This window comes from Triticum dicoccoides, chromosome 5B (assembly GCF_002162155.2).
Source record: "Triticum dicoccoides isolate Atlit2015 ecotype Zavitan chromosome 5B, WEW_v2.0, whole genome shotgun sequence".
Classification (NCBI taxonomy): domain Eukaryota; kingdom Viridiplantae; phylum Streptophyta; class Magnoliopsida; order Poales; family Poaceae; genus Triticum; species Triticum dicoccoides.
In genome coordinates this window covers 178164227-178229241 of record NC_041389.1, presented here as the reverse complement: position 1 = coordinate 178229241, position 65015 = coordinate 178164227, and the positions used below count along the sequence as shown (strand labels likewise).

Here is a 65015-nt window from a genome sequence, read left to right as displayed (position 1 = left end):
ATATCCAATTGGATGTAAGTTAGCATGAACTATTATTGTTGACATCACCCAAAGGTGAATACGTTGGGACGCAACACTATAAACCCCTATCTTTCTCAGTGTCCGATTAAAACTCCATAACCATTAGTATTGTGTGAGTGTTAGCAATTGTGGAAGACTATATGATAGTTGAGTATGTGAAGTTTGATAAATCAAAGCTCTGACATAGACCCTTCCTGAAAATAAGATGAGTTGCAATTGTTTGATGACTGAGAACATAGTTTGCTAGTTTTCAAGAAAGTTTATGGTCTATGCTTTAACATGTGAATTGCTTGTTACTTGTTCGTGAGAAGTTTTATGAGATGAACTGCTGTTATGACATATAATCATGCTAGAAAAGGTGATTGAAATTATCATTGATCAAACTTGTGCACCTGCTAGCATTCACACTTCATAAATTCTTTCTTTTATCATGAGCGGGAATTAAGCTTGGGGATGCTGATACGTCTTTAATGTATCTATAATTTATGAAGCATTCATGCTATTTTATTATCTGTTTTGAATGATTACGGGATTTATTATACACTTTTATATTACTTTTGGGACTAACCTATTAACCAGAGGCCCAACCCATATTGTTGTTTTATTGCCTGTTTCAGTATTTCGAAGAAAAGGAATATCAAACGGAGTCCAAACAGAATGAAACCTTCAGGAGTGTAATTTTTGGAACGAACATGATCCGGTAGACTTGGAGTACAAGCCAGGGAAGCTTCGAGGAGGCCAGGAGATAGGAGGGCGCGCCCACCCCCCTGGGCATGCCCCCTGTCTCGTGGGCCCCTCGAGGCTCCCCCGACCGACTTTCTTTCGCCTATATATTCCCATATACCCTAAAAAAATCGAAGACGAAGATAGATCGGCAGTTCCGCCGCCGCAAGCTTCTGTAGCCACCAAAAACCTCTCGGGAGCCCGTTCCGGCACCCTGCCGGAGGGGGGATCCCTCACTAGTGGCCATCTTCATCATCCCGGCGGTATCCATGACGACGAGCGATTAGTTCACCCTCGGGGCTGAGGGTATGTACCAGTAGCTATGTGTTTGATCTCTCTCTCTCTCTCTCATGTTCTCTCTATGGCACGATCTTGATCTATCGCGAGCTTCGCTATTATAGTTGGATCTTATGATGTTTCTCCCCCTCTACTCTCTTGTGATGAATTGAGTTTTCCCTTTGAATTTATCTTGTCGGATTGAGTCTTCAAGGATTTGAGAACACTTGATGTATGTCTTGCCGTGTTTATCTGTGGTGACAATGGGATATCACGTGATCCACTTGATGTATGTTTTGGTGATCAACTTGCGGGTTCCGCCCATGAACCTATGCATAAGGGTTGGCACACGTTTTCTTCTTGACTCTCCGGTAGAAACTTTGGGGCACTCTTTGAAGTACTTTGAGTTAGTTGAATAGATGAAACTAAGATTGTGTGATGCATATCGTATAATCATGCCCACGGATACTTGAGGTGACAATGGAGTATCTAGGTGACATTAGGGTTTTGGTTGATTTGTGTCTTAAGGTGTTATTCTAGTACGGACTCTTGAATAGATCGATCCGAAAGAATAACTTTGAGGTGGTTTTGTACCCTACCATAATCTCTTCGTTTGTTCTCCACTATTAGTCGCTTTGGAGTGACTCTTTGTTGCATGTTGAGGGATAGTTGTATGATCCAATTATGTCATTATTGTTGAGAGAACTTGCACTAGTGAAAGTATGAACCCTATGCCTTGTTTCCTACCATTGCTATACCGTTTGTGCTCACTTTTATCAATTGTTACCTTGCTGTTTTTATATTTTCAGATTACAAAAACCTATATCTACCATCCATATTGCACTTGTATCACCATCTCTTCGCTGAACTAGTGCACCTATACAATTTACCATTGTATTGGGTGTGTTGGGGACACAAGAGACTCTTTGTTATTTGGCTGCTTGGTTGCTTGAGAGAGACCATCTTCATCCTATGCCTCCCACGGATTGATAAACCTTAGGTCATCCACTTGAGGGAAATTTGCTACTGTCCTACAAACATGTGCACTTGCAGGCCCAACAACGTCTACAAGAAGAAGGTTGTGTAGTAGACATCACATACCTACCTATTATGGCTTTTCCATGGCCGTTCCAAGATATATTACCATGCAACTTCCACCGCTTCCGTTTGATGACTTGAGCGTTCATTGTCATATTGCTTTGCATGATCATATAGTTGACATAGTAGTTGTGGCTCAGCCACCGTTCATCATTTTTCATACATGTTACACTAGATCATTGCACATCCTGGTACATTGCCAGAGGCATCCGTATAGAGTCATATTCTTTTATAGGTATCGAGTTGTAATTTTTATTCCTTTTCAATTTAAGTAAATAGATGTGTGATGATCATCATTTTTAGAGCAGTGCCCCAGTGAGGAAAGGATGATGGAGACTATGATTCCCCCACAAGTCGGGATGAGACTCCGGACAATGAGAGAAAAAAATAAAAAGAAAAACAAGGAAAAGAAAAGGAAAGGAGAAAAAGAAAAAAAGAAAGAAAAAAGAAGAAAGAAAAAAATTAAAAAGGAAAAAATTAAAAAACAGAGAAGGGGCATTGTTAGTATCCTTTACCGTACTTGTGCTTCAAAGTAGCACCATGTATTTCATATGGAGAGTCTTCTATACTAGTGGAAATATTTCATTATAGGATTAGATGCATACCCACTTAGTTTTCATATGGAGCTTTCATACACTTATAGCTCTTAGTGCATTCGTTGCATGGCAATCCCTACTCCTCGCATTGATATTAATTGATGGGCATCTCCATAGCCCGTTGGTTAGCCCCGTTGATGTGAGACTTTCTTGCTTTTTTGTCTTATTTATATTTACCCATATCATCATACTCTATTCCACCCATAGTGCTATATCCATGGCTTGCGCTCATGTATTGCGTGAGCGTTGAAAAAGCTGAAGCGTGTTATAAAGTATGAACCAGTTGCTCGGGTTGTCATTGGGGTTGTGCATGATTTATACTTTGTGTTAAGAAGGGAGAGCATGACAAGACTATATGATTTTGTAGGGATAGCTTTCTTTAGTGTTGATATTCTGAAAGACATGATTGTTTATTGGGATGCCCGAGTATTGTTGTATTTATGTCAAATTATAGATTATTGCTTTGAATCACTTATGTCTGAATATTCATGCCATGATTAGACATATGATCAAGGTTAAGTTAGGTAGCATTCCACATCAAAAATTATCTTTTTTATCATTTACCTACTCGAGGACGAGCAGGAATTAAGCTTGGGGATGCTGATACGTCTCCGTCGTATCTATAAATTTTTATTGTTTCATGCCAATATTATTCAACTTTCACATACTTTTCGCAACTTTTTATATGATTTATTTGGACTAACTTACTTATCTAGTCCCAGTGCCGGTTCCTGTCTGTTGCATGTTTTTGTATCGCAGAAAATCCAAATCAAACGAAGTCCAAACATGACAAAACTCTACGGAGAATTATTTTGGAATATTTGTGTATTTTAGGAGTTGGAATCACCGCAAACAGAGGCCCACACAGACCACGATACACTAGGGCGCGCCCCAGGACCCTGGCGCGTGGTGGTGGGTTGTGCTCACCTCGTACGTCGGTTGGAGCTCTACTTCGGGCGCAAGGAAGCTTATATCAGGAAAAAAATCGTGTAAAAAGATCAGCACAATCAGAGTTACAGATCTCCAGGAATAAAAGAAATGGTTTTCAACCAGATCTGGGAGCGCGAAACAGAAGAGAACATAGAGGGAGATCCAATCTCGGAGGGGCTCCTGCCCCTCCGCCACCATGGAGACCATGGACCAGAGGGGGAACCCTCCTCCCATCTAGGGGGGAGGCCAAGAAAGAAGAAGAAGGAGGGTTCTCTCTCTCCCCCTCTCTCCCGGTGGCGCGGGAGTGCCGCCGGGGCTAGAATCGTGACGGTGGTCCACATCAACAATCTTACTACTTTCAACACCAACTCTCTCCCCCTCTATGCAGCGGTGTAACACCCCTTCTCCCCGCTGTAATCTCTACTTAAACATGGTGCTCAACTCCATATATTATTTCCCAATGATTTATGGTTATCCTATGATGTTTGAGTAGATTCGTTTTGTCCTATGGGTTAATCATGATCTTGCTTGGTATGATTGTATATTTTATTTTTGGTGCTGTCCTACGGTGCCCTCCGTCTCATGCAAATGCGAGGGGCCTCCGCTGTAGGGTGTTGCAATACGTTCATGATTCTCTTATGGTGGGTTGCGAGAGTGACAGAAGCTTAAACCCGAGTAGGTGGGTTGTTGTGTATGGGATAAAGAGGACTTCATACTTAATGCTATGGTTGGGTTTCATGACCTTAATGATCTTTAGTAGTTGCGGATGCTTGCTAGAGTTCCAATCATAAGTGCATATGATCGAAGTAGAGGAACTTTGTTAGCTCATGCCTCTCCCTCATATAAAATTACAAGAATGATTACCGGTACTTGTTATAGATTGTATAGGGACAAATGGCTTTCTCGTTGACAAAAGCTATCCACTTTTATTACCTTGCAGTTTATTCTGTAGTTTTATTCTCGCAAATTACTCGTAGTTTTATTCTCGCAAAATAGTTGCATACTTGTTTTAGGTAAAGTGAACGCCAAGTGTGCGTAGAGTTGTATCGGTGGTCGATAGGACTTGAGGGAATATTTTTTCTGCCTTTAGCTCCTCGTTGGGTTCGACACTCTTATTTATCAAAGAAGGCTATAAATGATCCCCTATACTTGTGGGTTATCATATGCGCATGAGCTACTTGAGCATGTCGGCATGCTCAACTATCTCCTGTCGCCACTCCTGTTGACAAGAAGGCTAAGGTTTCTGCTCTTGAGGGCTCGCCCGCCTCGGATGCTCCATTCTACCGGTCCATCGTTGGTGCTCTCCAGTATCTGACGCTCACCCGACTAGATCTGCAGTATGCTATTCAACAGGTGTGTCTCCATATGCACGCCCCTCGCGACTCCCGTCGGACATTCGTGAAACGGATTCTCCGATACATCCATGCCATGATGTCTCTTGGACTCACTCTCGTGCCGTCCACCTCTCTGGATATGATGGCCTATCCCGATGCTGATTGGGCTGGCTGCCCTGACACGAGTCGCTCCACTTTTGGCTACTTCATCTACCTTGGTCCTCCCTCGTCTTGTGGTCATCCAAGCAACAACCCATAGTTTCACGCTCTAGTGCGGAGGCCGAGTACTGAGCAGTGGCTAACGCAATTGCCGAGTACACCTGTCTACGGCAGCTACTACAGGAGTTGTATCACGATGTCTTCCCAGGCCACGGTTATCTACTATGACAATGTCTCTGTGGTGTATCTTTCCGCCAATCCCATTCATTATCATCGGACCAAGCACATCGAGTTGGACATTCACTTTGTGCGTGAACAGGTAGCCCTTGGACGCTTCTGGGTTCTCCATGTTCCGATCGCACAATAGTTCGCTGATGTGATGACTATGGGACTGCCTACTTGCATCTTCGAAGATTTTTGTTCCAGTCTCTGTGTCTCTGGCGACGCTTCGACTGTCGGGGAGGGGGGTGTTGAATATATTCTGCATGTATATTGTGTCTAGGGCCCACCTACTAGTTTTCTTGTATAGTTGAGGTTGTGGCCCCCATCCTGCACATCATATATACGTGCCCAGTGCACCGATCAAAGCAATTGTGTTGCGTGACCTTATCCTAGTCTTCCATAGTGACGTGTGATACAAAGAGTTTTAGTCTTACAGACATGCCGCCTGGAACGACACAGCTCCACACTCCAGCGACCTCGCATGGCCATGCTCCTCCATCCTCCAGTTCTCCACCGTGTGCTCCATCGACATCGCTCACCCTAGATATACCGCATCCGGGAGGTCAACCGTTGATCGAGCAGATCAGAACTGGTTTTGTTTGTGTGTCTTATGCATGTCCAGCATGTCGGTGTGCAATTGTTCATCCCCTTGATGCATGTATCTTGCTTCAATCGTGTATTTCTATGCTTGCTTCAGAACTTGACGCGTCATGACCTTCGGTATTGTGGGTAGCAATTTACATGTTGTATTTTCTCCTCTATTTTTATATTTCTAAATAAATTCATGTTACGTGGATTAATAGAACTTCTATTGGTTTGTATGATAGATGATAACAAGTGCAACTCGTGTGTGTATTGTGTAGTTCTTGTGCTTCTGTCTTTGTGAATTTCTATGTTAATTGATGAACACACACTCTATTTTCATGTATGTATTTCTGGCTACCTCTACACTTTTGTCTTTCGTCAGACACCAGCATGTATATATTTTGTCAATTATCATCTCAAATTTCTAAATATTATAAGAAGATTTGCACAACCTTACTTTTGGAGTTGCACATTGTACGACAGCTACTTGGCCTTGATACCTGTAAGGGTTACACATCCTACTAAAAAGGGTAGTTGGGGTGGAGTTGTCCACAGCCACGCCCACAACAGTGCTCGGGGTCTGTCTGACAAGTACAATGTGGCTGGGGTTAGTGAGTCATCCTACTAGGAAGGGTAGATGAGGGTGGGGGCGTCCACAACTGTACCCAAAATAGTGCTCGAGGTGTGACCGGCAAATCTTTTATGGTTGGGGTAAGCAAGTCATCGGGGAGAGCTCGGTCTGTGGAGCCGGAGCAATAACGTTATGGCCTCATCATGTCCCTTTTTGTCTTGGTGATGGAGGTGAAGCGATGTCGTCCTTGGGAAGCCGTGCAAAGTTGCACAACCATGCTTTTTAAGTTGCACATCGACCATTAGGGAGTTGGCTGGGGCAGATATCAAAGTTGCACATTGATACGTCCATTTTGCATCATGCTTTTATATTGATATTTATTGCATTATGGGCTGTTATTACACATTATGGTACAATACTTATGCCTTTTTTCTCTAGAGGGTACAATATGGTACAATATTTATTGCATTATGGAATATATAAAAAATATTGGACGAAGAAAAATACTAGAGGGTACCCACCAGGTGACCACAAGGGTGGGGGCACACCCTACCCCCTAGGCGCGCCTCCCTGGCTTGTGGGTCACCTGTCAGGCCCCCAGTGCCCATCTTCTACTATATGATGTCTTTTGACCTGGACAAAATCAGAAGGAAGCAGACTAAGGCATAGCCTAGTGGTGGGGAGGGGTTGATGCCTTCCCACCCACCCAGGTTCAAGGCATGGTACTTGCAAATTGTGTTTGTTGCACCAATTATACTATAGGGGGTTCCCTTACAGTCTTTCTATCAAAAAAATCAGAAGGAAGCTTTCGGGATGAAGCGCCGCCGTCTCGAGGCGGAACCTAGGCAGAACCAATCTAGGGCTCCGGCGGAGCTGTTCTGCTGGGAAAACTTCTCTCCCGGAGGGGGAAATCGAAGACATCGTCATCACCAACGATCCTCTCATCAAGAGGGGGTCAATCTCCATCAACATCTTCACCAACACCATCTCCTCTCCAAATCCTAGTTCATCTCTTGTATCCGATCTTTGTCTCAAAATTCAGATTGGTACATGTGGGTTGCTAGTAGTGTTGATTACTCCTTGTAGTTGATGCTAGTTGGTTTATTTGGTGGAAGTTCATATGGTCATATCCTTAATGATAATTAATACTCCTCTGATTATGAACATGAATATGATTTATGAGTAGTTACGTTCGTTCCTAGGGACATGGAAGAAGTCTTGTTATAATTAACCATGTGAATTTGATATTCATTCAATATTTTGATGAGATGTATGTTGTCTTTCCTCTAGTGGTTTTATGTGAACGTTGACTACATGATACTTCACCATTATTTGGGCCTAGGGGAAGGCATTGGGAAGTAATAAGTAGATGATGGGTTGCTAGAGTGACAGAAGCTCCTAGTTTATGCGTTGCTTCATAAGGGGCTGATTTGGATCAAAATGTTTCATGCTATGGTTAGATTTATCATAATTCTTCTTTCGTAGTTGTGGATGCTTGAGAGAGAGGTTAATCATAAGTTGGAGTCTTGTCCAAGTAAGGACAGCACCCAAGCACCGGTCCACCCACATGTCAAATTATCAAAGTAATGAATGTGAATCATATGAGCATGATGAAAACTAGCTTGACAATAATTCCCATGTGTCCTAGGGAGCACTTTGCTTTTTATAAGAGTTTGTCCAGGCTTGTCCTTTGCTACAAAAAGGATTGGGCCACCTTGCCACACATTAGTTACACTTGTTACTTGTTACCTGTTACAAATTATCTTATCACAAAGCTATCTGTTACTGATAATTTTAGTGCTTGCAGAGAATACCTTCTGAAAACCGCTTGTCATTTCGTTATGCTCCTTGTTGGGTTCGACAATCTTATTGAAAGGACTACAGTAGATCCCCTATACTTGTGGGTCATCAAGACTCATTTCTGGCGCCGTTGCCAGGGAGTAAAGCGCCTTTTGTAAGTGGCATTTGGTAAGGAAACATTTATATAGTGTGCTGAAATTTACTGTCACTTGTTACTTTGGAAAATAATCCTTTGAGGGGCTTGTTCGGGGTATCTTCACCCCGTCTGGAAGAACAAAGAGTTCCTCCTCAACCTACTGAACCTACTAAAACTATTTATTATGAAATTCCTTTGGGTATGATAGAGAAACTACTAGCTAATCCTTATGCAGGAGATGGAACACTACATCCTGATTTGCATCTAATCTATGTGGATGAAGTTTGTGGATTATTTAATCTTGCAGGTTTGCCCGAGGATGAGGCCAAGAAGAAGGTCTTCCCTTTATCTTTCAAGGAGAAGGCATTGACATGGTATAGGCTATGTGATGATATTGGATCATGGAACTACAACCGATTGAAATTGGAATTCCATCAGAAGTTTTATCCTATGCATCTGGTTCATTGTGATCGGAATTATATTTATAACTTTTGGCCTCGTGAAGGAGAAAGTATCGCTCAAGCTTGGGGGAGGCTTAAGTCAAAGTTATATTCATGACCCAATCATGAGCTCTGAAGAGAAATTATTATTCTGAATTTTTATGCTCGGCTTTCTCGTCATGATCAATCCAAGCTCGATACTTCTTGTGTATCATTTATGAAGAATACTATTGAATTCAACTGGGATTTATTGGAAATAATTAAACACAACTCAGAAGATTGGGAACTCGACGAAGGTAAGGAGTCATTTATAAACCTTAATTTTGATTGTGTTAAATCTTTTATGGATACCGATGCTTTTTGTGAATTTAGCACTAAATATGGAGTTGACTCTGAGATTGTTGCTTCTTTCTGTGAATCATTTGCTACTCATGTTGATCTCCCTAAGGAGAAGTGGTTTAAATAGCATCCTCCCGTTGAAGTGGAAGTAGTAGAAGCTATTAAACTTGAAGAATAAACTTTTACTTATAATGTTGATCATGTTATTACTACTGCTTATATTGAGAAATCACATTTCCCTGTTAGCATAAAGGAACATGCTAAAGCTTCACATGTGGTTCATAAGAGTTATACTAGAACACCTACACCCCCTGAACAAAATCAAGTTGAACCTTGTATTTCTATTGTTAAAGATCTCTTGGTTGATAATATTGATGGGCATGTTATTTATTTCTGTGATGAAGCTACTAGAATTGCTAGACCCGATAATAAAGACAAACATAGACCTATAGTTGGCATGCTTGTTGTTTCTGTTAAAATAGGAGATCATTGTTATCATGGCTTATGTGTTTTGGGTGCTAGTGTGAGTGCAAATCCCTTTACCTTATATCAAGAAATCATGAATGATATTGCACCTGCTGAGATAGATGAAATTGATGTTACTATTAAGCTTGCTAATAGAGATACTATATCACCAATTGGGATTGTAAGAGATGTCGAAGTTTTGTGTGGGAAAATAAATACCCTATTGATTTTCTTGTTCTTAGTTCCCTACAAGATGATTTTTTTCCCATTATATTTGGTAGACCTTTCTTAAACACTATCAATGCTAAGATAGATTACGAGAAAGAAACAGTTAGTGTAAGTTTTGAGGATGTGTCCCATGAGTTTAATTTCTCCAAATTTCATAGACACCCCCATGAAAACTAATTACCTAGTAAAGATGAAATTATTGGTCTTGCTTCTATTGTTGTGCCTCCTACTGATCCTTTAGAGCAATATTTACTAGACCATGAAAACGATATGTCTATGAACGAAAGAAGAGAAATAGATGAAATATTCTTTAAACAGACGCCTATTTTGAAGCACAATTTGCCTGTTGAGATTCTTGGGGATCCTCCTCCATCCAAGGGTGATCCTGTGTTCGGTCTTAAACAATTGCCTGATACTTTGTAATATGACTATCTTGATGAAAAGAAGATATATCATGTTATTATTAGTGCTAACCTTTCTGGGCATGAAGAAAAGAAATTATTGAAAACTCTGAAGAAGGATCATGCCGCTATTGGATATACTCTTGATGATCTTAAGGTCATTAGTCCTACTCTATGTCAGCATAAAATTCATATGGAGCCTGATGCTAAACCAGTTGTTGATCATCAGCAACGGTTTAATTCTAAGATGAAAGAAGTGGTAAGAAATGAAATATTTAAAGCTTCTGGAAGCAGGTATAATTTATCCTATTGCTGATAGCAGATGGGTAAGTCCTATTCATTGTGTCCCTAAGAAGGGAGGTATTACCGTTGTTCCTAATGATAAAAATGAATTGATCCCGCAAATAATTGTGACAACTTATAGAATGGTAATTGATTTTAGAAAATTAAACAAAGCTACTAGGAAATACCATTACCCTCTACCTTTTATTGATCAAATGCTAGAAAGACTATCCAAACATACACACTTTTGCTTTCTAGATGGTTATTCTGTTTTTTCTCAAATACATGTGTCACAAGAGGATCAAGAAATGACTACTTTTACATGCCCTTTTGGTACCTTTTCTTATAGACGTATGCCTTTTTGTTTATGCAATGCACCTGCTACCGTTCAAAGATCTATGACTGCTATATTCTCTGACTTTTGTGAAAAGATTTTTGAGGTTTTCATGGATGATTTCTCCGTTTATGGAACTTCTTTTGATGATTGCTTGAGCAACCTTGATCGAGTATTGCATAGATGCAAAGAAACTAATCTTGTCTTCAATTCAGAAAAGTGCCACTTTATGGTTAATGAAGGTATTGTCTTGGAGCATAAAATCTCCGAAAGAAGTATTGAAGTTGATAAAGCTAAAGTTGATGCTATTAAAAAAAGCCGTGCCCTAGGGATGTCAAAGGTATAAGAAGTTTTCTTGGTCATGTTGGTTTCTTTAGGAGATTTATTGAAGACTTCTCTAAAATTTCTAGGCCTCTCACTAATCTCTTACAAAAAGATGTGCCATTTGTTTTTGATGATGATTGTGTAGAAGCATTTGAAATTCTTAAGAAAGCCTTGATTTCTACACCTATTGTTCAACCACCTGTTTGGAACCTACCCTTTGAAATTATCTCTGATGCTAGTGATTATGTTGTTGGGTGCTATTCTAGGACAAAGAGTTGATAAGAAATTAAACATTATCCATTATGCTAGTAAAACTATAGATAGTGCTCAAAGAAACTATGCTACCACTAAAAAAGAATTTTTAGCAGTTGTGTTTGCTCGTGATTAGTTTAGATCTTATATTGTTTATTCCAAAGTAACTGTTCACACTGATCATGCTGCTATTAAATATCTTATGGAAAAGAAAGACGATAAACCTAGACTTATTAGATGGGTTCTTTTGCTACAAGAATTTGATTTGCATATTAATGATAGAAAGGGTGTTGAAAACCCCGTAGCAGATAACTTGTCTAGGTTAGAGAATGTTCTTGATGACCCACTACCTATTGATGATAGCTTTCCTGATGAACAATTAGCTGTCATAAATGCTTCTCGTAGTACTCCATAGTATGCTGATTATGTTAAATTTATACAATCTAGCTTCACATACCAACAAAAGAAAAAGATTTTCTATGATTTAAGACATTATTTTTGGGATGATCCACATCTTTATAAAGTAGGAGTAGATGGTGTTATTAGACGTTGTGTACCTGAGCATGAACAGGAACAAATCCTACGCAAGTGGCACTCCGAGGCCTACGGAGGACACCATGCCGGAGATAGAACTGCACACAAGGTATTAGAAGCTGGTTTTTATTGGCCTACTCTCTTCATGGATGCTCGTAAGTTTGTCTTGTCTTGTGATGAATGCCAAAGAATTGGTAATATTAGTAGACGTCAGGAAATGCCTATGAATTATTCACTTGTTTTTGAACCATTTGATGTTTTGGGTTTTGATTATATGGGACCTTTTCCTTCCTCTAATGGGTATACACATATTTTAGTTGTTGTTCATTATGTTACTAAGTGGGTAGAAACTATTCCAACTAGTAGTTCTGATCATAACACCTCTATTAAAATGCTTAAAGAAGTAATTTCCCCTAGGTTTGGAGTCCCTCGATATTTAAGACTGATGGTGGTTCACACTTTATTCATGGTGCTTTTCGTAAATTGCTTGCTGAGTATGATGTCAACCATAGAATTGCATCTCCGTATCATCCTCGGTCTAGTGGTCAAGTAGAATTGAGCAATAGAGAAATTAAATTGATCTTGCAAAAGACTGTTAATAGATATAGAAAGTATTGGTCTAAGAAACTTGATGACGCATTATGGGCTTACAGAACTGCTTAAAAAAACCTATGGGTATGTCTTCGTATAAAATGGTTTATGGAAAAGCATGTCACTTACCTATAGAACTAAAACATAAAGCTTATTGGGCAATTAAAGAGCTCAACTATGATTTCAAACTTGCTGGTGAGAAGAGGTTATTTGACATTAGCTCACTTGATGAATGGAGAACCCAGGCCTATGAGAATGCCAAGTTGATTAAAGAAAAAGTTAAAAGATGGCATGATAAAAGAATACAAAAGCGTGAATTCACTATAGGTGACCATGTCTTGCTATACAATTCTCGTTGAAGATTTTTTGCAGGAAAACATCTCTCTAAATGGGAAGGGCCTTACCATGTCGAGGAAGTATGTCGTTCTAATGCCATCAAGATCAGAAACACTTAAGGCAATAACCCGAAGGTGGTAACAGGCAAAGAATCAAGCATTACATCTCAGGTACTCCCATAAATGTTGAAACCAATTTGTTAATACCATAATCCCGGGGGAGTACATAAGGGAGACCTACGGTACATTTCATACTCCAAAAAGGAATAGGTATGTTGTACGGTAATTAAACCGACTCCAAAATTGTTCCAATAGCAATTTTACTCCATTCTAGAACATTTAAAAAATTAGGAAAATTAAAAGTAGTCCGAAAAGTGCACGAGGAGGCGGCAAGGCAAGGGGGCGTGCCATACCCCCTGGGTGCACCTCCCTGCCTTGTGTCCACCTCATGTGCTCTCCGGACTCTGTTTTCTTGTGGAATACTCCTTTTGGTCTATAAAAATTCATTATATAATCTCCCGAAGGTTTTGACCTTCGTATCACGACAATATCCCTATTTTTTGTTTTGAGTTGTTTCTGGAGCAGATTTAGAGCAAGATGTCTTCGCAAGAGTCGATCGGGGAGAATCATGTCTCTCACCGACACCGGGCCCAAGAGCATACAGCGAAGCTGACCACTTCGGGCAGTCAACGAAGGAAGAGATGGAGGCCGACTTGAAAAGGGTGGATGCTATGCAGGACGACCAAGAAGCTACCTCTCGCCTTCAACCTGGAGCCATGCTGGAGGAACTTCAGAGCTCAGCAATACCTGATTTGGTTATCCCTCCCAAATGCTAGATTTCTCTCTTATGAAAACATGAAAAAGAGTGTTCTTTTTTCCCCCGCAGCTAGGAAACATCTATGGGTGATTGGAGCGCTAGCCATCACGAGAAAACTTTGCAAGGAAATAATCAATCTTAAGCAGCAAAATAATAAGCTCGAGGAGGAGAATCGCATTCTAAGGGGCATCATAGCCAAGAATATCACATCAACACCTCCGAAGAAAGAGATCTAAATACATGGATATCGGAACTCCCTTAGGCTTGTGCCGAGCTTGGGCAAGGTGTCCCGGTATCGTATCACCATTGTATCTTTACCTTTATCCTTTTTCTTAGTTCGATCCTTTTGGTTATATCTTGGTTTAGTAGAATAAAGTTTTTGGTATGATCTAGCCTTGATTTTTTGCTTTATGTTCCCTCTATGTAACCGAGTCCGAGAGTTATATAATAAAGAGTAGTTTTGAGTTGAGGGCTTTGCTTCCTTGCTATGATCTTGAGAAAAATAAATAAGGAGAAGAATTGAATAAAAGAAGTAAAAGACTATATAATGATCTTATGGATAGTGATGACTTCACATATAAAGAGTATGATGATTTTTTTTAAGATTTGAGAAACATAGTTTTGGTCATTGTTGCAATTAATAGGAAGTAATTAAGAAAGAGGGGTTTCACATACAAAAATATTATCTTGGACATCTTTTGTGATTATGAGCACTCATTAGAATATTGTATGCTAAAAGATTAATGTTGGACAAAGAAGACAACATAATGAGTTATGTTTTCCTATATCCAAATAGAAGTTATATTGCCATGGATCCTCCAACATGTTGAGTTTGCCTTTCCCTCTTATGCTAGCCAAATCTTTTGCACCAAGTAGAGATAGTACTTGTGCATCCAAACATCCCTTAAACTAGTTTTGCCATGAGAGTCCACTATACCTACCTATGGATTGAGTAAGATCCTTCAAGTAAGTTGTCATCAATGTGAGCAATAAACATTTCTCTCTAAATATATATGAGTGTGAGGAAAATAAAATTTATATGAACTTGTGATATGGAAGAAATAAAAGGGATGGACTGCATAATAAAGTTCTTTATCACAAGCGGCAATATAAAGTGATGTTCTTTTGCATTAAGATTTTTTGCATCCCACCATAAAAGCGCATGAAAACCTCTGCTTCCCTCTGTGAAGGGCCTATCTTTTACTTTTACTTTCTACCCTTATACAAGATTCATGGTGATCTTCACCTTTCCTTTTTACACTTTTTCCTTTTGGCAAGCACTACATGTTGGGGAAGATCCAGATAAATATATCCACTCGGATGTAGGTTATCATAAAGTATTGTTGTTAACATTACCCTGGTGGTAAAAGGTTGGGAGGCGAAACTATAAGCCCCTATCTTTCTCTGTGTCCGACTGAGGCTTTGAACTCATAAGAATCGCGTGAGTGTTAGCAATTATGAAAGACTAAGAGATGGTTGAGTATGTGGACTTGCTATACAAAAGCTCTTACATTGACTCTTTCCGATGTTATGATAAATTTCAGTTGCTTTAGTGACTAAGATCGCAGTTTATTAGTTTTCAGTAAACTTTCTGGTTCATAATTTACCTTGTGAATGATTTGTCACTTTAGCATAAGAAATTATATGTCAATATATATTGTTGTTCTAAAGATGATCGTGGTGCCCTCATGTCCGTATTTTATTTTATCGACACCTCCATCTCTAAACATGTGGACATATTTATCAATTTTGGCTTTCGCTTGAGGACAAGCGAGGTCTAAGCTTGCGGGAGTTGATACATCCATTTTGCATCATGCTTTTATATTGATATTTATTGCATTATGGGCTGTTATTACACATTATGGTACAATACTTATGCCTTTTCTCTCTTATTTTACAAGGTTTACATGAAGAGGGAAAATGCTAGCAGCTGGAATTCTGGACTGGAAAGGGTGCAAATCTGAGAGACCTATTCTGCACAACTCCGAAAGTCCTGGAAATTTACGGAGAATTTTTTTGGAATATATAAAAAATATTGGGCGAAGAAAATACGAGAGAGACCCACCAGGTGACCACAAGGGTGGGAGGCACGCCCTACCCCCTGGGCGCTCCTCCCTGGCTTGTGGGCCACCTATCAGGCCCACGGTGCCCATCTTCTGCTATATGAAAACTTTTGACCTGGAAAAAATAAGAAGGAAGCTTTCGGGATGAAGCTTCGCCGTCTCGACGCAGAACCTGGTCAGAAGCAAACTAGGGCTCCCGCGGAGCTGTTCTGCCGGGGAAACTTCCCTCTCGGAGGGGGAAATCAAAGCCAGCGTCATCACCAACGATCCTCTCATCGAGAGGGGTTCAATCTCCATCAATATCTTCACCAACACCATCTCCTCTCCAAACCATAGTTCATCTCTTGCATCCGATCTTTGTCTCAAAACCTCATATTGGTACCTGTGGGTTGCTAGTAGTGTTGATTACTCCTTGTAGTTGATGTTAGTTGGTATATTTGGTGGAAGATCATATGTTCAGATCCTTAATGATAATTAATACTCCTTTGATTATGAACATGAATATGCTTTGTGAGTAGTTATGTTCATTCCTGAGGACATGGGAGAAGTCTTGTTATAGGTAATCATGTGAATTTGGTATTCGTTCGATATTTTGATGAGATGTATGTTGTATTTCCTCTAGTGGTGTTATGTGAACGTCGACTACATGGCACTTCACCATGATTTGGGCCTAGAGTGACAGAAGCTTAAACCCTATTGTATGCGTCGCTTTGTAAGGGGCTGATTTGGATCCATATGTTTCATGCTATGGTTAGATTTATCTTAATTCTTCTTTCGTAGTTGCGGATGCTTGCGAGGGAGGTTAATCATAATTGGGAGGCTTGTCTAAGTAAGGACAACACCCAAGCACTAGTCCACCCACATGTCAAATTATCAAAGTAACAAATGTGAATCATATGAGCATGATGAAAACTAGCTTGACAATATTTCTCATGTGTCCTCGGGAGCGCTTTGCTTTATATAAGAGTTTGTCCAGGCTTGTCCTTTGCTACAAAAAGGATTGGGCCACCTTGCTGCACGTTAGTTACACTTGTTACTTGTTACCAGTTATGAATTATCGTATAACAAAACTATCTGTTACCGATAATTTCAGTGCTTGAAAAGAATACCTTGCTGAAAACCGCTTGTCATTTCCTTTTTCTCCTCGTTGGGTTCGACACTCTTACCTATCGACAGGACTATAATAGGTCCCCTATACTTGTGGGTCATCACACATCCTACTAGTAGGGGTAGCTAGGGCGGGGTGTCCATGGGTAAGGAAAAAGTTACACATCATTTGTTAGACAGTTGGCCATTGCAGCAGATGAAATTACAAATCTCAATAGCAGGGGGTTGTTAGGGGTGCTGAAACTGCACTTCCACAAAGTAGGAGGAAAGTTGCTTGGCCCTGGTGCTTGAAGATATTTGCCGCCACTCGCTGCCTAGCACCACAACATCTCGTGTGTGCATTGTTTACTCAAGTTTAGTTAGACGTGTAAAGTTCGATCAACTACTACTTAAAATTGGAATCATGCCGATGCTACAAGTAGTCCACATCATGTTGCAAGGATGTCAAACACTCGACTGAGGCAACAACCAATGTCGCACATCGAGTGGTAAGTAGTTGGTCGGGACAACAGACGTAGTTACACATCTCACTGATAAGAGTAGTTGAAGTGGTGAAAATCACATATCCACGAGGTAATGACGATAAGTTGCACAACCATCCTTTCAGAGTTGAAAATCGACTATTAGGGACTTGGCTTGGGAATCTACCGAAGTTACACATCCTACTAGTAGGGTGTTGGGACGGGGTGTCCATGAGTAAGATGAAAGCCACACATCGACTATCACGCAGTTGCACACTCTCGTTGACATAATCACACTCGTATGACTATGTAGTTGCATACTCTCGTCCGCATATTTGCACATGCATGACATCGAGAGGTGCATGCATGCGTCAGCATAGTCACACACATGTGACCATGAAGGTGCACACTCTCGTCGTCATAGTAGCTCATGCACGATTGCGGGAGTTGCAGATGAAAAGCGACATAGTCGCACACACAGGACCACAGAGTTGCACTCACATCGATGTTGTACCTCACACACGAATGTGGAGTTGCACACTCTTGTCGGCATAGTAGCACACATGTGGTCGTAGAGTTGCACAATCTCGTTCGCAGAGTCGCACACGCACAACCACATAGGTGCTCATGAGCGTCAGTATAGTTGCACAGCGCGCCAATGAAAGTGCACACTCTCGTCGGCATAGTAGCTCACACACGACTGCGTGAGTTGCACACGCACGGTGGCATAGTCGCAAGTACATGACCACAGAGCTACACACTACCGTCAACATAGTAGCTCATGCACGACCGCCGAGTTGCACTCTCATCGACATAGTCACACACACGAGGCCGCAGAGTTGCACATTATTTGTGCATAGTCGCACACGCACGACCATAGAGATGCACACTCTCATTGGCTTAGTGGATCACGCACGGCCGTGAAGTTGCATACTCTTGTCGGCATTGTCACACACACGTGGCAGCGGGGTTCCACATGTTGGGAATAGTAGAAAACAAAAACGTAGTAGAACACGGGACAATGGGAGTTGCACACATGTGGCGGCATAGTCGCACATGCACGGCCACAGAGTTGCACACTCTCGTCGGCGTAGAACCTCATCTATGACCGCGGATTTATACACTCTCGTTGGCATAGTCGCACATGCGTGACACCGGAGTTGCACAATCCTGCTCGCATTGTTGCACACGCACGAGTGCAGAGTCGGCATAAGAGACCACTCTCTTTCCCGCGGGAGTTGCACACTCTCGCCGGATAGTAGTTTACATAACATTATGGGAGTTGCACCCGAGTGACAACATAGTCGAACACACATGACCATGAAGTTGCAAACTCTCATTGGCGTAGTAGCTCACGGATGGCCGCGGAGTTGCACACTCTCGTCGGCATAGTCGCATATGTGTGTCCGCGAAGTTGCACACTCTTGTTCGCATAGTTGCACATATACTGCTGCGCTAGGTTCACACGCACGACCTTGGAGTTCACACTCTCGATGGCATAGTCGCCACGGAGTTGCACAATCTCATCCACGTAGTCGCACATGAATTATTGTGGGAGGTGCTCATGCCCGGCCATAGAGTTGCACACTCTCGTCAGCATCGTCGCACACACACTGCTGCGGGAGTTGCACATGCACAATCGGGTATTTGCTCACACGCGACTACGGAGTTGCACACCCTGGCCGACATAGTTGCTGCCACATAGACTGCGGGCTTGCACACTCTTTAGGATAGTCCCTCACGCGTGGCTGTGGGGGCTGCACACGCGCAATGACTACTAGGCAGTTGGCCAGGGTAGTTAGCCGAGACAGCAAACAAAATTGCATATTTCATTGTCGGGGAGTAGTATGGGGTGGTGCCATCAGCGAAAACTGCATGTCTATGGTTAGAGAGAAAAGTTACACATCAACAGTTAAACAGTTGCACCAAACGAAGACTAAAAATTGCACACAAAAAAGTTTGTCGAAATATACCTATGCAGGATCTAGTTGCAAAGAGCGAGTCACGAGGGTTCCAACGATGAAAATAAATCTTAATTCCGATAGACGGTTTAAAATTATGACTTTTTAAAATTTGAAAACTCGAATTACTTACGTTCACACCTGTTCACATGGATACTTTTGTAATACTTTTTCTACTTCCCCGTTCCAAAATATAAGACAGTTTTTTACACTACAATAGTGTCAAGAAACATTTTACATTTCAGGACGGACGGAGTAATATATGAATTAGTAGAATTCTTTTCTTATATCAATTAGAGGGGACAAATTATTACCTTTTATAGATTAGAGGATCAATTTTTTCTATTTTAGGCCGGCGGCTTGGAAGGACTAGCGAGCAATCGGCCGCTCGCTAGAGTTGTCCTTGATTAATGAAGAAGGACATGGACGCGGATGTTTGGTCTATGGGTACATAGGTATCCTATATGGATTTTTTTTTAGTAATTCAACAAAAAATCAAAAATTTCTGAAATTATTTTTAAAATAAGCTTAACCTTTCATTATAATCGTGAGAAAAGTTCAAAAAAAAATTCCTCTTTGACTTCTTAAAAAACACAAATTCTTGGTCAAAATAGCATGAATAGTGACCTACAATAGCAAATAGATTTTGTCTTTTTCACTATGATTTCAATGTTGGTTTTTTTTAATTTAAATACTAGTGCGCAAGAAAGTTAAGTTTATTCTAAAAATAGTTCTTAACTATTTTAGATTTTTGTTTAATTATTAAAAAAAATCTCTATATAGGATGTATATACAACCAAGAAGCAAAGTGTATTTCGCACAAGGACATACAATGACAGCAAGACGCAAATATGAGCAAACTCGTCGCGCGCTCACACCAATCACACGCGCCTTATCACAGTTGAGTTGTTAACCACATCCTCCCTCATTTCCCTCCAAAATTAGTGTTTTTCGTGCTACCACTCTGTTTCTTTCTCCTCTCACTTTCCAATTTTAGCTCCTGTTTGTTCCCCGGCTATCTTCTCCCCCGAACCGACACCACCAATAACCCACGCCTCTCCGTTTCCGACGTCGGTCGTTGTTTCCCGGCGGAACGCGCCCCGTTCCGCCGCCGCTGCCGTGGCCATGCCACTCATACAGCGGAGGAGAGACCCTGTGCTCTGATCGCCGTCGTCATCGTTCGCCGCCGCTGCCGCCGCAGCACGCGCCCGATGGGCAACGTCTGCGTCGGCCCGCGCCGCAGCTTCGCCAAGAAAGGCTTCTTCAGCACCATCTCCGGCTCCATTTGGCGCAACCGCTCCGCCGCTCCCTCGAGTAGCCCCTCCGAGCCTACCACCACCTCCCGCTCCGTCCCCGTTGTACAGCCCACCGCCTCCGCTCCTCCCCCAGAGGTCAAGCCGCCTGCGCCTGAGCCAACCCCTACGGCCCCTCCAGCTCCCATCGTCATCTCCGAACCGGCGATACCGCCCCCCCAACAGCACCCTCAGCCAGCGGAGAAAGAGGCCAATACCCCTTCTCCTCCTCCTCCGTTGGAGCAGCAGCCGTCATCGCAGCCGGCTCAGCCGCAGCCGAGACAGCAGTCGCAGCCCAAAAAGCCGTCGGGGCACATCAAGCGCATCTCGAGCGCCGGGCTGCAGGTGCAGTCGGTCCTCCGGCGTAAGACCGACAACCTCAAGGACAAATACAGCCTCGGCCGGAAGCTGGGGCAGGGGCAGTTCGGCACGACGTACCTGTGCGTGGACAAGGCAACTGGTCTGGAGTACGCGTGCAAGTCCATCGCCAAGCGGAAGCTCATCACCGACGAGGACGTCGAGGACGTGCGGCGGGAGATCCAGATCATGCACCACCTCGCCGGCCACCCGAACATTATCTCCATCCGGGGAGCCTATGAGGACGCGGTGGCGGTGCACGTCGTGATGGAGCTGTGCGCCGGCGGGGAGCTGTTCGACCGGATCGTGCGCAGGGGGCACTACACCGAGCGGCAGGCTGCCGAGCTCGCCCGTGTCATCGTGGCCGTCGTGGAGTCGTGCCACTCGCTGGGCGTAATGCACCGCGACCTCAAGCCTGAGAACTTCCTCTTCGTGGGCAATGAGGAGGACGCGGCGCTCAAGACCATCGACTTCGGCCTCTCCATGTTCTTCCGACCAGGTAAACCTCCATGAATACAATTGACCTCCAGCCTGATAAGTGAGCTGACGCAGGAATTTTGGTGCAGGCGAGATGTTCAGCGACGTTGTGGGGAGCCCGTACTACGTGGCGCCGGAGGTGCTCAAGAAGAGCTACAGCCAGGAGGCTGACGTGTGGAGCGCTGGCGTCATCGTATACATCCTGCTCTGCGGCGTGCCTCCATTCTGGGCAGGTAGACTCATGTCATGCCGGTGACATATGCAGCTCTGAAACCGCGGCACAACATGCTTTTTTGCCATGGATTGCAGAGACAGAACAGGGGATATTCGAGCAGGTGCTGAACGGTACGCTGGACTTCGAGTCGGACCCGTGGCCCAGCGTGTCGGAGGGCGCCAAGGACCTGCTCCGGAAGGTGCTCGTCAGGGACCCCAAGAAGCGGCTCACCGCGCACCAAGTCCTCTGTCAGTCCGCTCGCCGCCGTCGCGTTGCACTTACACCTAGACCTACTGACATCTTGCAAATGTTCTCTGCTGCATGCAGGCCACCCGTGGCTGCAGATGAGCGGAGAGGCACCCGACAAGCCGCTCGACTCGGCGGTTCTCTCGCGCCTGAAGCAGTTCTCGGCGATGAACAAGCTCAAGAAGATGGCATTGAGAGTGAGCACCGGTTTCATTGCCGTCATCTACGCTAGTATAAGGCCACCGTATCCATATGAGTCTGGGAATTGAGGAGAGTTGTGGCTGCGCGCCTGCAGGTGATTGCCGAGAACTTATCAGAGGAGGAGATTGCAGGGCTCAAGGAGATGTTCAAGATGATGGACACCGACAATAGCGGGCAGATCAACTATGAGGAGCTCAAGGCTGGGCTGGAGAGGGTGGGCGCCAACATGAAGGAGTCGGAGATATCTCAGCTCATGCAGGCTGTAAGCTTCCTCCCCTCACATCTTGACATATATCGTTCTAAAACCCTTTTTTACTAAAAAAATAACTAGCCAATCCCCGGGCTGGGCTTGCGAAAGACCAAGCGTTTACTATAACACAAGCCCGTCAATAAAGCCCAAGGCCCGACCCAAAGCCGGTTGGTTGCGACGGAATCATCACTGTAGTAGAACATTCGGCAACCTAAAAAGGTGGTCGGCAAGCAAGGTTCAAATAAAAGAACAACAACATATATTCAACAGGCATGTATTCACGGTTCAACAAGCATATGCATCACACAACTGTTCTAAGTGCAAACACAAAATCATAACATTATCCCACACACATAAACTTGAAGTCTTGAACACCATAACAAGTTAAAACAACTATATGCAGCCAAATTTCAAGTTGCAACACAAGCATACCCGGTACAAGTTCAATCTCAGCACTACAGGCTTGATGTCTACCTCATCCACATTATAAAACAAAAGTAGCTCAAATATTGTCAATACGCACATCGAAGTTCCCATCTATCTTAGAAGTTTTTGTGTTCACAACCATTAAAATATCAAACTTCACGACCATCAGCCTCCAACCTCAGTAGCTAGTTACAAGACCACACATTTGCACCAGTTCCAAGATACAATATTTAGGAGATGAAATTTAGTTAGTACAAAAATATAAACATGTTAACAAACAATAAGTTATAGCATTTAATGTAGTAGTTACTCGTTAATTAAGAAAATAATTGCTCGTCAACTTTAGAAGGGACCTTTTGGGGAAAGAAAAGGAACGCTCATGTACTCGCCCACGCTCCTGCGGCGCGCCACCCCGGCGCCCGCAGCCACCACCGCCGCCGCCGCCACCGCCCAGGTCCGCCCCCAGGCCGGATCCCCGCCGACGCCGCCCTTCCCTCCTGGTTTCTCCGCCCGGTGTGCGGCCGCGGCGGGCTCGGGCCCCCTCTGCCTGCCGCATCTGGAGGTCGGCTCTCCGGATCTTGCATCGCCGCTGCGCCTGCCTGCTGCCTCAGGCTCGTCCTTCGCCGCCGACTCCCATCCGGAGGATGCTATGGTGGACTGTGGTGCATCGCCTCGGCCACGCGCTGTCAGATTCGCCATCAATGCGGTCGTGCTGGACTCCACTCCACCACCCCCCATTCATGGCGCACACCGGCCATGCCTCAAGACGGCGCCTGCAGGAGCTTTCAAGACCGGCCGGCGGGTGGCTGGGACGTCCCTTCGCTCGAGCCCAGCGCCAAGCTCGAGCCCTGTGCCCCCCGCGTCTTCCGGCGACAGCTCGATGGAGGGTTGGCAGATCGTAAAGCCACCATACTGGTGGAGAGCGCTCCCCAACCACCAGTATTCAAGGCGCAGGAGGGCCCTGGCTTCTTTTTCCCCTCCTGGTCGCGGCTCCTTCATCAAGCACAAGTATCACACTTGCCACCGCTGCTTGGACAAGGGCCACTGCAAGGCGGACTGTCGGAATCCGTTCAAGTGCCGCGCGTGTCGGGGGTGCGGTCACCGCGCCAGGGACTGCACGGCCTCGCCTCCCTCTTCGAGAAGCCCAGCGCCCGCCCCGACCGCTTCCTTGGTCCCGTCGCCGACCCTGCTACGTCGCGCTCCGGTGATGCCGCGCGTGGGTGACCCCGCTCTGCGTCCAGAGGAGGCGCATGTCGTCATCACCTCCACGCCTGCTATGGAGGACAGTGCGGCCACTCTGTCCAACCTGGGCGCGGTGGTGTGGCTTGGAGGCAACCGGCCCCGCGTTGACGCGGCGGAGATAAGGAGCGCCATCGCCACCAAGTTTGTCATCAATCGCAACTACATCAAAGTGGTGCCGCACTTTCCGGAAGACTTCTTCGTCCTCTTCACCTTCCAGCACCACCGTGACCTGCTCACGGCGTCACCGGGGCGGTTCAGCTACGACAGCCTCGACATTCATGCTGCTAAGTGGCGTCTCGAGGCACATGCGGACTCGGTGGAAGCGTTCTACCACGTCCACCTCTGCATTGAGAACCTCCCGCTCAATGCCTGGTGCGACGAGGTGGCCACCCAGGTCCTCGGCCCCGACACCTTCCTCCACTACTTCGATGTGGAAACCGTGCGCCGGGAGGACGCCTCCACGTTCAACCTTTGGGCGTGGTCGGCCAACCCCTCTGCCATCCCCAAGGTCCTCCGCCTCACTGTCACCGGCAACCAGCCGGCGGGCTACTCCTCGGGCCCGAGTGCCGCTGTGGGCAGGCGTGCTCTAAAGAGGCGGGTCCTGGTGCACCTCACCATGGTGGAGGATTTCACCCCTGGTGCCAACGGCGACGTCCCCAGCCGGCCACGCTCATCGCATCCTCTCACCTGGCGGAAGGGATACATCGACGACGAGTCCAGGATGCGCGACAGCTCGAAGATGGCTGGACGGCGCAGAGATGAGGACCACGACCGCGACCGCGACCGCACGGACGATGATCGTGACCGTGGGCGTAGGGGCCGTGAAGATCGACCCTCCTCTTGGCGGGAACGCATCTTTCGCAGCAGGTCTCGCGCCCCGGAGCGGCGCGACGATGACAACCACCGTGACCACCGCGGCGGCCACCGCGATGATAGAGACGACCGCCGGGGGGGTGGCCGTGACGGAAGACGCAGGGGGCTCGGCGCAGCTACCCCTGACGCTCGCTCCATCGACCTTAGGCGGGTTCAGCGCCTCCCGGATGGCTCGGTCCTTCCTGCCTCCGGCCGGCGTGGCCGCCGTCGTCCTGCTGACTGCGTGTCCAGGGTGGGGCGCTCCGATGCTGCTGCTAGCCCAGTCACTGAAGAAACCCGCGGCCGCTCCCCGCCACCTTCCCCGCGCAGCACCTCCCGGGACATCGTGGTGGTCGGCTCCTCCCTTGCTGATGCTTCCTGGCTACGGTGGGTCGCCCCCTGCTTTGGGCTCAAGGCGCGACAAGCTTCGATTCGCCCCGCATCGCCGGAGACGCAGCTGGCTTCCCCCCGCTCATTGGGAAGCAATGTCATTGAGGTGCAGCCACCCGCTTCCCCCCGCACAACGGGACGTGACGTCATCCATCTGCAGCCGTCCTCCTCTCCTAGCAGCTGGCAGCCCCGCCAGGCTGCCCCCTCGCCGACCGTGGAGCCTGAGCCAGTCACACCCATCCACATCCCGATGTCAAGCCCGCCTGGGAGCCAGGCAGCGTCCGATGTGCACTCCCCGCTGTTTGTGGCTCGCCAGCCACCCCTGCTTCCTGCACCTAGCTCCACGTCTCCAAGACAGCCCGCGGCGCGATGGAAGACGCTGGCAGGCGTTTCGGGCTTCAACCTGAGCAGGCGCAGTCCGCGTCTTCAGACCAAGAACAGGGCAATGCCGGTTGTACAGATGGCAGAGAGGCTGCTCTGCCAACGTATGGGCATCATCGACGAGGGCCAGCAGGCTACCGATGAGGCCATCGGCAAGTTCGTCGCCATGTTCCAGGGGAGGCTGCCGGACATCACAATTTCTGCTCTTAGAGCCTTGTTCAACCTCGACTGCGACCTGGCGCAGGCAGTTGAAGATGCGCTTGTGGAGCATGGTGGTGAAGCTGGACCGGACCTGCAACGGCCTGGAGAGGAGGTCGCCGAGGAGGCGGTGTAAGCTGGACGAGGCCAGCCACTGTGGTCGTACTCTGTTTCCAATGATAGCTACAACCCTTAGAGTGTTCGCCTGTTTGCTGCTGGTCCTGGTGATCGCTGCTACCTGCCCTGGCGAGGCCTACGTACACGTTTGTTTGCTGCTGTCAAGTAATTCTGCTCTTTTGACGCTTCCATGTGTTCCTGATGCTAGTTCTGCCAAGCTTGACCATGTTGTAATCTGCTATCTGCTGTCAAGTATTTCTTCTCTAGTGACGCTCCCACGTGTTCCTGATGCTAGTTCTGCCAAGCTTGGCCATGGTGTAATCTGCTATCAATTATGTTAGACCAAAACTTGAGTATTTTGTGCTGGAATGTCCAAGGTTTGAACTGTCCTGATCGCCGCGCCACCATCCATGAGACCATCACCGCCACTCCGTGTCACATTATGTGTCTCCAGGAGACCAAGCTCCAGAACGTCGACCCGTTCATTGCTTCTTTTCTAGGGGGACATCGGTTAAAGAGTTTTGCTCAACGCTTGTCTGTTGGCACTCGAGGCGGAATCCTTCTTCTCTGGGACGAAAATTTTGTCAAAATCCAAGATGTAAACATTGGTGCTTTCTTCCTCTCGGCCAAAGTCTCCCTATCCTCGTCGGGTGAATCCTTCAAGCTCACAACCGTGTACGGCCCGACGAGAAGCAGCCTTAAAGATGGATTCTTCCAAGAATTGGTCAGCGAGAAGCCCCACCCTGGCGAAAGGTGGTTGGTTAATGGGGATTTTAATCAAATTTACCGCGCGAGAGACAAGAACCGTGCGAATGTTGACCGAAGTCGCATCGTTCGCTTTCGTAACGCCCTCAATGCGTGCGAGCTAAAAGAGATACATCTTCAAAACAGGAAGTTTACATGGAGTAATGAGCGAAATGACCCAACCTTAAGCAAGCTAGATTCCTTTTTCTGCAATGAAGAATGGGACCTGCACTTTGGCACGCACCTCCTAAATGCTCTCTCCTCGTCGCTCTCCGACCATTGCCCTCTCCTCCTCGCAAATGACAAAGGGCCACCGAGGACCAAATCATTCCGCTTTGAAAACTTTTGGATCAAGATGCCCAGATTCAAGGAGGTCGTCAACAGTGCATGGAACCAAGAGGTGAACCATGTAGATCCTTACCACGTCCTCTTCCACAAGATGAAGAAGACAAGTCAGGTGCTTAGGAAATGGAGCAAGACAATATTTGCGCATTCGAAGGTACAAATACATATGGCCCTAGAGGTCATTCTCCGTCTGGATGTGGCCCAAGAATGCCGTCCTTTGAGTGCAGAGGAGCTGGATATTCGTAGGAGGCTCAAGCGCAAGGTGTTTAGCTTGTCCGTGCTCGAGCGTGCGCGGAAAAGGCAATGCTCGAGAATTACCAATCTCAAAGATGGAGATGCCAACACTTGTTTCTTTCACCTCCGAGTCAATCATAGAAGGCGCAAGAATGTCATTCACCGCCTTAGGCATAACAGTGGATGGGTCACAGAGCATGAGCATAAAAAATCCATCATCCAAAACCATTTCGTGGAGGTCACCAAGAGGGGGCCGCCCCGCAACATTGATATCAATTGGAATCACATCCCAACCCCCGCTTGCGATCTCTCTGACCTTGGGGCTGCCTTCACGGAAGAGGAGGTCAAGAAGGCGATCTTTGATATGCCAAGTGACAAAGCGCCGGGTCCGGATGGCTTCACCGGGATCTTCTTCAAGGACTGTTGGGAAATCATCAAGGGCGACATTATGAACGCAGTCAACCATTTCTCGAGCTTGCATACATCCAACCTTCATTGGCTCAACTCCGCAAACATTGCCCTCATTCCAAAGAAGGATGGGGCGGAATGCATCTCAGATTTCCGTCCCATTAGCCTCATCCATGCCATTGCCAAGATTATCGCTAAAGTCATGGCCTCCAGACTTGCACCACACATGCAGAACCTTGTCTCTAATGCTCAAAGCGCATTCATCAAGAAGAGGAGCATCCATGATAATTTCACGTATGTGAGAAGCTTGGCAAGGAAATTCCACCGCAACAAGACGCCGATGCTACTATTCAAACTTGACATCAAGAAAGCTTTTGACTCCGTGCGGTGGGATTTCCTCTTGGATCTTCTAAGGCACTTGGGCTTCCCGAGCAGATTTCGTGACTGGGTTTCGGCACTCCTTTCCACATCCTCCTCAAGGGTCTTGATCAACGGAATTTTGGGTGACCCTCTGAAGCATGGCCGTGGTCTTAGGCAAGGTGACCCACTCTCCCCGTTACTGTTCGTGCTGGCAATTGACCCCCTGCACCATCTCCTAAACAAGGCTACATCTCAAGGGCACCTCCATCCTCTCTGTGGTAGGACAACGATCATTCGTGCCTCTCTTTATGCTGATGATGCAGCCATCTTTGTCAAGCCCATCAAGGAGGACATCCAGTATTTTGCTTCTGTCCTGGCTTCCTTTGGAGAGGTTACCGGTTTAGTCACTAACTGTGCTAAAAGCCTTGTCGCCCCGATTCGTTTTGAAAGTGTCGATCTTCAAGACATTCTTCATGCTTTTCCGGCTGTCCGCATGTCCTTTCCAATGAGATATCTTGGACTACCATTATCAGTCAAGCGCCTCAAGAGGATCCACTTTCAGCACCTTGAGGATAAGGTGGCTGGCAAACTCCCTCCGTGGCAAGGAAGACATGTCGCTACCGCCGGTCGGGCCGTCCTTGTCAAAGCCGTTCTCACTGCCATTGCCATTTAGCACCTCACGCCGCTCAACATCCCAGCTAAGGTCCTCAGAAAGATTGATTCTATCCGTCGCGCCTATCTTTGGGCGGCCACCGACAAGGTTTCTGGTGGGAAATGCAAAGTCAATTGGGACCTTGTTTGCAAGCCTAAGAAGCATGGTGGCTTAGGTGTGCTCAACTTGGACAAGTTTGCTAAGGCTCTTAGGCTTCGATGGCTCCGGTTCGAGTGGCAAGAGCCCACAAGACCGTGGATTGGTATGGGTACGCCATGCACTGATGAAGACAGGGACTTTTTTGCAGCTACCACTTCTGTCACGGTTGGCAATGGGCATGTGGCTAAGTTCTGGAACTCCTCCTGGCTTGATGGCATGCGCCCACGGGACCTAGCGCCTGGCATTTTCGACCTCTCCCGAAGGAAAAACTGCTCGGTCAAACAGGCTTTAACAAACAACACTTGGATCTCTCATATTGACTTCTCCGACGGTCTCATAGTAGACCATGTCCACCAGTTCGTCGCACTTTGGGAGAAGATTGACTCGGTCACTCTGGATGAGGACGTGGAGGATTCCATTATTTGGAAGTTCACCAAGGACGGATCGTACTCAGCTTCCTCGGCTTACAAGGTGCAGTTTGAGGGCCTAACTACGTCAACCATGGTCCTATCGGTGTGGAAGGTGTGGGCTCCTCCGCGGTGCAAATTTTTTGCATGGCTTGTACTTCAAGATAGAATCTGGACATCAGACCGCCTTGCTCGACGTGGGTGGACCAACTGCGGGCTATGCCCGCTTTGCAAGCAAAGCCCAGAGACGGCAGCCCACTTACTGTTCCAATGTCTCTACACCCTTCGTGTGTGGAACGATATTCTTCGTTGGCTTGGCATGGATCACACTCAGGCTACTTCTTGGTCAGCGAGGGGCTCGGTGTGGGAATGGTGGAATGGAAACGTATATCTTCGTTCTGAATCCCCCAAGACGCTCGCCTCACTAATGATGCTAATCTCCTGGGAAATTTGGACGGAGCGCAATGCTAGAGTTTTCCGCAACACCGCCGCACCTACGACGGTCGTCATTAGTAAGATAAAAGAGTGGTTGTCGCTTTGGGCGTTGGCGGGCGCCAAGCATTTGAGTGTTGTAATGCCGCGAGAGTAGATTTTATTTCTTGCCACTTCGTGGCCTGTCTAAACCTTCTTCTTAATCAATGAAATGGCAAATCTTTTGCCTTGTTTCAAAAAAAAAGAAGGGACCTTTAAACATTGTGCTTTACATTATTTCGGTTTCTATAATGTTTAGTATACAAGTATATAGCAATCAACCAGACATAACAGCAAGTCACTTTTTTGGCTCATAATAAGAGTTGACTCAAAAGCAACACTCTGGGCTGGGACAACAAGAATACCACAAGCCATAAACACTAGCTCGAGATATGTCATAGATGACTTACTCCGATACTCTAGAATGTTGGAAGGATCGAAAAGAGGGGTCTAGAGGGGGGGGGGTATTAGACCCGTCACAAGTAAAAGTGGCAATTTTTTTAAGTTGTTCAATTTAAGGTGGAGTTTTAGCACAAGTTCAGGCATTCACAATACATTTCAAGCAAGCATGTCAAGAGTATATGCAACGAAAAAGATAAAGCATGCTAATTGCAAGAAAGTAAAAGGATGGGATTGAAGTGTGCAAACGCAGTGAAGACAGGGAGATTTTTGGCGTGGTTCCGATAGGTAGTCCTATCGTACATCCACATTGATGGAGACTTCAACCGACGAAGGGTAACGGTTGCACGAGTCCATGGAGGGCTCCACCCACAAAGGGTCCACAAAGAAGCAACCTTGTCTATCCCACCTGGCCATCGCCCACGAAGGACTTGCCTCCCTCGGGTAGATCTTCATGAAGTAGGCGATCTCCTTGCCCTTACAAACTTCCTGGTTCAATTCCACAACTTCACAGAGGCTCCCAAGTGACACTTAACCAATCTAGGAGACACCACTCTCCAAAAGGTAATAGATGTTGTGTTGATGATGAACTCTTTGCTCTTTGTGCTTCAAATGATAGTCTTCCTAACACTCAGCTCTCTCACAGATTTGGATATGGTGGAAAGATGATTTGAGTGGAAAGCAACTTGGGGAAGGCTACAAATCCAGATTCTTGTGGTAGGATTTGTATCTTGATTTCAACACATGAGTAGGTGGTTCTCTCACAGAAAATGTATGTCGGAAGTGTAGGAACGTTCTGATGGCTCTCTCTCAAATGGAGAAGGGGGTGGAGGGGTATATATAGTATCCACACAAAATCCAACCGTTACACACATTTGACCCAACCTGGCCAGACCGAATAGATGAACTCGGTGAGACCGATTTAGTTCAAAATGTGAACGTTTGGAATCTCGGTGGGACCAATGACCTATGGCTTAGGGCAAACCTAATCTCGGCGGCGCCAATTGTATCAACTCAGTGAGACCGAAGTGAAGCAATAGGGAAACATAGAATTGGTCAAGCCATCTCGGTGAAACCGATCCCTATTTCGGCGAGACCGAAATAATTGCAACAGGCAACAGATAGGCAAGGCCATCTCGGTGAGACCGAGATCCGAATCGGTGTGACCGAACTATTAGGGTTTCTCGCAGTGGCTATGTCATATGAACTCGGTGGCTCCGGATAGAATGAATCGGTGGGGCCGAGTTGGAGTTTCGGGTTTGACATATTTGGAATGAGAAAGCGGTTGAGGGATTTGGAGCAATATCACTAAGCATTTGAGAAAGCTAGCCATTAAGCAACACCTCATCCCCTTTTAATAGTATTGGCTTACCTATGGACTCAATGTGATCTTGGATCACTAAAATAGAAATGAAGAGTCTTAAGCTTTTGCCAATATGTGTCCTTAGCATTTTGAAGGGGTTCCACATCCTCTTGTCCTTTCCACGCCATTGTTGAACCTGTCTGAAGTATATTTGATAAAAACACTAGTCCAACAAGAGATATGTTGACATTAATTACCAAAATCACCCAGGGAGCACTTGTGCTTTCAATCTCCCCCTTTTTGGTAATTCATGACAACATACATCAATGCTTTAGGTAAATGATATGAAGGGTACCTTCCTTAGTTTGCTTGATTTGCAAACCAAGGAAAAATTTGAGTTCACTCATCATAGACATCTCGAACTTCTCCTACATTAGCCTTCCAAACTTTTCACTAAAATGGGTGTTAGTAGAACCAAATATGATATCATCCACATAAATTTGGCACACAAATAATTCACCATTAACCCTTTTAGTAAAAAGTGTAGAAGAAATCTTCCCAATTTCAAAGCCTTTTTCGATAAGAAACTTGGTCAAGCATTTATACCATGCTCTAGGAGCTTGTTTAAGACCATAAAGAGCTTTGTGAAGTTTGTAGACATGATTAGGTTTCTTTGGATTGACAAAGATGGGTAGTTGTTTAACATACACCTTTTCCTCAATTTCTCCATTAAGAAAAGCACTTTTAATGTCCATTTGGTATAAAGTGATACCATGGTGATTAGCATAAGCAAGTAAGATGCATATGGACTCAAGTCTAGCAGCAGGGGCATACGTCTCACCATAGTCCATACTTTCGACTTGAGTGTAGCCTTGAGCGACGAGACGGACCTTGTTGCATCCAACTTGTCCATCTTCATCTTGCTTATTCCGAAACACCCATTTGGTTCCAATGACATAGTGATTGTCGTCCGGCTTTTCAACCAATGTCCACACTTGATTCCTCTCAAAGTTCTGTAGCTCTTCGTGCATAGCATTCACCCAATCCGGATCCTCTAGAGCTTCTTCACCCTTCATAGGTTCAACACTAGAAATGAATTAGTGTTCACAAAAGTTAGCGAAACGAGTTTTAGAGCAAGTAATTCTCCCGGTTTGAATATCATCGAAGATTTGTTTGACGGGATGGTCTCTTGTGACTCTTTCTCTAACTCGTGAGAGCTTTTGTTTGGGTTGGGGTGGAACATCCTCTTCATTGTCTTCTTCTTCTTCTCCTTCTTCATTGTTTTTGGCGTTGTTGTCCTCTTGTGGAGGTGGAGAGGAAGGTCGAGGTGGTTCGTGTTGTTGTACTTCCTCATTTTCTCAGGCTTGACGTGTTCCACTTGTGGATGCCTCCAAATCAACTTGTGGTTCACCTTGATGTGAAGTTGAGGCTTCCACTTGAACGGAAGAGGTACTCTCCTTCACCTCCATTGGGCGAATCTTGCCAATAGACAAATCTTGAATTGCCTCCGAGGGATCTTTGTCTCCTACATCAATTGGGAATTGCTCTACTTGTGAGCCGTTAGATTCATCAAACTTCACATCCACCATCTCTTCAACCTTTCGGGTGAAATTATTGTAGACACAGTAAGTGTGAGAGTTTGAGCCATATCCGATTAAGAAACCTTCATGAGATTTAGGAGCAAATTTCGAGCAACGATGCTTATCAAGAATGTAACACGTTGAGCCAAATACTCGAAAGTATCCAACTTGGGGTTTGTCATCGGTGAGAAGCTCGTATGCTATCTTACCGAGAAGCTTGTCAAGATATAGTTGATTTGTAGCATGACAAGTTATCTCAACCGCTTCGGCCCAAAAGTGTCTTGGTGTTTTGTATTCATCAAGCATTGTTCTTGCCATCTCGATAAGTCTCCGGTTCTTCCTCTCAACAACTCCATTTTGTTAAGGTGTGTAGTTAGCCGAGAACTCATGTGTAATCCCTTCTTTGTCAAGAAAGGTATCCACATCATGGTTCTTGTACCCCGTTCCATTGTTGCTTTGAACCTTCTTCATCTTCATTTCAAATTGGTTTTGGTACTTCCTAGCAAAGTTCCTGAATATCTTTTGGACCTGTGATTTTTCATCAAGAAAGAACACCCACGAAATCTTGAAAAATCGTCAACAATGACCAAACCGAACGAGTTACCACCAAGACTCTTGTAGGCGTTGGGACCAAAAAGATCCATATGAAGTAGCTCAAGCGGTCTTCTGGTGGTGATGATGTTCTTCACGGGATGACTTCCTCCAACCCGTTTTCCTGCTTGACCAGCACTGCAAAGTCTATCTTTGTCAAATATGACATCTTTAACACCAAGTGATGAGGAGCGAACCTCGAGGCGAGGGTCGATCCGTTGTTGGCCCGATCTTTCATGGCACAAATATCCACCGCAACAAGAACTAGATGCGGGTTTACAAAGATGTTCACAAACCTCGCAAAAACAACACGCCAACCCCTCGATCTGAAGGAATAACATGGACGAACCGTATAGGTTCAGCTTGTAATCTCCTACGTGTCGTCTCGCAGGAACTCACACGCTAGTAGAAACTTTTGACAAGATTTCTCAAAACTCGATAATGGCCGACGGCCGAAAAACACACACGTGTCTAATTCATCTTGAAAATAACCTCCGTACAATGATGCACCACCCTGGCTATTTATAGTACATAGCTGACCTGTGTCTAATTTGAAAAATAAACAACCGATCCTAGTAAAACAAACCAACCTTGGACTCCTAGTAGATTACGTGCCTTACTTTGGCATGCAACCTTTACAAATTGGACCATACCTAATACTCTTAATATATTGCATTCCATGGTAGCTTGATCTGATCTGGTGGGCCCCATCCGGTGGAACACAAACAAAGAAATTCCCACGTTAGAAGAGTCCTTGCTAAGTATGATCTTTGAATCTCTGGAGGACATGACCTGCCAAAATAATAATAGCTTGCAAAATCCTTCATCAAAATAAAACATGCTATGTGCGATTGGGTCTTTCCAAAGTAGTATCTTTTAAATAGTACTGGCACAATCCGAGAGCAACCGTGGTGCACTAGTTCATCTACTACTAGATGTTTTCCTGTTAAAATATCATGCATGGAATCACAACTTCCAATGGCGGCAACATCTAAAAGTGAGACCTTTTCTTCCATCTTTTCCTGATGCACAGCAACAACAAATATAGCATTATCTTCTTGAGCAGTTGTAACAATGGGCATATCATCCTCCCTCCCTTTAAGTGAAACCGTCCTCGGTTTTGAGTCAGTCTTTATAGGAACAACGTGGTCTGCAGATTGTACGTGCGCTGAAAAAATATTAGCAGCTTTGTCTTCCTTCTTTGCTTCTCCTTGCTCCTCGATCTTGTGTTGTCGTTCTTTCCTCCAACTCTTGAACGATTTCTTCTCCGTGGCCACGAGAACATATTTTGTATTCCGTTCAATACTATAAGTGTTGGCGACTAGTCGCGTGAAGCGTTATTGTTCTTGTACCATGGCTTTCCCAGCAACATATGACATGACACCATCCGTGTCGGAATTACGTCACACAAAACTTCACAAGGAAATCTGCCGACTGAAAACAGTACTGTAGTTTGGTGCATAATGTCGAACTTGTCGTAACACCTCCTCAGTGAGTACGGGCGTGGATGTGGTGTCATTGATAGTTGCAGCTTCTCCACCATGTCAATGCCGACCGCATTGATCGAACTGTCATGGTCGATCGTCGTGGCACAAACTTTCTCTCCCACTTTACAATAGGTGTGAAAAAGTTCAGCACCATATCCTTTCTCTTCGAGCGAAAAGTCGCCGGAGAGCCTCCAGTAGCTCCTTGGTGACGGCGCGCCGGCCATCTCCTCCGAAGTGCCGTGAGAAACACCGGTGCTCTGATACCACTTGATGAGGAGTGAACCTCGAGGCAAGGGTCGGTCGGTTGTTGGCCCGATCTTTCACGGCACAAATATCCATCGCAACAAGAACAAGATGCGGGTTTACAAAGATGTTCACAAACATCGCAAAAACAACATGCCAACCCCTCGATCTGAAGGAATAACATGGATGAACCGTATAGGTTCAGCTTGTAATCTCCTACGCATCGCGTCGCAGGAACTCACACGCCAGTAGAAACTTTTGACAAGATTTCTCAAAACTCGATAATGGCCGACGGCCAAAAAACACACACATGTCTAATTCATCTTGAAAATAACCTCCGTACAACGATGCACCACCCTGGCTATTTATAGTACATAGCCGAGCTGTGTCTAATTTTAAAAATAAACAACCAATCTTAGTAAAACAAACCAACCTTGGACTCCTGGTAGATTACGTGCCTTACTTTGGCATGCAACCTTTACAAATTGGACCATACCTAATACTCTTAATATATTGCGTTCCACGGTAGCTTGATCTGATCTGATGGGCCCCATCCGGTGGAACACAAACAAAGAAATTTCCATGTTAGAAGAGTCCTTGCTAAGTATGATCTTTGAATCTCTGGAGGACGTGACCTGCCAAAATAATAATAGCTTGCAAAATTCTTCATCAAAATAAAACATGCTATGTGCGACTGGGTCTTTCCAAAATAGTATCTTTTAATTAGTACTGGCACAATCCGAGAGCAACTGTGGTGCACTAGTTTATCTACTACTAGATGTTTTCCTGTTAAAATATCATGCATGGAATCACAACTTCCAATGGCGGTAACACCTAAAAGTGAGACCTTTTCTTCCATCTTTTCCTGATGCACAGCAACAACAAATATAGCGTTATTTTCTTGAGCAGTTGTAACAATGGGCGTATCACCAAGGACATGATCTCCTTTAATAAGCTTATCAAGATTTCGCATGCCCACATGACGTAACCTTATATGCCATAACCAACCTTTAGAAGATCTAGCAATTAAGCATGTACGAGGTTGATCTTTCTTAGTGTAATCAATAAGGTATAGGTCACCTCTACGAATATCGGTAAAGACCATATTATGATTATCTCTATGAAACACTTGGCAATCTACTTCATTAAATACAACATTGAAACCAAAGTCTGCTAGTCTAGATACGGAAAGGAGATTGCAACCAAGATATTCAACAAGCATAACGTTTTGGATAGAGCTATCATTGGAAATGGCCACCTTACGAAGGTCAAGTACCACCCTTGGAGTTATTTCCAAAAGTGACATACCTGCGTGGATCATCGTTCTTTGCAAGCTCATGGAACATGTCCTTGTCTCCGATCATATGATCAGTACATCCACTATTGAGAATCCATTCCTTTCCTCCGGCCATGTAACCATGAAGGTTAGCTATAAGACCAAAGTGTATCATTGACTCATCAAGATCAAAGTCACTATAATCATCCTCATCATAATATCCATGCTCAACATCATCATGTGAATGGTCATCACCTAGAGAGAGTGATTCATTAGATTTATGACCATGACAATGTGCAAGTTTAGGAATTCTAGTAGTTTGCAAAATGATGCTACTAATGACTCCAACATCTCCTTTGGCATGCATAAGGTCACAAAGCTCAAATAAACATTCGTTAAATTTAGGATCAGTAGGATCCATATTTTGAAAAGCAATGGACTTTTGAAGAATCTCATCTAGATTTTTCAAGGAATACTCCCTCCATTCCTCAATATAAGGTGTATTATTTTTCCAAAAAGTCAATCTTCTATAAGTTTGACCAAGTTTATAGACAAAAATATCAATATCTAGAATACCAAATCATTATCACTAGATTCATCATGAGCTATATTTTTACATTTTATATATTTAGTATTATAAATCTTTATATATTTTGCTGTAAAGTTGGTCAAACATAGACAACAGTTGACTTTTTGAAAAACTAATACACCTTATATTTAGGAACGGAGGGAGTAGTTTGGAAAGCACTCCTCAAGGTATTTCCATATAGTATAAGAACATTCAAATGGAGGCAAGCATGCAAGCAAATTTCTAGGCAATCCTCTAATGATAAGATCAATAGTTCTAAGATTGCGGGTCATGTCAAGATACTCATCGGGGGTAGGATGCAAAGGATCAATGGGGGCGCATAAGGGCTACTAATATACTTGTTCAAATCATATTCATTGAAAATCTCAAGCATCTCCTTCTTCCAAGAATTATAGAACTCTCCGTCAAGCATAGGCACTCTACGTCTAATACTCCCAATCATAGACTCATCATCTTCCTCCAATGGTGATTAAACCAAAGCAATGGAGACCAAAGCTCTGATACCAATTGAAATGATCGAGAAGAGGGGTCTAGAGGGGGGATTATACCCTTCACAAGTAAAAGTGGCAATTTTTTAAGTTGTTCAAGTTAAGGTGGAGTTTTAGCACAAGTTTAGGCATTCACTATACATTTCAAGCAAGCATGGCAAGAGTATATGCAGCGGAAAAGATAAAGCATGCTAATTGCAACAAAGTAAAGGGATGGTACTGGAGTGTGCAAACGCAATGAAGACACGGAGATGTTTTGTGTGGTTCTGATAGGTGGTGCTACCGTACATCCACATTGATGGAGACTCCAACCCACGAATGGTAACGGTTGCGCGAGTCCACAGAGGGCTCTACCCACGAAGGGTCCAGGAAGAAGAAACCTTGTCTATCCCACCATGGCCATCACCCACGAAGGACTTTCTTCACTCGGGTAGATCTTCACGAAGTAGGCGATCTCCTTGCCCTTAAAAACTTCTTGGTTCAACTCCACAACTTGACGGAGGCTCCCAAGGGACACCTAACCAATCTAGGAGACACCACTCTCAAAAAGGTAATAGATGTTGTGTTGATGATGAACTCCTTGCTCTTGTGCTTCAAATGATAGTATCCCCAACACTCAACTCTCTCTGACAGATTTGGATATGGTGGAAAGATGATTTGAGTGGAAAGCAACTTGGGGAAGGCTAGAAATCAAGATTCTTGTGGTAGGATTGGTATCTTGATCTCAACACATGAGTAGGTGGTCCTCTCTCAGAAAATGTATGTTGGAAGTGTAGGCATGATCTGATGGCTCTCTCTCAAATGGAGAAGGGGGTGGAGGGGTATATATAGCCTCCACACAAAATCCAACTGCTACACACATTTGACCCAACTCGGTCAGAACGAATAGATGAACTCGGTGAGACCGATTTAGTTCAAAATGTGAACATTAGGAATCTCGGTGGGACCGACTGCAACAAGTCGGTGGGACCGATGAGCTAGGGCTTAGGGCAAACCTAATCTCGGCGGTGCCGATTGCATCAACTCGATGAGACTGAAGTGAAGCAATAGGGCAACAGAGAATTGGTCAAGCCATCTCAGTGAGACCGATCGCTATTTTGGTGAGACCAAAATAATTGCAACAGGCAACAGAGAATTGGCAAGGCCATCTCAGTGAGACCGAGATCCGTATCAGTGTGACCGAACTATTAGGGTTTCTTGCAATGGCTATTTCATATGAACTCAGTGGCCCAACATAGAGTGAATCGTTGGGGCTGAGTTGGAGTTTAGGGTTTGACATATTTGGAATGAGAAAGTGGTTGAGGGATTTGGAGCAATATCACTAAGCATTTGAGAAAGCTAGCCATTAAGCAACACCTCATCCCCTTTTAATATTATTGGCTTTCCTATGGACTCAATGTGACCTTGGATCACTAAAATAGAAATGAAGAGTCTTAAGCTTTTGCCAATATGTGTCCTTAGCATTTTGAATGGGTTCCACATCCTCGTGTCCTTTCCATGCCATTTTTGAACTTGTCTGAAGTACACTAGATAAAAACATTAGTCCAACAAGAGATATGTTGACATTAATTACCAAAATCACCCAGGGAGCACTTGTGCTTTCAAATGCTCAAATACTCTAGAATTGCAAATTGTCTTTGTGTATTTGGCTAGTGCTCATGAAAGTAATCAATGAAGATGTCTCCCTCTCCTTCACAAGTGCAATGACTAGCCCTATCGGACGAACAATTCCTCATAGGAAAGCCTTTGCACTCAATAAAAAGATTGAGCAAAGTATTTCTATCTTCATGAACCCTATGTTGGGCCACTCCAGGTTAATGCAATTTGTTATTGCAGATTCTTATAAATCCTGGTTATAACGCAAATCAAGAACAACAACACACAAAAGAACACATTGTAATCCAGGTAAGATTTTCCAAACTTCTGTTTCATATTACCCAAAATTAGAGCCATGAAATTTCCTCGACAGCATGTGCCTGCATAAGCGTGCATTCACCATGAAACACAATGTCGAGGTACCTATAGGAAATCAGATACTTTGGATCGGAAAAAATCAATGTTCATCATAGAAAGTCTTACAAAACTAAGCATACATAATCCTCAAGCATTTCACCTAGCAAATAAAAAAAGAGACATTTAAGTATACATAATCCTCTAGGATTTCATAGATCAAATTCCAACAAACAATCATATTAATTGTTGTTGCAATGGAAACAACATTATAGCTAAGGTCATCGTACATCGACCAAGTGACACTATGATGTTTTGTAAGTAGGTATAATCGCTTCGTGGGAGCGCAATCTGTGACCTTTGTGAGGAGAGACGTCAAGATAAGTGCTCATTGCATGGAACATTTAGAAAATGCGTCTTTCGAAGTCTCATGACCCCCGATGGCTCAAGTCTCACAAGTTCCCTTGGAGTCTGAAACCCGGCATCCATGAACCTTGGTCCTAAGGAGGGGGCATGTGGATCTCCTATTGAGTTTATTCAAGTGGGATTGAATGAGAGTACATACCCTTGGGGTGACTATTTATAACCTTGATTCTTGACAAATGACCAGGGCTACCCTTGAAGGTTTTAGGTTGGAGGGATACATGGGTAATAAAAGGTCCATGGTTCTACGAATTCTAGTCAAAGGCGGGGGTGGTTATGGATCATCCTGGGACAATCCTTCTCACCCATTCATGAATAAGAAATAGCTAGTTGGGCCTCCTATAGACATGGCCATCTTTGCTTCTTTTCATCATCTAAGACTACATTTTCTTATTCCCTCATATTCCTTTGACTTTTTTTACCATAGTGGTTTTCTTGGACTCTCGTTGGCTGCCCTTGACTTGTGTTGATCATCTTTGACTTAGGTTGAATGTTCATGTGGATACCCTATAGAACTAAGTGGAAGCCCCGATAAAATTTAGTTATCCTCTCAAAGTGAGTCCCTTGGGAAGATGTCACAAAAGTCATTGTTTTGTCATCGAGTCAATAGTCATGTCTTGATAATCTTCTTCGCCGCCTTTAGTGGTTGGCCTCGCTATATGTGATCTTCTCACTACTAGGAAAAGGCTAATTAGTGGCGCACCTGTTTTGGCCATTAATGGCTCACTACAGGTGCGCCACTAGCATCAAGCCACTAGTAATTAATACTAATGGCGCACCCCTGGTGCGCCATTAGTATACCAGACAATAGTGGCGCACCAGGGAGTGCGCCATTAGTATGTCAAGTGGTGCGCCATTACTATGCCTCCCAGGGGGCCATATTTACCTTGTGCTCTGGGTTACTAATGGCGCACTTCGAGATAATGCGCCACTAGTGTGCTTATTGCAGTGCGCCACTAAAGTGCAGTGTGGTGCGCCACTAGTATGAATATTAGGAATTTTTTTTCTTTTCTGATATTTGCACAAGTTACAAAACATATTACTACACAGAATATAGACAACACAACATATAAACAACAGATTTACCGAATACAATAGAATATTAGTCTCCGAATACAATTCATCATATTAGTCTCCGAATTCAAAATACCGAACAAAGTTAGAACATTACAAGTCTTGAGACCGCGAGTAGCGAGTTTGTCTTCACATTACAAGTCGATATCGATCATCTAAACTATCATCACATAGAAGAGAGCTGCGGTCATCACGATGAGCATCATCGTGATGAAACTGGTCTTCATTCGGTTCCTCCAACGCTCCCTCCTTTCTCCCGCTAGATAGCGCGCGTATCAAGCTTCAGCCTCCGCCCTAGTGGTGTACCCTTTGTAACTGTTACTGCTGAAATGGTGAACCTGTCTCTGACACTCCTCCCAGTTGTCGTAGACTCCAGGAACCTTACCCTTGTACACGACATAATACGACATCTCTATGCACTAGCCAAACAAAACGTTAGTAGCAATTCACAGGCAATAGATAAGCAATATATAAGTATGCAACAAAAGGATCGGAAGAGAAAAGCAACACATTAATAGCACGATTCATGGTCCTACTAATAAATAGCATCGATTACATATAAGTTGAACGATTGTCCAAATAAAAGAGACATACAAGTTCATTAAAGTTTAGTTACAACATGAGCCAATCGATATTTCAGAACTACATAGCACCACTACTTTCGACTCGACTCAGGGACCGGAGCGTGGATGAAGCTGTCGTCTTTCGTGATGGTCATGAAATCACGGGCGTTTTCAGCCTGCATTTGTAGTGTTGTTTCTATCTCACTGTTGGACGGTTGATATCTGAGGTAGAACTGCCCCGAGGTACGAAGGTCATCTTGATGGATGATTTCCGTAAACTCCGACTGGATGCGAAAGAATTCTTGTCTGATGTCCGCGTCCTGGATTGCCGACAAGCTTGTGGCCCAATCTTTGAGATTATTTGGTAGAAGAAGGTGATTATGGTCCCGTACGATCGCCCGCATGTGATGGTGGGCATAGTAGGCATCCTTCTGACTGCCATGCGGCTGCTTGACGCAAGGGAACGTTGGATTGTGGGTGAACACGTGCTTGCCATACCTACAAATTGGCCTGCTGAAGGTGCCTCCAGATCTGGCGTAGCCGAGGAGAACATCATCAAGAACTTTCTTGATATTTGTGTAGTCTTTCTTCGACTGACGGTCCGAGTCGAAATACATGGCCATGGAATATTTCGGGCTTAAGAGGATGAGTGTGCAATGTGTGTCACTGCACAAAACACGGAATGTTAGAAAAAAAAGAACGATCAAAATCTAAGAAATCATATGTTACGGGGCGGTGAGGGGATGACTTACTCAGGAAAGTAAGGCACGAGGAAGTTATCCTTATCTGGGTTTGCCAGAATGATGCCTTCGAGGTGTGAACTCGCAACTTGCCGGTCCCCAGCGCTGCCCAAGATCTTGGCACGCATGTAGAAGGGGTCGACTATCACGATGTCCGGGGTCTTGTCTCTAATGATCCGCATCTCCATACTCAGCGAAAATAGCCGAACGAAGGTGTAGTGCAACGGATGATGGTTAAACATAGCGAAGATGTCATCAAACCGCAGGACGATCGTACCCCTGATGGCGCTATCCAGAAAGCCCTTGCCCTCATTGGCCACGGAAACCAGGTATGCCACATCATTCTCGGAGAGACGCCGCTTCTCCAAAGAAAGAACACTGTCATGCAAACTCCGCATAGAACCGATTGCAGCATTGAGCAGATTAGTCGGTAGCATTGGCCTACCCGCCACATGCACCCTCCTCGAGATATCCTTAGGTGAAGGTGGCCCGTCCTGAGCACGGATCGTACTCGGTGCCGGCTGGCTCGCACCGCCCTTGTTATTCTTTCTTTTCCGTCCCTTCTTCTTCTGTTGTAATGGGATCGAGTTCTGCTCAGAGACCGCCTTCTTGAGTGTGTTGGGGCTGATAATATTTCGCACCTCGGCTATCTGAGGCTCGGTGAAGGCAGCAGCTGGAGGCGTCTCCTGATAACTAAACGCCAGACGACGCCTGTTGCAATTGGGTTTCTCCGCGGTACTAGCTAGATCGCGGTCGTCTTTTGTAGGGTTGGGTTCTTGATAAGGAGGCCCCAAGAATTCATCACCGTACCCATGTTCGGCAAAGTACTTATCGACGTTGGTAAATGTACCATCGTCATCGTCGTCGTTGTCCGGATCCTATGCCATATGCATGTCCAGATCTTGTGCCATATGCATGTCCGGCATGTACGGTAGCGTTGCGGCGGTCTTGCCATGGCTTGGCACCGGCACGACTGGCGGTGTTGTCTGCGGGGTGGTGTCCCCTGCCCCAAATGAATCTGGCTCTTCGTCCAAAGCAGGGGCCAGCTTAAGCAGGCGCTGAGGGTCATCACATCATCTTCATCGGCCCCAGCGGGTCGAAACGGAGGTAACCAGTCTTCGCAGCCTGGCAGCACTCGAACCAGTTGAACCCTATACATGGTGGGTGGCATCGGATTACCGTGGAACACGGGGTTGCCCAGTTGAACGATTCTGCCCTTGGCGACATCGATCGACTCGCCGCCCAGGAAGTGCAGGAGAGTGCATGGAACGTCGGCGCGGGCGCCCTGCGAAAACATGTAGGGCGTCTGGGATGCCCAGTCAAAGGCAAGGAGATGAAGTCATCGGCCAAGAGGTTTAGTTACCGTGATGGCGTCGAGGTCGGCTAATGTCGAGGCACCGCCAACGGCGGGCGTGCAAGTGATGGAGGGGACGCTTGCTGGCGAGCTGCCGGCCGGCATATTCTTCACACACCCGGGTGCATTAAGCTCCAATGCCCGGGCCAGCTCCGAAGACACCAATACCGCCTCCGCTGGAGACACCAATGGCGCCGGATATGCATTGTGCGAGTTGCTGGCCGTGAGGCTGCGAACCGGGGGCGGCCCCTGTTGGCCGCCCGCAATCCACGCCTGCAGCCCCTCAATCAAGGTAGGCACAATGGCGGTGAGCGTCGTTCCCAGTTGGTGTTGCACTTGCTCTTGGACCATCTCCGGAATCAGCGCCACTTGTGCCTTGAGTTCTTGAACCTCGCGCGACTGGCTTTCTGAGCTGGTCTTTCTCTCCTTTCGCCCACCAACATTATAGTATGACGACCATTTCGTGGACAATCCTTTGCCGGCCACACGACCAGCTGACGACGGCTTACTGAACTTATCCTTATTTTTCATTACGTTCAACGCCCTATATAAAGTGTTGTCCCAAGGGGAGCTCTGAGACGACCCCGCGCTACTAGTTTCCGTGTCCTGCGGAAGGAATGTGAACCATTTAGAAATTTGGCTTCATTAATTAGAATGCAACCATATGGAGCTAATTACGCGGGGGTGTATTCCTTACCAGAACAAGCTCATGCGCCTTGGTCTTCGGATCTGTGGTCAGCTCCTCTGTTACCGGGTCCACCTTGTACCGGGCCCTGACATAGTTCATGGTCTGCTTGTCACGGTATTTCTCGAAGCGGGGCGGTAGGCCTTTCTCGGCACGCTCTGCGTCCTCCGTGTCCCATATAGGTTCCGCCACTCTGTAACCGCCGGGACCGAGTTGGTGGACCCCTAAGTTCAAGTCTCGCATATGTTTCCCCACTCACTTGATTCCATGGTTGCATTGCTCCCGCACTTGATCTTGAACTCCTTGTAGTCATCTTCGCTGATCGAAGGATTTTTCTCCTTGATCTTCTCATAACTATCGCCTTTTTCAATCATTCTCTTCACCACGCCTCTCCAAGTAGCCAGGGCCATGCTCATCTTTGTGAGGGCAGCATTGTTCACTTTATTCCCTGAGAGGCGTGTGTTTGCAACGTCACCGGGGAACTTGTATCGTTCGTGCAGCTTCATGAAGAGGAGGTTGTGCAAATTCCCTCGGTCCTTATGCCTTAGGTTCTCGGTGTTGATCGAGATGGTGCTCTGGATAATGCACCCGAGCTGAACCGCGTACCCCTTGACTAATTCTTTGGGTGCCGTTGGATGCCCCTCGGAGGACACTTCAGTAAATTCCTCCTTGACGGTGCCGAGCACGTTCGGGCGCCGATCCTTCTGTTGCCTCTTCGGTTGGCTTCCATTTGTGCGTGCGCTGCCATCATCAGTGGTGGCATCCTCGGCGGCACCATCAATGGTGTAATCCCCAATGCCACTAGGGGTTGTGTAGTCAGGATCGATGTCTTCCACGGCGTCCTCATAGCGGTGAGGTTCTTCCTCCATCTCCTGGGACAGCTCCGAGAATTGCTTTCCCGAACCGCCGGCCTCATTGTTGTGGGCCATGTTCACTCTAAATAGGAAAAAAGTTTGGTCAGAAAGTTGGTTATTGTCAAGGAACAAGATCTCTAAGTTGACCAAATAACCTAATTCTCGAGGAATTCACTGTTAGTGTGTTGTTGCTAAGGTCCAAGTCCCTTCATAACCCCCCTCTTCTTGTCTCCTCTCACTATCTCTCTCACACACATGGCAGGCAAGGGTGTCTGAGTGTGTGAAAAAATACTAAACTAATCCAAGTGCTGAAAATTGATCATCTGTTTCAGATTGCAGTTTTCTTTCTTGGGGCTTCGGTGTGCGGTACAAAACTGAATTTTGGAAATCTACAGAATGAACAAGCTAAGGGCTAAGCTTTCATCATTTAGGTTTTTATCGACACCGAGGCACCCTAAAAGCCAAGGTTTTATCATTTAGGGTTTGGATCCAACACACTATCCATTTCTTACCACTTAAGTTGGATCCTTCTTCTTCCTCTATCCAACCAAGAGAGATAGATAGATAGATACTAAGTAGCTAGAGTCAAAAATTGTTGGTGAATTTCTGAAACTCCTTTTAGAATCTTCAGTCAGAAAGAGTTATCATTTAAGGTTTGTCGACGCTGAGGCACCCTAAATGCTAAGTTAAGTTTTCATCATTTAGGATTTATTGATGCCGAGGCACCCTAGGTTGACTGATATATATGGGTATCTTCTAATAATATACCCTATCAAGAAAAGGGAAGGAGAATTCTAAGTTGGGCCTAGTCACTTGGCTCTAAACGACTCATGGTTTCGTCAGTCCACACATGAATTCAGCATATGTGTTTAATGCAGCAAGAATAAAGGGGCAGTTGATCCTACTTAATTAAGTACTAAGATACCCCGGCCCATGCATTAGTCGCCAGTACCCCATATGTCCTATTTTTAGCAAAGTCATTCTAAAATTCACGGAAAATTTCAGCATGACCTTTGCTGAAAATAGGACATATGGAGTACCCGAATTTGCCGGAACGAAAGTTAATCGACATTACGGCAAACTCAAGGGCCTCTCGGGGTACTTGCAAAATCATTATCCAATGAAGGAATTGCATCGCACACTGCTGCCTCACACTGCTGCCAAAATCATTATCGACATGCTGGTACTGTGTTTCTCAAAAAACATCTTGCAAAGAGTTGCGCCGCACACTACTGCCTAAATAGTTTAAGCAATGATTTTCCAATGAAGGAATTACAACAAACGGTTTTTAATACTTGAAGCTAGGCAAAGAAGAAAAATCTGGAGGCCTCCTCTTTGCTAGCACAACTAAACTGGTATTTCACTCTGCATGGCTAAACAGTCTAACAACCAAATGATGCCTGAATGCACACTGCGGGTGTGTCGGTCTAAGAATGAGACCAGTGCCTGCTGCATACCAAGTTAACTCATGCTGACAGCAACAAACTTATAACAACATAAATGAAATTACAGTTGTATGAAATAGAAAGACCACAGTGCTAGTCACTAGGCTAGATAGCCCTGCTGACTGAACAGACTTGCAGAAATTGGTGCCACTAAACATTTTCATCTAACTCAATCAGTGCATAGACTTGACAAAACAAAAATATAATTGCGCCAAATTAATTAGCTTCCAATAGTACAAGTACAGATTGTACAACTTAACAGTCAAGCAGAAGTTTTGCTTGCATAAAAACAAGTGACCTAGTGAAGAACCTACCATACCATGATCTATCTATGCCAGCCTACACAGTGCATAACATGGATGACTAGAAATAATAGAGCGTACGGTAGATGCTAAAGCCGTTGTTCTCCATGCCACCAAATTATTGACATGATCCCAACACACACACGGCGCAGCATAAGATAAGAAAAGTAAGGCAAGTTGAGGGGAAGATTAGTGGGCAAAGAATGTGCTTTGCCAGGCTCCCAGAACCCTTTGAATACTGATAACAATAGCGGTAAAGCGGCCTTGCTGCCCTGTTGCCGGTACAGTATTACCATCATTCTGTTGCGCCGAACCCTTTGTTTACACCGCACACTTGCTCCTCTCCCACTGATTGCCGCGCATGGCCAGGACGAGTGGCTGTTTCCGTTCCAGTTTCAGCGTTCATGGACTCCAACAACCACCACTTTGCAGACAAGCAGGAAAGCGGGCTGTGTGGATGGATGGGCGGACGATCATCACAATGGATTATCATAGCCGAAGCATGGTGCCAGGGGGAATCGACGACGAGGGAGGGCCGTCGGGCCATCTCCTGGAGGTCATCGTAAAGCGCCGGCCTCCACTCATGCCACCGGGGAGGAATGAGATCCCCGGCAGATTACATCGTCAGCACCGCCTACTCGAGTGCCTCGAAAATAGCGCCGGTGCTTCCGATCATGCTAGCCTCTCCCAGCCAGATTTCAGTCCACCAAGAACAGAGAGGGCAACTTGCAGGTTAAACTATGCCCAAACATTTTGCTGGGGCTCTACATACCAGGTATGCTAGTTTAGAACTTTATTAGATGTATGTGTGGCTGGTGAAGCTCAGTGGAAAGGGGAGCTCTAACAACTATGCTAGCTAGGAACATGCCCCCCGGTTGAATTGGTTGGTCAGTCACATCCACATATAACTAAGTCCAACAAACATGATCCAATTTGATCTTAAAAAACATCTCTTCCCCTTGGATCAACACCAGGGAAAGAATCCACTCCAACAACCCTGTTTGACTGTTTTTATGCAAGCCCCAATCAAATATATAAAGAGATTAAATTTCCAGAATTTGTTTCACTAGAAAGAAAACCCTGGCCATGGGCGTGTGGGCGCGCGCGCACGCTGTAGGCCGCAGCCGGGCGCGGTACGCTGGCCATGGCGGACGGACAGGGGGAGTTCCAGAGCACGGGGATCCTTGGCCATGGCGGGGCTGGCTTCGGCCTCATCCAGGACGGTGCTACAGCAGAAAATCAAGCATGGGGAGAGAGGGGATACGAATGGTGGCTCACAGTGAGGTCGGGGCGTGCTTGGAGAGGTCGGGGGGGCACCGGTGTTGCAGGTCGAGGCGGCGGCAGCGGCGATGCCGACAGTGGTGGAGCGAGGCCATCCAGCGGAGGAGAGCTTCCTGGCTCCAGCTGGTGGTCCAGGAGGAAGAAGCAGTGGGCAGTGCACCTTGTCGGCGCGGGCGCGGCGGTCGTCGGAGCGGGCGCGGGGATCGTCGGAGCGGGTGCGGGGGGTCGTCGGTGCTGGTCGAGCGGGCGCGGGGATCTGGCGAGGGAGGGAAGGGGGATCTGGCGAGCGATGGACAGAACGCACATACATAGCTAGAGGGGGGAAGGTTAGTAATGGCGCACCATCTAGGGTGCGCCATAAAAACAGTGATAGCAATGGTCCACCCAACTCTGGTGCGCCATTAGTAACTTTTTTTTATTTTTTGTTGCATCTAATAATTTTTTAGAAAATGACGATCAAATTTGAAAACATTTATGAATGTGAAAAATATCATCAAATTTGTTATTTGAAAATATTGATCAATATGAAAAAATATCATCAAATTTGTTATTTGAAAATATCATCAAATTTGTTATTTCAAAATATCATCAAATATCATCAAATTTGTTTTTTTATTTTTAATTGCATTCATTTGTGAATTGGTAAAAAAATTATGAATATGAAAAAATATTCAGGAATTCAAAAAGTTGCATCTAATAATTCTTTAGAAAATGACGATCAAATTTGAAAACATTTATGAATGTGGAAAAATATCATCAAATTTGTTATTTGAAAATATTTATGAATATGAAAAAATATCATCAAATTTGTAAAAATATTTAGGAATTCAAAACGTGCCCATGAAATTTAAAAATATTCATGAGTTGAAAAAATATCATCAAATAAAAATTGATATACCAGAATAAACATAAATACCATAATAAACATAAATAAATATTCATGAGGACTAGAACAGAAGAAATATCATTTCAATATGTCGAAATACAATCGAGAAATGAAGGCTACAATTTAAATAGAATCGATCTTAGCTAGCTATCTGTTCAGAGTCTTCTTGCCCTTATTTTTCGCAAATGGATTTCTTCTCTTGAACAAACATCCTTTAGGTAGGGTGGTCCTGCTTCTTCTTGTGGTGTATGCTGGTACTTCATCGTCATCGTCATGTTCCATATTCGGGTCGCCGTACTTGTCGAAATCTTGCTCATTGGTGACCCCATCCATTCTGATGATCTTCCTTTTGCCTCTCCTCACGACAACATGACTGGGCTTTGACGGGTCGGTAATGAAGAAGCATTGGTCCACTTGGGAAGCCAGTACCCATGGCTCATTTTTGGCGGTGACGTTTGCGCCCATGGTCTTGGATTTGGCTTCGGGTATAACCATGGTGGTGAAATACCGGTCTTCTTTTAGGACGCTCTTGGCCCATCTGACACGGAATATCGGGACCTTCTCTCCAGCGTAGCTTAGCTCCCAGATCTCCTCGATCCTTCCGTAGTATCTGTCCTTGTCGTTACCGGTGTAGGATTCCATCGTTACCCTAGAGTTCTGATAACCATCGCTCTTCATGTCCTTTTCCTCGGTGTAGAATGTGTAGCCGTTGATATCGTACGCCTCATACATCATCAGGTTGTGCTCCGTGCCCTGTGACAAGGCGAATATGAGTTGTTCTTCCATGGAAGAATCCTCATGTAAAGGGTACGACAGAAGCTTCTCCTTGAACGAACGTGTGAAACATGAGTTGTGCTCTTTGATTATATCTCCGTCCGTCCTCTGTTTTCCTTGGTCATTGTACGTCTTCTCAATAAAGGTTTTGTGCTCTACCACCGAAGGATCGACCACGTCTATGTGTTGTAGCGAGACTAGGTTTGCTCTTTCAAAGTCGGCGAGTCGACCCTCGAAGTCGACATGCATTTCGCGGCGACCCTCACGGTGACCCCATCCAGCGAGCCTAGCGAGGTGCCTGTTGACGGGCAGACCAACGGGGTTCTCGATGCCTTGATAATTCATGCAGTGGGAGATGCACTCTTCGGTCAGAAAGCCCCTGGCTATGCTTCCCTCTGGACGTGACATGTTGCGAACGTATCCTTTGATGACACCATTCATCCTTTCGAATGGCATCATGTTGTGCAGGAACGTCGACCCGAGTTGGATGATATCCTCCATGATATGGACCAGCAGATGCACCATAACGTCGAAGAATGCGGGCGGGAAGTACATCTCAAGCTCGCATAGTATCACCACGATCTCTTCCTGTAGCCTTCTGAGTTGCCTCACGCCAACCGACTTCCGAGAGATGACGTTGAAAAAGTTGCATAGGCCAAATAGCGTTTCACAGACGTGTGCATCCATGATCCCACAAATTGCAACTGGATGTATCTGCGTCATCAGCACGTGACAGTCGTGAGACTTCATCCCGCTGAACTTCTGCTTCGCTGAGTCTAGGTATCTGCTTATCTTCCCCGCATAACCGTAAGGAAGTTTTACTCATACGAGGCAAGTGAAAAACTGCTCGATCTCCTCCTAACTTAGATTGAAGCACGCGTGAGGAAAGTCATTTCCTGTCTTCTTTGCCTTTTTGCCTTTGCGACGACTTTCCTTGTCCTGCTTCGCCTCATCATCATCATCATTAGCGTGAAGCTCCTCCCTGATGCCCATTGATTTCAAGTCTGCCCTTGCTTTCGGCCCATCTTTGGTCCTCTCTGGCATGTTGAGCAGGGTACCAAGCAGACTCACGCACACGTTCTTCGTGGTATGCATGACATCAAGGCTGTGAGGCACACGGTGGATCTTCTAGTACGGCAAGTCCCAGAAAACAGACCTTATTTTCCATACCTTCAGCAGCGGCTCTGGTGCCTTTCGCTTCTTTCCTGGCTCTGGCGCCTTTTGCTTCTTTCCCGGCAGTGGGCAATCTTTCCAATTTTCAACAACTCGTCTATTTCCTCGCCGCTCCTTGTACGCGGGCGTCTTCGGGGTTCGGTTTCACCATCGAATAGATCCTTATGTTTTCTCCATGAGTTATCGTCGTGAAGCTACCTTCGATGTCCCATGAACACGGTTTTCGAAGACCCGGGATCTCTATCTAGCTGGCGATACGTTGTGTCATCCATGCACCTGACGCATCCAGAAAATCCGTGGACCACCTGCCCCGCGACATATCCGTAACCGAGATAGTCCTACACCGTCGTGAGCAGTGCGGCTCTCATAGGGAAATATTCTTTCTCTGCGGCATCCCATGTATTGGCTGGCGTTTTCCACAGCGTGTCTAGCTGCTCTTTCAGCAGCCCCAGATACAGATTGATGTCGTTCCCTGGTTGTTTCGGCCCTTCAATTACCATACTCATGTGAATGTACTTCCTCTTCATGCACAACCAGGTGGGGAGGTTGTACATCCACACAAACACAGGCCAGGTGCTACGTGTGCTTCTCTGGCTCCAAACGGATTGACTCCATCGGTGCTCGCGCCCAGCACGATGTTCCTTGGATCGTCCCCAAATTCTGGGTATTCGAAGTTCAACGCTTGCCACTGGCTTGCATCCTTAGGGTCACTCAGCATCTTGTCTTTTTTATTTATCTCCGGATCATTTCCGTCTTCTTCTCGCTTCTTCTCCTCCCTATCTGTGTGCCAACGTAGGAGCTTTGCTACCTTAGGGTCCGCGAAATACCGCTGCAGAAGAGGAGAGATCGGAAAGTACCACACCACTTTTCGAGGAGCTTTCTTCCTCTTCTTGTATCGAGTGACGCCGCACACCAGACATATGGTAAACTCCGCGTGCTCGTCCCAATAAGTGATGCAATTGTTCATGCGCACATGGTATTTCATGTGTGGTAAATCCAGAGGACACACGATTTTCTTCACCTCCTCGAAACTGGTTGGGCACTTGTTCCCCTTGGGAAGACATTCGTGCCAGAATGACATGTTCTCGTCGAAGCATGCATCGGTCATTTTGTGTTTTACCTTCATCTCCAGAGCCATGAGCATTACTTTCAGGCGGGTATCCTCGGGCCTGCATCCTTCATACAATGGAGTAACCGCGTCTATCTCTAGTTGATCCAGCTTGGCTTTCTCTCGGGCGACAGCTCTTGCGTTATCCATCTGCTTGAAAAGCAGCTCTTGAATATGAGGGTCTTGCACCCAGCCCATCGATGGTTCATCGTCGTCTACTCCGACATCTTCATCTTCATGATCATGCCCTTCGTCTGCTCCGGCATCTTCCTCATCATCATGTCCGTCATCTTCTACATGATGACTGTGTACTGCATCTAGTTCGTGATCATGTCCTGGAGATTCTTCGTCTTCTCGCACGCCCTCGCCACGGTTGTCTTGCTGCCCTTCCTCATTTCTTGCCCGGCCCCCATGGATGACTTCATAATCATCTTCATCACCTTGCCACCGATAGCCATCCATGAAACCACGCAAGAGCAGGTGGTCCCGCACCTGTACGGAATCCGGGTCCATAAGGCTCCTCAGCTTGCATCTTCGACACGGACATCTTATCTCCATCTCGTTCTTTTGAAGCATCTCGGCCTTCGCGGAACTCAAAAACCTATTCACGATGCCTTTGGTGATCGTGCGGACCATGGTCACCTGCGGAGTAGAGCAAAATGATATTTTAGAACCAAGAAATTTTTTGGAATGACTTTGCCTAAAAATAGTACAAAAAAGAATGCATGGTGCCAAATTCTCGCCGAAACGGAAATGAATCAACATTCCGGCAAAATATTGGCAACTATCGCATTTCAAATACCGGTAACTGCAAACACAAACATATATGCAACACCACAAACATATGCAACACCACAAACATACATAGATCTAACTAGGCCATAAAAAGTGCATGTGCACGTTGTTGGAGGGATAAAAAAGTAGATCTACAACATAAAGAAAGCTTTCCCCTTACTTACCTATCAAAAAAGGTAATTTAACCACTTAATTTGGGTGAATCTATGGTGCAAATGAGGTGAGGAGGTGGAGGCAGCCGAGACAAGTTTGGAGGAGGTGGAGAGAATGAAGTGGGGAAAGTGAGTATGGTAGGTGGCTGTCCAAAATATCTAGCTGGTCTCAGGTTACTAATGGCGCACCACCTATAAATGCGCCATTAGTAACCCTGGTTACTAATGGAGCACCTGTTAGGTGGTGCGACATTACTAGTTTTGCAAAAAAAGTAAATGTTAGTAATGGCACACCGTGTATGTGGTGCGCCATTACTAGTTTGAACTAGTAATGGCGCACTATACTCTGGTGCGCCATTACTAGTTTTGAAAAAAAGTAAAAAAAAAATGTTAGTAGTGGTGCATGGGGTGTGTGGTGCGCCATTACTAGTTAAAACTAGTAATGGTGCACTATGCCCTGGTGCGCCATTACTAGTTTTGGAAAAATAAAAAAATTGTTAGTAGTGGCGCACCGTGGGTGTGGTGCGCCATTAGTGTGATGGACACTAATGGCGTACCAACACATGGTGTGCCACTGCTATATAGCAGTGGCGCACCACATGTGTGGTGCGCCATTAATGTCCATATTATCTATAGCCCTTTTCCTAGTAGTGTCTCTTGGATTCTCGGCCTCATTAATCTCTTTGAATCTCGTATGATTGAGATGATGGTCATTGATGAGCTTCTACATTGCTAGTCATCAAGGACTAGGGAAAAGTACCTATCGGAGAAGCAATTGCAAAACCTATACAACTACAAGTCCCTGTGACCTCCGAGGCATCTTTCCCTGTTGTCTTTACATCTCCCTGGGGATATTCATGTTTTTCTGAATGTAGGTTTCAACTACAGAAATATCTTGTAGGAATATAAGGCTTTTTGTGATTTTTGTGTCGAGTTTACATTCCCAAAAAAACTTTGTGACATCATATTTTTTATTGTCGTTTCTAACTGAACCGACTAGGACAAGTGTGAATAACCTCTATCAACTCATCTCCGTGTGTTCTTCAAACATTGTCATAATTTCCCTTTTGATAGTTAACAACAAATTCTTGAATTGAGGACAAGCTTCAGTCATCATAGTTCTGTCACAATACTCTTCTACCAGAGAACATGGATGAAAACCTCCAATAAAAAAATAGGTATATCAGAACTCGGGTATATTCATAGTCAAAATTTCCATTTTTCAAATAGTGAGGGACAATCACGACTCTTTTCAAATTTTAGAAAAATTGTTGTTGACTTCATTTGTATTGCAAGGATGCACATTTTTAGAAGTTCTTAACAGATAAGAAGTACCATTGTGAGATTACCATTAAGAACTTTTGGCATATTATACAATCAAGAATCACCTCATCATAAGCACTTTCAATCCTTTTGAAATTCTTCCAACACTTTTACTTCAATTGTTTAGGAAGAGGAGTAACATGTGGTTGTTTAGTGGTTCCAGTACCACCACCATATGCATTTGTCCCACAACCAACAAGAGGGTTACATCTTCCCATTGTTGACTCAGGCCAGCTTAGCGGATGTATTCCTCTCCACTTTCTCTTGCCTACTTGCATCTGGAGCTATCAACAACAAGAGTAGTCAATATAGCAACACGAGTACTAACTAGACGTTCAGAGGCACAAATTGACAAGGGGTGGTGGGCAGGTGTACGTGTGCTTGTGTTCTGCAGGTATGGGTAAAATAGACACACACACACACACAAACACACACACACACACACACACACACACAGAGAGAGAGAGAGAGAGAGGGAGGGAGAGAGAGAGAGGAGTTTGAAAGCGAGGAGGAAACATTGGTTGCTTATTGGGATATTGTTGGACCTCTCATGGAAAAATTCATGTGTGGTGCTAGGCAGGGCTATTTTTGGGCTGGGACTAAATCAGAAGCTCGACATTAAAATGTATTTGTGCTACAAATCAAGTCCTGAGTCCACCCTGTGTCTTTTGGTCTCTGTTGTGCATGCCTTGGTTAATTAGGAAGTTCATAATCCTTTAGGAATCACAATCTTCCATTTAAATTATTGAGAGGGATCAAATAAACACAATAACCAATATGATGCATCATGTAAAAAATACAGTTAATTCAGCTCACACAACATAATTACGAGTCAAGTCCTTGCATTTGGTAGTAGGTATTGATCAATCAAAGTATTTCATGTTATGGTAATTGTAAAGATGATGGAACGTTGGTATATTTATTAACTTTGCTACTACTTTTAACCCAAAAGTGATGTAATGTTTCATTTTTTCACTTCATTCTTTAGGCCGATATTGACAACAGTGGTACCATAGACTATGGAGAGTTCATAGCTGCCACTCTACACTTGAACAAAGTTGATAGGGAAGACCATCTATATGCCGCCTTCCAATACTTTGACAAGGATGGTAGTGGATACATCACGGCTGACGAGCTCCAACAGGCATGCGACGAGTTTGGGATTGAGGATGTTCGACTTGAGGACATGATAGGCGAAGTAGATCAGGATAATGTAAGATCACCAAATTTAAACAATCAACAATACACTTGCAGTTTTATTGACGATGATTATATCTATAACAACAAAATATCATCCAATCATGTATTTTGAATCTGACAAACATATTTGGTGGGAAATGTTCTTGCAGGATGGACGCATAGATTACAATGAGTTTGTGGCCATGATGCAAAAATCGACCGCAGGCTTTGGGAAGAAAGGCCATCAGTATAACGTTAGTGTCGGTCTTAGGGATGCCTTGAACATAAAGTCAAATAGCTAACAATGTTGTAGAAGTGTTTCTATTGTGTACCTATATGTATACCCACCTCCTTTTACTATGATAAGTGGTGTTGTACATACATATGTGATTCTAAAGGAAAGGGAAGCGTATGATTGTAAAGTAAAGGAAAGGAAAACGTGTGCTGGTTAATCCATAGGACCATTGTCAATTGAAGATTATTAGCTATTGTTTTCATCACCTCATGTGTACACAAATGTTAATTAGTGAGGGTAATGCTATTAGAAGTATTGGCAACTAAAAAACGATTTGGTACAAAAAAATGAAAATCATGAGTTCTTTTTTAAGAGGAATATTCATGAGTTCTTTATGCACAAGAACAACAAATATGTTTAAATCAAAAGAGTACTTTATACTCATGGTATCTCATAATTCTCTTAACCTTTTGTACCTAAAAATGGGTCCACATATAGAACTCCAAAAATATAGGATCGACCGCGCACCTCCGTGTGATGACTCAGTTGGTGCATCTAGGCTGCCGCCACTAGCATCTCCTCCTTGGTGCCTTCTCCCTTCACTACGACCAGTGTGCAGCTGGGCCAAACCTTTATGGTCACCAGTGACTAGGCCTTCGTTTCTGGATGGTACTAGTGGATTTGTAAGCGTGGTTAGATGAGCATTATAGTTCGTCATACTAGCAGCATGTCTTGCATTCCTTCATATAAGGTGTGGAAGTGTGTGCTACTTGAGCGTGAGATTGAGGATCTAGTCTAGTAAGCTCCTGCCATGCAAGCTCGTAAGTTAGAAGAACTTTTGCATGAAGCTTACGCCATAGGATGGTTCAATGTGGTTTATTGATGACTCGGGCATCACTAGCTCATGTTCTGGTGGCAGTGGCCCGATCTATGATGCTAATTTTGTGGCTTCCCATTGGTCATGGCATCAGTCGTAGGAGGTAGAAATCATGGCCACCAGCAGTGGGGCACTCCATATTTGAGGTTGTCCACTTTGTCAATCTCTTGGCCAGGCATGGACTACTTGATGGTCGACCAAAAATAAGTAGGAATCTCAATGGAGGTCATTTCGTTGCTATCTCCGACGGACACATCAATATTGCATTGATGGCACAACTCTCATAAAATCAACCATCAAGATGGTGACTGGAACAATGATGTAGGGTAGAGACCCAAGGTGGATCCCCACGAATTGGAGGTGGACTGGAGGATGAAAACCAAGAACACAAACGGGAACCACAAGAAGAACACTCTATTGGAAAAGATTCTCAACAAGTACTCCTAAAATAACAAGCAATACAAAAGGCGCATCATGACCAAGAACTACAAGGAAATAAAGATACAAGGGTAGTTCATCCAAATCTCTAGGAGAGTAGGGGCTTACATCCAAAATGGATCTTCCCTCAAAGGGGTCTTGTACTCCTTGGAGTCTTCACCAATGGTGGCCTTGCAATCATGGATGGTTCTTCTCCTAGGAAGAAGCCCATAAAGGGAGACACATGAGCTAAGCTCTAGTGTTCGTTCTAATCTTAGCTATCTCTAAAATGGAGGGGGGAGGGTATATATAGTCCTATGCAATGAAGGGGTAACCTGGGGTCTAATTGGAATTACATGGGCAAATCTGAATAACTAGACGCGGGCAGTCCCGACACAGGGAAGTGAAGCCCATGCGCATGTGGTATCCAGAGAGTTGGCGCCTTAGGCCGCGTGCATGAGGTGTGTACTTGGGCATGGGGTACAGGGTCCCGTGTGCATGGGGTATCTAGAGGCTTCACAACATGTTGCCTTCTCGTGGACACCCATCGATGCCTGTGGAACCTTGCCTTCGTCTTGACGGTTCCTTCTCCACTTCCAAGCTTCTCCCCCGGATGGTGTAGGTGCTCGCTTGTGGATGACCTCCTCCATGGCACATTCATCATTGGAATCAAACCAATACATGCATATGGTAGGAAGGTCAAGTAGTATACCATCCTCAAGGGAACCAAGAAGATACATATTAAGGACATAATTTACCTTATTATGTTTGAAGTAGATGTTGGGTGTGTCTCTTAGAAATGGAGCTCTTGACATGGTTATGCCCGTAGGGTGCTCTGCACCCCACCCCGGGGGGGGGGGGAGATCAGGTCTCATATCGTGATCTTTATCACCATGGGAAAGAGGTGACATCATCGTGTAGAAGTGGACAACCACCAAGCACTCATCATCTTGAAGCTTGAATTGGCCTATCTCCAATGTAGAAGTGGAATTACGTGGCAAGAGCCCAACAATTGCATGCACACTAGTGCAGTGACCTGATATACAAATGGATTTTACCCCCTTCCCTTAACAGAGTTTTAAATCGTCGCCTTGCCTGTGTGTTCAGTAGGGGGGGTCCATCTCACACGAACCAAAAACTATTGGCGATAGGTCCTCCGGTCACACACACGTGGCAAAAAGAGCTCATGTGCGATCGGGCGAGCCATCACAAACAATTATATAGGCCCAATCATTTCTGTTCGGATGTAAATCCCACACAGTAAATCCTAGACAAACTTTTCCATGCGTATGTACATCCTACACAGTGAATCACATACAAACTTTTTCGTTCGTATGTATATCCCACACAGTGAATCCCAGACAAACGTTTCCGTTCGTATGTACATCCCACACAGTGAATCCTACAAAAACGTGTTTGTTCGTATGTACACAACATACAATTTTCCACATCACATCGTCTGTGATAGCATTGCCATTGCAGACAATATTTATAATTTTATCATTTGCCTTACTGAATGCATTACGCATGGTGCCTAGAGGAAACTGTGTGGCATAGGATGTCCGTCAAAGACAATTTTTATGTGAAAAACATATGTGCAAGGTGTCCTAACGCAAACAGTTGTCCAGAGAAAGTCGTTTGTGGTTGTTCGTTGATCCAACACGTTCACTTCCTAGAAACTGTGTGGGTTGTCTGAGGTCATCGCCCACGGTGTTGTCTCAATAACTGTCTGCAATAGAAAAACCCAATAAGCAGGCTAATTGACTTGTTAGTTTTAATCCATTTATTAATCAAATTGACATTCATATTAAACACACAATATATTTTATTTCCGTATTACGGTGACCATGATTTCATAATTGAAATACATCAGAGTACAACATCATATAACTTCAGCACTCAGTTACACCATATAGGCATATAGCTAGCTACCCCATTACACAATAGCACCGAGTTTCACATGGAACATCTAAAACCTTTGGAAATTAGCATGATAGGTAGTAGATAGATAGATGAATCTCATCTGGAAAACTGCTGAAGCGGGAGGCAAATATTGAGCCTTCAATGATGTGGAGGTCTTTACAACTTTAGGCCAGTGCATATGGATGATTGACTGCCCATGCTTCATCTTCTTGAGGAAGATTTCGATATTGTACCATGGGTGTTGTATGAACTCCTTCCTCGCCTCTTGACCATATAGGTGGTTTGAGAGGTAATCATAAGTGAACTTGTTCGGAAAGGCTCGAAAACAAAGATATGCATAAATATCTTCTCTAAATTTTGAAATGGTGCAAAGGAGTAAAGAAACAAGGTACAAGAGTTACTATCATCCTGTAGTTCATTGATGTCTTCTTCATTGTGCAGACAAAGATCTTGTCGTGTCTCGTCGCTAGTTTCTTTATCCTAACAATCTTTCTGAGTTTCTTGACTTGACTGATATTCATGGACGTCTCATTTCCTCATATGCAAAATGGGTCTAACAGTGAGTCAAAATCTCTGACAGCAGGACCTACATGTGCAAGACCAAATTGTTAAAAACATAAATGTTAGAATGGTTCCTACAATTGCACGACAATGTGTTATTAGCCAAAGGACCATGCATGTGCAAACCTTGATAGTAAACCTCAGTGCCTCCCATTGTTTCCCTGTAACACATATAAGGTAGTTATTGATCAGGTTAAGAGAGGGTTGACATAGTATCAGTAAAATATGTTGATAAGAAAGAGTGAAGTCTGAAATAAACCTTGACTTTGTAGAGGCTGATCCAAATGAACCCTCACCTTTGAATCCTTGAAGTTTATACCCTCACCTCTTTGATCCAGGTCTTTTCTAACCCTAGACATGTTTGGCACACTGGAAAAAGGGACGATCCAAGTCGGGTTGACCCACTACTCTCATTTGCAGTTTGGGTCCACAAGTCATATTCATCTCTCATCTTCTTCCTCTATCATTTCCTCTCACGATCCCCTTCCCATCACGACTACAAACCCATCTTTCCTCTCCTACGAGGCTGGCTGAGCCGAGCACTGGTTGGCGTCGATGACCGCCAAGCCGACTCCGTCTGGCCGACGACTGGAGGCAGCAGCTGTTGGAGACCTTCAGACGGTGGGGCTAGAAAGAGTGGTGGTGGCGGGCAGCGGAGCGCGACGTGGACAGTAGGGCTCGCGCACGATGCGGCTGAGGATGGGGGATTGTGGCAGCCGACACACGGCTCGACCCCGGCAAGTACAGCTAAGTGCGGGCAGCCGGCCCGTGACGTGCGCAACTAGTGGGTCAGAGCCGCCGAGGCACACGATGTGTGGTGGTGGCCGAGCCGTCCTATCACGCAGCACCTGCAGCTCATGGCATAGTCCAGGCTTGGTGCGGCGGCAATGACCGCGGCACAGCTTGGCCATGCGAACTTGCCATCCAGCAAGGGGTCATGGTTGTGGCATCCAATCGATGACCAGTTAGAGCGGCGGTGCGCAAGCAAACCTCGCGGACTACCTCGCTGCTGCCAACGACACGTAGCTATGAGAAACAGTGCATTTGTGCATGAAGCAAGTGGGGTCGGGCACGAACCAAGGCAAATGGCGGCGTGATTAGCAAGCAATGCGGCGACCAATGGCAGGATGGACGCAAGGATGCGTTCGTGCATGTGTGTGCACAAACAGATGGGAGTGCAGCCTGTAGGACGTCGTCTTGCAATGGCATGGCTTGATGGAGTCGACGACCGCTGCCTCCAGGTTATCTAGAATGGCGTCGATGGCTAAGCCTACCATGTCCAGCACACTCATCAGGTTGGGCTTGCCCAGGTGTAGCACACTATTGAGGAGCTTGTCAGTGCTGCTACCGATCACCACTGCACTGCACCTGCTTGGTTGGGGCGCTGTCGGTCACTGCTGTACTGTAGCTGGTCCAATAGGGTATGCTTATGATAATGGCTGGGATCACACCTTTCGAATTACACCAAACAAGATTTTACTCATGCGGGGTCAGGATTGACCGGGATTTGTAAATATAGGGTACCAACTTTTGGGATTTGAAGGTGAGGGTTCATTTGTGTCGGCCTCTACAATGTCAAGGTTTATTTCAGACTTCACACGCTAAGAAATAAACACATTGCAAATTCAGCAGATTAATTTGAGCCACATGGAAAAGCCGGTCATCCCAACCAAGCATGCTTAAGAACTAGGAAATATAACAATTGTAATGTTTCTCATGTATTTAGTATAGGCAAACTCGATTTATTTCTCACATGCATAAAAATACAAAATTGTACCCACAACAATTAAACATCACATTGCAGAATTGAACAAAATAGTTAACTAAACACCACAACAAAAGAACCAAACAGTTAACTGAGCACCAATTCACAACAGAATCTACTAGAAGATCAGAGAGTTATCAAAACCAGGCATGCTTAACAACCATGAAATATTGAAATTGTGTCTATGTTTCTCATGTATTTCTCACACGCATAACAATACAAAATTGCACCCACAATAATTGAACATCACATTGCATAATTGAACCAAACAGTCTCTGTTACTTTAACGTGCTTCTATACAAGCAGTTTTAACCCCTTTCCGTGATGGATTTTTAAACCTTCTCCTTGCCCATGTGTGTGATAGGGGTCCTTCCCACATGACCCAGAAATCGTCGGGGATAGTGAGTAGGAATGCATACGTTTTGCAGAACTAAGTGTATGCAAAACCATCATCTATCCCAAATGCGAGTCGTCACACAACTATTTGTGATATGCCGAATATCCCAAACGCTTCATCCTTGCTAATCATGTGTGCTCACATTACCATTGCACTCGGTATTCTGTGGTGCGACGTTTATGATGCGCGCTACATTACAAACAGTTCATGATTGTAAAGCATGTATGATAGGAATACTATCACACACATTTGCTTTTCCTCGACCGTATGTGATTCGATATAAGTATGCATATAGTTTTCCCTATAAAACTGTATGCGAAGCTTGAATATATCTCACACGATTCATCCATCGTACCCGTGTCGGATGAAGGCCTATCACACGCGTTCTTCTATAGGCAAACATTTATAAAGTGCACGACATCTTAAACAGTCCATAATTGCCAAGCATGTTTGATAAGGTGAGTTTCACAAACATTTAAGAAGAAGGAACTGTGTGCGCTGCTATTGTTAATCTCACACGTTTTTCATGGCTGATCGTGTGTGCAGTAGAGATTCATCACACATGTGGTGGATCTGAGAAATGTGTCTGATCTTGATGTTGATCATAGACGTTTTGCTTTTGCAAACCATGTGCGGTGCAATGGCCTGCAGAGCATAATTCACTGGTACCATTATGTGCTATACAAACAGTTTTAAACCGTCCCTTGTCAATGTGTGCGATAGGTGGGTCCTTCCCACATGACCCAGAAACCGCCGGGGATAGGCGAGTGGCTACTAACAATTTCCATAAAATAAACGTATGAGAAGTCATGTCTGTCCCACACATTCCATCTCGACATTACGTTTCTGGTCCGAGAGACATTCGAAACAATTACGCTGCGATAGTTGTGTGGAAAAGGTGGATATCACAAACATTTAATCTACCGATGTGTTGTGATAGGTACATTATCACACATAGTTAAAAAATGTAAATTGTGTGCAGTGGCTCTACTATCCCCAACTGCCGTGGGAAACCACGGCCGCCTTTGGGGCCATCAACCCCTTGTGGTTCGGCAGGGGGATGAGCATATTGCATAAAGAGCAGAGAATGTAGCACAACACGACAGAGATCAGTGGCAGGAGAATACTACGTGTGCAGTGGTTTGCCATGATGACCAGTCAATCCAACGTCCACTTCACGTAATTACCGTGGGTCATGGGGTCATGGGATTGCAAAAATTAATGTAAAACAGTAACTTCTAAAGAGTCATGCCTTCCCCCACATCTTTTTCTCTTAAGAGAGAAAAACGCAAAGGGGAATTGCTCATTCATCATCCGCTTCGCTCTCTACCATCTTCTTCCGCAAGCCAAACAACTGCCCTTCTTCGTCGTCCGCATTCACCACTGATTCCTTTCCACCTTCCTTCCCCCTCCCCGCTGTAGTACAAAGAGATGGGGAAGAATAACGCCACCCCCAAAGAGAAGTGGGCGACTGCCGCGCAGGAGGGGTCACTGGAGGGAGCAAGAAGAGAGCGGCGGAGCTGGACAAGAAGCACGGGGAGATGTGGTGTTCTTCCCGTCGACTCTGGACGGTGATGTTTTGAAGGCAAGGTATGGATATCTGTGGGGGACGGAGGTTCCAAAGGGGCATGGCGCACCCAAAGTTCCGGCGGAGGGGAAAGAGGACCCGCCAGATTCATACCTATTCTTCTGTGCGTATTTTATCTCTTGCCTCTGCCCTACGTTTTTGGATTTATTCGAAGCCATGATGATGATCTATGGATACCATCTCTTGGACATCACGCCAAATGCATTGGCGTGCATGACGATTTTCGCCCATTTGTGTGAGAACTTTGTTAGAAGAATGGAGACGGAGTATATTAGTACCAATCTTCAAGAACAAGGGGGGTGTTCAGAGTTGTACTGATTACCGTCGAATTAAGCTGATGAGCCATACAACGAAGCTATGGCAGAGAGTCATTGAGCACCGTTTAAGAAGAATGACAAGCATGAGCAAAAATCAGTTTGGTTTTATGCCTGGGAGGTCGACCATGGAAGCCATTTTCTTGGTACGACAACTTATGGAGAGATATAGGGAGCAAAAGAAGGACTTGCATATGGTGTTCATTGACTTGGAGAAGGCCTATGATAAGATACCGCGGAATTTCATGTGGTGGGCCTTGGAGAAACGCAAAGTCCCAGCAAAGTACATTACCCTCATTAAGGACATGTACGATAATGTTGTGACAAGTGTTCGAACAAGTGATGTCAACACTTGTGACTTCCCGATTAAGATAGGACTGCATCACGGGTCAGCTTTGAGCCCGTATCTTTTTGCATTGGTGATGGATGAGGTCACAAGGGATATATAATGAGATATCCCATGGTGTATGCTCTTTTGCGGATGATGTGGTGCTAGTTGACGATAGTCGGACGGGGGTAAATAGGAAGTTAGAGTTATGGAGACAAACCTTGGAATCGAAAGGGTTTAGGCTTAGTAGAACTAAAACCGAGTACCTGATGTGCGGCTTCAGTACTACTAGGTGTGAGGAGGCCTCCAGAAGCTCCAGTGCATAGCAGACGGATAAAGCATGCGGAGAATGTCAAGAGAGGGCGGGGTAGACCGAATTTGACATGGGAGGAGTTCGTTAAGAGAGACCTGAAGGATTGGAGTATCACTATAGAGCTAGCTATGGACAGGGATGCGTGGAAGCTTGCTACGCATGTGCCACAGCCATGAGCTGGTTGTGAGATCTTATGGGTTTCACCTATTGCCTACCCCAACTTGTTTGGGACTAAAGGCTTTGTTGTTGTTGTTGTTGTTGTTGTTGTTGTTGTTGTTGTTGTTGCTGCTGCTGCTGCTGTTGTGGTTGTTGTTGTTGTTGTCGTTGTTGTTGTTGTCGCTGTGGTTGTTGTGGTTGTGGTTGTTGTTGTTGTGTTTGTTGTAGTTGTCGTTGTGGTTGTTGTCGTTGTGGTTGTTATGGTTGTTGTTGTTGTTGTTGTGGTTGTTGTCGTTGTCGTTGTTGTCGTTGTCGT

General features: G+C 45.1%; 1 protein-coding gene across 2 annotated transcripts; it reads left to right on the top strand.

Annotated features, from left to right (window-relative positions):
- Window positions 1-20370: 20370 nt before the first annotated feature.
- LOC119308007 (calcium-dependent protein kinase 27-like) lies at window positions 20371-56288 on the top strand. 2 transcript variants are annotated; one of them, XM_037584121.1, is made up of 7 exons: window positions 20371-21533; window positions 21601-21744; window positions 21821-21973; window positions 22053-22168; window positions 22267-22434; window positions 55635-55859; window positions 55996-56288. In XM_037584121.1, exons 1-7 carry the CDS (start codon window positions 20597-20599, stop codon window positions 56125-56127), a joined length of 1875 nt encoding a protein of 624 aa, XP_037440018.1. In that variant the 5' UTR covers window positions 20371-20596; the 3' UTR covers window positions 56128-56288. The 2 variants fall into 2 exon arrangements, with proteins under 2 accessions (XP_037440018.1, XP_037440019.1); XM_037584122.1 differs by lacking the exon at window positions 55635-55859.
- Window positions 56289-65015: the final 8727 nt, after the last annotated feature.

Coding starts and splice junctions, on each gene's coding strand:
- LOC119308007 (XM_037584121.1), top strand. CDS start 20,597: ATGGGCAACGTCTGCGTCGGCCCGCGCCGCAGCTTCGCCAAGAAAGGC. Junction 21,534..21,600: donor CTCCATGTTCTTCCGACCAG/GTAAACCTCCAT, acceptor ATTTTGGTGCAG/GCGAGATGTTCAGCGACGTT. Junction 22,169..22,266: donor TCAAGAAGATGGCATTGAGA/GTGAGCACCGGT, acceptor GCGCGCCTGCAG/GTGATTGCCGAGAACTTATC.